This window comes from Cynocephalus volans, chromosome 2, assembly GCF_027409185.1.
Source record: "Cynocephalus volans isolate mCynVol1 chromosome 2, mCynVol1.pri, whole genome shotgun sequence".
Lineage (NCBI taxonomy): Eukaryota > Metazoa > Chordata > Mammalia > Dermoptera > Cynocephalidae > Cynocephalus > Cynocephalus volans.
In genome coordinates, this window is record NC_084461.1 from 167,721,801 (window position 1) to 167,775,540 (window position 53,740).

At 38.1% G+C, this 53,740-nt stretch overlaps 1 protein-coding gene and 1 pseudogene across 1 annotated transcript; one reads left to right on the top strand and one right to left on the bottom strand.

The window, feature by feature from the left end:
- Positions 1-5,131: 5,131 nt before the first annotated feature.
- On the bottom strand, positions 5,132-24,452 carry LOC134370684 (large ribosomal subunit protein uL30-like 1; annotated as a pseudogene).
- On the top strand, positions 23,940-52,336 carry PBK (PDZ binding kinase). Its single transcript, XM_063086910.1, has 8 exons — positions 23,940-24,101; positions 27,943-28,020; positions 32,477-32,570; positions 38,444-38,586; positions 39,170-39,339; positions 41,654-41,783; positions 50,578-50,754; positions 51,427-52,336. The coding sequence occupies exons 2-8, from the start codon at positions 27,963-27,965 to the stop codon at positions 51,624-51,626; spliced, it is 972 nt and encodes a 323-aa protein (XP_062942980.1). The 5' UTR covers positions 23,940-24,101; positions 27,943-27,962; the 3' UTR covers positions 51,627-52,336.
- Positions 52,337-53,740: the final 1,404 nt, after the last annotated feature.

Genomic DNA, 53,740 nt, shown 5'->3' on the forward strand with positions numbered 1-53,740 from the left:
CAGAGTACTGAAAAAATAAATTAATTAATTTAATTAAATTTAAGTCTTTGATAACTTGAAACTTTAAGGTTAAATTAAATGAAATAATCAATACTCATTAAATATCTGGTCATTTCTAAATAAGTTAAAATACTAAAACATTAATTATTAAGCAAAAGATTTTTTAGTTTGTTTTATTATCTACCTGACACCTGGACTGGATTATGCATTCCTCTGGTTTTTCTAATATTTGGCTACAACTCTAAGCACAAGAAGTTCTGTTCCTGAAGACCTAAAAGCTAACGCTGTGCAATTCAATGTAAATTTCAAGGGACCAGTTTCATGCCTGTGTGTGGGCTGTACCCAGAGTTCACCAAAAGCACCTGATGCCATAACCAGAGACATTCGCACTGTGAACCAGGATGAGAAGTTGCTGACTTCATACTGAGGACAGCTTTTTCCCAAGATCATTGGGATAAGACTTCCTATTAAAATGTCTCTTATCCATCTTAATTTTCCCTTACTTATTTCTTCCTCTTTAACTTGGCAGGATGATGCTGTAGTCAAAATTACAATATTGCAACTTCTGTAACTTACAAGTTGTCGCTCCAGCTCTAACCCAGTCCTGGGGAGCTGGATTATCTCCTGACTAAACAGGGAGGAGCCCGTGCAGTTCAAACACTTCTTGCTGCACATGGATAACTACATCAGGTATTGCAGAGACAGTTACAAAAAAATTAATGAACAGGCTACTGGGTAGTGAGCAGGCTACTGGGTGGTGAGCAGGCACATGGTTGATACAGGCAGAGGCCTCGTCTGCCTGCTCAGTTGTAGCTGGTCCAGTTCGTGGTTGCCCCGGCTAAGGAGCACACTCTAGACTCTCAGTATTATCTTCTGGGTATTCAGAAAACTAACCTCCCTGCTGTGCTGTGTTCTCTCAAGTGTTAAATATGCAGCCATGCATCGAGTGACAAATGGTCAAATGGCTGGAACAACAAAAACACAAAGAAATGCATGCTAATGAGGACACCCTAACCTATGAGTGGCACGAATGATGCACTGAGGCCAGGAAACCAGCATGATGGTGACTGAGAATGGTGGTGATACCCTAAGTTTCTGTCAAACTCTCACACAGGTGAGGGCCTGACCAAAAGGGGGGAATCATTAAATAAAAATTATAGGAGGCCTTTGCTGTGGGCTAAGTTCCTGCACTAGGTCCCAAAAGACCAGACTAAAAGTCAAAATGGAGCCATGTCACCCAGGTTGTGGTCTGACCTTCTGAAAAATTAGGAGAAAGAGATAAAAGCCAATTTCCCTAAACAGGCCAGTTGAAATCTTCAGTAGGTATGATAATGAAGTTCCCTCCTCTTTAATTCTTACACAGAACAGACAGCCTGAAGTACCTTGCTGTTAACTAATCAGTTGTTTTCCTGTTGCTCTGTTTCCTTGTCTCCACCTCACAAGGAAAGTAACTTTGAAATGACCAATCTGCTTTTTGTTCTTCGATTCTACTTTCTTCAGCTCTTCTATCTATAAAGCCTTAGTTATTTATAATTAGACTTTCTCTGAATTTGTGTTGGGTGGTGTTTCTGGGGTTGATCCTTACATTTGTCTCCCAGTCAACTTCAGAAAATTATTTCTGTCTCTGTTGGAGTGAGCGTGCCAAATCAGGTCCCCGTGATAACAGCAAGGACGGGAGCAGAAACCAGAGTGAGCCTTGGTGAGACCTTGCACCTGGCTCCTTGCACAGAGCCTCTGCAGCTCACGTCCCCCTCCCTTCTGCTTCTTGTTTCCCACATTCCATTCCTTCAGCCCCCCTTCAAAAATCTCCAGTCTGGTCATTCTCCTTCAGGTTTACTGGAGAGATGGGTTAGCCTAACATCTCTCTTCACGTCACTGGTATTCCTGAATAAAAGCTGACTTCTATTTCCACCAACATTTGACTTTTGGGGTTGTTTATTTTTATTTGGGGGTAGGTAGCTGGACTTGGGCCTGGTAACAACATTTGGCAAGCCTCAGCCAGGTGGCTGAGTGCCCCTGGTATCAGATTTTGGTGAGCCGAGTCAGAAGCTGAGTGCCTTGGGCAGTTTAGTCACCCTACTTCCATGGAGTAAGGCTGAGTCCACGTGTGGGTGCCATCTGCCTGTGGTAGGCCAGCCCCATGGCTGGGAATTTGGGGACTTTCCCTGATTTCCAACAGCAACATTAACTACCAATTCTCTGGCTTTTGGAAGACAGCATTAGTGAGGACTTTGATGAGCTCTGTGCTGGTACATCCATCTGGGAGTCCTCTTTCTACACCATTTGTTTGTTAAAAGGTACCATTCTGGGTGTGAGAAATGACTCAAGGACATAAAAGCCAGCATTTTGTTTGTTTGGGAAGCTCTGTCTTTTTGGTTCTGAGTAACTAAGTTTGTGCCTTTGGGTCATTAAAGACCCTATGACCAAAAAGAAAATTTTTTTTCTGAGTTTCTCCTAGTACGCTTGAGAAACAGAAACTATGATTCAGAAAGTTATAATTGGCTAAGTCTCTGGACAAAAATCTTTCTCTCTGTGCACACAGTTCTGCAAGTGTTAAAACAAAAACTCACTGTTCCAGCCTGTTGAGGAAAAGTCAAGGTCACTTGGAGATTTTGGTTTTTTTATGTAATTCAGCCAGTCCTAGCTAAGTGTGAACACTGAGAAAACCCAAATCTCATCTGAAACTGAAACTGAAGGGGGAAAAAAACTGTAAAAATGTCTTTGTGCTCTGCTAGAGGATTTTTAAGGTTAAAATTATAAGCCCAGCCTAAATCTGAATGATCCTTGATTATCCTTAGATAAAATGAGGCTAATTCAGTATTGTTGATGAGAAAGGAGCAGGTAAGTAGAAGAAGAGGAGATGCAAAAAAAGCCATGGCTATGATGTAGTCGTGATCAGGAGGGTTAAAAAGAAAAGAGAATACTCGTGTGTGAGAAAGAATTTTGTGCAGTGAGCTATTCTCTTAAAGCAAAATGACTGGTTATTTAGGAAAAAGGAAATATACAACAAAACAGAGAGTCTAAAGCAAAGTTGTAGAAATGTCTGAGTAAGTCATAATGATGGTTTGTGAAGAGTGATTTTATAAAAGATTTTGTGTGTGTGTGATTAAGTTGGCTATAATTAGAAGAGAATTTTTCTAAGCCTTTTTTCTTTTATTGACACATAATTGATTATACATATTTGTGGGGTACAGAACTAAATTTCCCATATCAGAGCAAGGTTTTCTTGAAGTATTGATCTACTCTTAGTAAGATTACAAGAGATTTTGATTTTTCCCTAAAAATACCTACAATTAGTTCAGATCCCCATACCAGCCAGCCACCAAAACCAAAAATAATAATAATAATAATAAAGATGTCTACAATCAGATTCATGGAAAAGACTATAATAAGTACCTTTTTTTAAAAAAAAGATAACTTCTTTATTTATATTACAATTATAGGTTTAAAACTACTGTTTTGCTTAATCCTTTTAAGAACCAGGTGAGGCAGACAGGCTAGAGGATATTAACTCCACTTTGCAGGCAAGAATGGAAATACTGTTCCTGTATTTAATATAAGACAGATCTGGGATATAAGTCCTGGGCTTCCATGCTCATAATTGCTTTTTTACCTCATGACTTTGTGATAAATTTTAAAGTAATCTGATTTTGCAGTGCTTTACAGTATGAGAGTAACGTCTGTCACATCTATTCGTGGCAGATTAGCTCCAGAGCCAACCAACCTAATTCATTACCTCATAACCTGGCACATTGTAAGGCACTCTTATACCCCTAACTCAATTTCACAGCTGCATTTGAGGGCCCCATGAGCCAAAACTGCAGCACAGCTGATCTGAATGGAGCATGGAATACAATGGCTAAGCGTGCTTTCACGTTTAACCTGCTCCTGGCGCGTCCTCACCAGTTGCTTAGACAGCAAGTCGCGGCAACTCAGTCAAGGCAGCAGAGGGAAGGCCCACTTAGGAATGGACGATGATGGAAAAACATGGGCATTAATATTCCCCAAAGCCCTCTTGCTGGTCTACTACAGCATTACCAGCAGGACAAAGGGCAATATTTCTGGAGTCCAGAATATGCAAGAAAAATGATTAATTAGGCTGTCTGCTGGAGCCTAAAACGTCAAACAGTGCAGATTTCATCCATGCCAATCTGAGAATATGATTCACTCCTCCCTAATCTGGGTTTTTAGTAGAGGATGGATCATCTGGAAATCAGGATATTCCATCCCAAAGCCCGGCAGGAAAATGGCGGGCATTTCCCAGAGTTATAGACAGTACAGGGGGAAACAATCTGCCACTGTGTTCTTAATAGAAAGCACCCAGTTTGCTTGAAAGGGAAAAGCTATCTTGGTAAGCTTCGGTCTTCCACAGGACATGGACCCATAGGAGACTAGCAAGATCAGGACCTGGGTGACCAACCTGATAATAGCAGGACTTCCTCATATAAGGTGCATAGGTCCAAGAAGAAGGGTTTATGAACACATTAAGATTCCAAACAGAATTTTGAGTACATGCAAAAGGGTCCTTCCTTTCTCCTATTTTGAGCTAGAGAAAAGGACAAAGCCAGTTGCAGGGTAGGATACAGAAGCCACCAGATAACACTTAGAGCTAGTCAAGTCTAAGAGCTCTCAAAGCCATTACTGAAAAGCTGGAACAGGGACTCACAACAGAGAAAGCTGAGTGCTGGATTTTGAGCTCTTTTTCCTAATTGTATGTCAAGTCTTTTTGAAAACAAGACCCTAGAAACCACCAGGTTCAAGAATGCCCCTGGGCTTGGTCCACTGCTGCAGGAGTCCTGGGGAACCTTGCACACAGGCTTGGGTTATTCATTCACCAACATTAAGCCCCAGGACAGAAGATGTGACAAAGCAGGACTCCTTTCTCTGTGGCTTGTGCTGATTTCAGGGAAGACAAGACCAACACGGAAAACACTGGAACTTTTCTTGGAACTGGGCATGGTGAGAGGTGCCTACCATAAACATAACCTACTGCCTTTTCCCAAAACCTACTGACCCTTTTCTTCCAGTTTCTGAAGATAAAGTGGAAAATAATCTTCTCTGAAGATACTTGATAATTCCAAAACCAGAAACACATGCTTCCAATGCAGTGTGCTTTTCAGATGCTCTGGTTCTAGTTCAGCTGGCGGATGTGCTGCTGGATGCGTTCACCCTGACGGCCAAGTGAGCCCATCTCCTCGAGGAAAGCCACTTTATTCTTGGTATCATGATGAGCCACTGAGAGTTGGAATGGGTACAAGAAACATGAGATCTCCTGGAAATACTTCCCCTGGAAGGCAATTTCATGAATGAGGTCTTGTAAGCAAATGACACCAAACCTCCCCAGGTGCTCCTTGGTCTCTGTGTGTTGTCTGTCAGGGGGATGGTCCTAGTTTTGACTGGCTTATCCACATTTCTAGATGAGTTCCCAGACAGACTTCAGATATGGAAATCCCCAGGTCACATAGGATTCCACTGCATGCAGTGTTTTTAGGCTTTCAGGGGTGACTTTGACAAAGATACCACTGAAAATTTTCTTTGGTCGAAGTCTTGCAATGGTCCTCTACACAGAGAACTCACCCCATTAATCCTCTGGATGTGTACAACAAAGGCCCATGAACGGTTGTCTGGCATTTCCGATAATCATTCTAGAATTTCACCTTTAGGAGTCTTAGATGCACGATGTCACCTTGCTGCCACCAGGAATCGTGTAGGAACAATTCCAGTAGCTTAAAATTGTTGATATACCAATTAATATACAGCCTGCTAGCTCTGAGTAAGCTGCCTGTTGTCAATCAAATGCTAATAGATAAACAAATGCACTGGGTCCCTCTGCAACTCCAGCCAGTACCAAAAGCTATGTCCTCCACCATATCAAATAGTTCCATTCCAAATTAACCCTTTCTTTGTACTGACTCAGCTCGAAGCAATAATATGACTCATCTGTCCTGATCCATAGAAATGAAGGAACTATTCACAGTGGGGAAGCTATTGGAGTGAGCAGGACTGAAGCAATGTTGAGACCTAAAACCACATGAGCTCTAAAAGATTTGAAAAGAATCCAGCGTTTTTCTTGGCATGCATTTCTCTGAGTTCTCTCTTTTCCCATCATTATTTGATATTTTGAACCTTGCTTATGGGGCAAGATGACGTTATTTACATAAATGTAAAGTTGTTTTCCAGCCAGCCTGAAGCTACAAACTTGCCACAAGATACATATTACCAAGACCCTGAGATACCAAGGAAAACATCAATACAGCTGTGCTGATTCCACCCTGGATCAGGACCCTGAGGTAACAACAAGGACAGGAGCAGAAACCAGACGGAGCCTTGGCGAGACCCTGCACCTGGCTCCTTGCACGGAGCCTCCACGGCTCACATCCCCCTCCCTCCTGCTTTTCATTTCCCACATTCCATTCCCTCAGCGCCCTCTTAAATACCTCAGTCAATTTGAGTCTTTGAGATGGGTTTAGTCTGGCCACTCTCCTTCAGGTTTACTAGAGAGATAGGTTAGCCCAACATCTCTCCTCAGGTCACTGGTATTCCTGAATAAAGCCGACTTCCATTTTCACCAACATTTGACCTGATAATCAAGGATCATTCAGATCTAGGCTGGGCTTATAATTTTAACCTTAAAAATCCTCTAGCAGAGCAAAAAGACCTTTTTACAGTTTTTTCCCCCTTCAGTTTCAGTTTCAGATGAGATTTGGGTTAACTTCTCAATGTTCACATGTAGCTAGGACTGGCTGAATCATTGACTCCTATACCCTTATCTCCCCTTTCCCTATGGAGATGGGTCTATGAGCTCCGTATCTCGATGGAATATTGGGACATTCCTCTCTTGTGATGCCCCCATGCTTTGCCTTCTCCCAGCATATTAAATAATAAAATTTGTTATGCCTTTTCTTCATATTGATCTAAATTTGTCAGTGATCTTTATTAATGAAATTTCAGGGGTGAAGAGGAAGTTTTCCTTTGGCCCCTACACCACATAAGGACATTTTTGAAAAGCTAGCCTCACAAACCATCATCTTTTCAGGTCTGAGAAAGTATTCAAGCATTAATAAAGAAGATCATAATCTCAGCATTGTGGATACTACTTTAAATTGAATGTATTTAGCCTTTTAAAAAGTTATTAATTCCTCTTATTTTACTCATTTTATCATAGACCTGTGGAAAATTTGTTATAGACTGATCAGAAAATTGGCATTTTGAAACTACCAAAATTGAGAGCATGGTTCTGGTAATACCAAGGTCAAGAGTTTGGATCCCCTTATTGGCCATCTGCCAAAACCACACACACACACACACACACACACACACACACACACACACACACACACACACACACACACACACGAAAGGGAAGAGAAGAAACTAACACAATTTGCAAGCTAAACAAATAAAAATGGCAAACTTAATGGGCTTTCTTGGGGCAAGGCACTCCTCCCTATCTGTACATTTTGAATAAAGCTGAGACTTCCTGTCTTTTAATATGTACAAATCAAAATACTGAGTGAATATTCAATTTATCAAAATATTTAATAAACACTCCTTTAAGTAGATAGCTCTCTTAGTGTTTACACTTTTTATTTTCAAGTACTTGTCAAAGAAACTTGGAGAAGTAGAAGATTGAAAGATAAGAGTATATACCTTGAGTTATAACACCAAGGTCAAGGGTTTGGATCCCAGTTTTTTGACAGACAGCTGCCAAAAAAAAGAAAGAAAAAAAAAGGAATATATATGTTGATATTTAGCCATAAATGGAGATTAAGCACTTTTGAAATGATAATGTATTGAATGGGGAAGAAGGATTTCGTATGAGAAGTCAGATTTACACAGCAATTTTCAGAAATATCTCTATTTTATAAAATAAGGAACACCTATATTTGCTATTAACACAATTTAGGGTTAAAATCCCAGGATACTTCTCTTTAGCACAATATATCGGCGAAATTCTGCTGCACTTGCAGAGCAGTACAGCTGCTCTGGACTTTACCCAACTTAGGCTAATATCTCTATAGTTCTTTATACAGCTAATAAAGTCCCTGGAGCTTCTACTGTAATTAAATTCCAGCAGAGGCCTTGCCAAAGCCACTTAGCAAAGAACTGGCATGGTAGGCTTCCTGTAACCGAGTGGCCATGGGCACTCACAGCAAAGATCAGAATCAAGTTTTGTGGAAAATATGTTACATTTGAAAAAAGGAGTTGGGGCTCATTTCTGGTGCTGTGGATTCTGTGGTCAAGGCGTCCCCGATGCCGTGTTTGCTGGAGGTGAATGGAATGCATTACTGGTGCCTCGTTTTCCACTTTTTATTCCATGTTACTCCTCCAGAGAATTATAAGAGTTTTTGTTTTTCTCTCCCTTTCCCCCCTTTACTAGAGAAATTAAGTAATCCATGCATCCTGCACATTATTTGGAATATGAGGAATCAATGAGGCAAAGCAAGACATCTTCCAAAACAAATAATGTAAATATCTTCTTTCCTTTTCTTTAGAATAAGACCATGTTTTGAAACAAATCATAATTCTGGCAAAGTCTCCTCATCTGGACTTTGGAGTGGAGAGTAAATGTCAGATTCCATCAAGCCAAAAGGAGACGTATTGGCCAAGGGAAGACATCTTCAACCTCCTGAAGTTTCTCTGAAAAATCAGCTAATAAACACAGATTAATATGAAAAAAAGGCATAACAAGTTTTATGTGAACACAATGGGGAGGGAAGATGTGCAGCGAATCACAAGAAAGTAATTTCCCAGTGACCTAGCGGGGTGCAGAAGTTGATATACACACGGATTTTCATATATTCATAGGGGAGAAGGGACGTGGGGAATGCAGACAGTTCTTTTGAGGAACAGTAAATGATTACTCAGGAATGAGCCCCCGAGGCAGATATTATCTTGTGAAAAGGTCTGTCCAGGTTGGTGCAATTCCTTCTCCTTTTCTCTTTTCTTCAATCTTTCGGTTATTTGATGAGATTCCTAGGGAGGGGATCTTTAAGCAATTGGATTCCTTTTGAAAAGAAGCTTTTGTAGATAAAGAAATTCCAGCTCGGAGTGAGGGGAACAAGGCAAGGTCAGAAGGACCTTGAATCTGAGAACTATTTCTGAGGTCTTTTAATTTCAACATGCCATATTTTGGGGAATAGTTTTCTGGGTCCCACCAGGAGTAAAGCTCAGATTCTGCCAAGCCAAAAGGAGATCCAGTCTGACAGTATTCCACGCTCCTAGACAGATAAGAACGATCTTTTCCCAGAGTTTTTTTCCTGTTTGAGAAGGCCCACCTGCCTTCGAGATCCACATAGACAGGGCTAACGCAGCTATGGGGGTTTCTGCTGCGGCTACTGTGACCGGGAATGCAACCTGGGAATCGGAGCTCAGAGTGTGGTTCTGGTGAGCAGCCAGTCGTAGCAAGGTTAACAACCAGGGAGTCTGACCCTGACCGAGTCAAAAAGCCCAGATCAATCAGACACATGTTGAGTCTAGCAGTCTCCAGGGGAGCACAGGCTCAAGTCAGACACCATGGGGAAAAGAAACACATCCACCACGACTTGTCCCAGCATCTCCGGGTCTGACCTGTCTTGCCACAAGCAAGGCCAAGAGGGGTAGCTCTCTCCCATAAATATTTACTATGGAGTAACAAAGCCTACACTCGGGCCAGGAATATCAAGATAAATGAAAGGGTTTCAGAGCTAACAATGGTAGATTGGACATACATACCTTCTCTCGCACTTTTCCAACACCTAGTAAAATAAGAATAAAGTGTTTTTGTGTTTAACAGGCATAAACCTACAAGAATGGGCTAAGAAGAGGTGGGGAGAAAAGCAACAACCTTTTTGAAACTGGAAAGCTCATTCACACATGGTGAATGGCTAACAGACCCGAGAGGCTGAGTGTTAAGCATGAGGTGGGAAAGCCACAGAATTCCTGAAAAGCTTAGGACTCAGTGGCAGTAGCTACTTGTGGAAGTGGGGGTGAAGGTGCAGCTAATACTAGGGGATTGGCTGAAAATCTATTTAAGAAACAGGCCTAGGGCCGACCCCGTGGCGCACTCAGGAGAGTGCGGCGCTGGGAGCGCAGCAGCGCTCACTGGCTGAGCACGGTGCGGCCGGTCACAAAAAAGACAAAAAAGAAAAAAAAAAAAAGAAACAGGCCTAGAAAGAGTGACCAACCTGAAGCAATGATTATCCCTTGCACTCATTTTATTCTTGAAATACCATTTCTCACTTTGAAAAGAAAAACATGAAGGCTTTTTGAAGAAATGGCTGATCTAAGTCTGGGGAGAGAATTGTACAAGAAGAGTCTGAAGCATCTTTTTTGGGGAGGTGGGGGTCGGGGCTGGCTGGCTGGTAGAGACATCAAACCCTGGACCTTGTGTTATCACAAACATCTCATCATGCAAATTGAAAAGGAAGTTATCAAAAACTATTAAGACCATGTAAACAAGATCAGGAGCCAACTGGAAGAGGCTCCCACTGGCCAAAGAGTTATAGCCTTAGTGTCTGTAAGAATAATAGTTGCAGTAAGTTAAAATCCATCTAATCGATTGAAATCCACACATTCATAATGACATTTTTAAAAATCTTGAGTGATTTCTTTTGGAGGATGATTGGGAACCAATTCATTATCTTGAAAATTGGTAAATATATGGAAAGAGTAAAGCATTTGTTCTGCCTTCTTTATATAAATGGTGTGACTAGATCACAAATAGTAGTTGAAAAGAAACTAATAAATGGAAAAGAACTGATAGAATTAAAATATCATCATTTTATAGCCTCCAACAAGTTAATGGACCTAGGAATGAGTATCAATAACTACTAACACTGTAAAAAGAGAGATAACTAGACATTATATGCCTCCTGATGAAAAAAAATACACCATTGTCTATCATTGAATTCATGGATCAAGATGCAATGTATGAGCATTCACTGTACATTCTTTCAACTTTTCTGAAGTACATTTAAATTTTTTAATTAAAAATGTTTAATTCCCTGTACCAGCCACCTGCCAAAAAACAAAACAAAAATTGATATATGTGTCTATATATGTGTGTGTGTATATGTTTAGTTCACTCTATATTATTATGTCAATAATATTCACAGGTGAACCATGTAGTGAATATAATTACTTTTCATTTCTTGCACATTTTTAACCTACCATTGAGTTAATTGTCTGTTTTTTGTTTAGTTTTCTGCACAGTTATTATAATTCAACCCCAAACCCTTTATCATTGTTTAAATCTTCATTCAAGGGCCAGCCTGTGGCTCACCTGGGAGAGTGCAGTGCTGATAACACCAAGGCCATGGGTTCGGATCCCTATATAGGGATGGCCGGTTAGCTCACTTGGGAGAGCATGGTGCTGACAACACCAAGTCAAGGGTTAAGATCACCTTACTGGTCATCTTTAAAAAAAAAAAAATAATAATAAATAAATAAATAAATCTTCATTCAAGTATTCAGATACATAAAGTACCTTCTCTATTTTGTCTTCTTTTGTTACCTACTGATTGTCCAGTTTTAGGCATTATCTATTGAAACTTCCCACTAAGGGAGAGAAGAAGTATCCTCCCTCATCCTACTATACACATACCGACTTCCCAACCTTCAACTTCTAAATATTTTTAGTTAGGAGAAGGGCAATGACCAAGAGTAAAGGTGATGCCGTAGGACTCAGGACAAAACCAAACTAGACTTACCCTAACAAAGCATAACTCCAAGCCTGACAGCATACAGAGATTCCATCAGTAATTGGACCACCTGCCAAAACAAATTTGAAAGTAGAAAACATAATCCAGACTTTCTAAAATGTATCATTCTAGTGTCTGCAATCAAAATTACCAGACCTACGAAGAAGCAGAAAAAATGTGACCTATAATGAAGAGAAAAAGCAGTCGATAGAAACAAGCCCTGAGATGAACCTGATGTTGGGATTGACAAGCAAAGGCTTTAAAACAGTTATTGTAAAAAAGGGGGGGGGGGAAGAGCAGGGGGAGGCATGGGGGGAGGAGAGGAAAATGGAATTACTTTCTTAAAGAGTTCTTATATTTTTTGTGGGCCACAATATTAATTCTTAAGTCAGCACTAATAAATTAAGAATGCATATTATAATTCCTATAGTGACCACTTAAAAATAGCTAAATAAGCAATGGAGGAATTAAATGGAAATGCTACGAAGTATTTGATTAACCTGAAAGAAGTCAGGAAAAGAGGAACAAAGGAACAAAAAAGAAATGGGGCAAAATAGAAAACAAATAGATAGATGGTAGAGTTAAATCCTAACTGTAAATAGATTATACATTCCAATTAAAATGCAGATATTGTCAAACTGGATAAAAAAGCAAGACTCAACCATATATTGTTAATAAGAGAAGCACTTTAAAATAAAGATGTGGATAGGTTGAAAGTTACCATGCACTTGGTGAGCCTAAGAAAACTGGTATAGCCTTATTGACATTATAACAGACTTCAAAAAAAAAAGGGGGGGGGATATTACCAGTGGTAATGAGAGATATTTCATAATTCTTTTAAAAAGATAATTTATCAGGAAGTCACAAAAATGAAATTGTGCATAAATCTAATAACAGAACATTAAAACACATGAAGCAAAGACTAACAGAGATAGGGGGCTGGCCAGTTAGCTCAGTTGGTTAGAGCATGGTGCTGATAATACCAAGGTGCAGGGATCGATTCCTGTACCAAGTGGCTGCCACACACACAAAACAAACAAGAAAACAAAGACTAACAGAACTAAAAGAAGAAATAGACAAATTTACAATTACAATAAGATATTTTAATACCTACCATTTTCTAAGTAACTCATAGAACAAAGAAGACTATGTATATATGTGTGTATATATAAATAACATCTTTTTTATTCTTACTGATTTATATATAAAATATATGGTGTTCTAGATAGAGAACAATACTATCAACAAACTTGATCTAACTGACATTTATAGGGTAATCCATTCCAAACTGTAGAATATGCCTTTCCTATGCAAACACATGGGAATTTCTCTAATATAGATAAATGTTGAATCTTAAAAATAAGACAATAAATTTCAAAATAGATTTCAATAAAAATCTTACAGGGTATATTCTCTGACCAAATGAGATTAAATTATAAATCACTAATACTAAGACATCAAAAAAAAAAAAAACAACCCAAGTATTTGTTTATTTGCTTCTTTGTTTTTGGTGACTGGCCGGTACAGGGTTCCAACCCTTGACCTTGGTGTTATTAGCACCACACTTTCCCAAGTGAGCCACCAGCCAGTCCACAAACCCCAATTATTTGGAAATTAAAAATCATACTTTTGATCCAGCAAAGATCTACTTCTGGGTATATATCCAAAAGAAATGAAACCAACATGTCAGAGAGATATCTGCACTCCCATATTTGTTGCAGCATTGTTTGTAGAAGCCAAGATATGGAATCAACATGAGTGTTCATCAAAGGATGAACAGATAAAGAAAATGTGGCATATATACAGAATGGAATACTATTCAGCCTATAAAAAAAAGAAAGACATCTCATCATTTTTGACAACGTGGATGAATCTGAAAGACATTATGCTTAGCGAAGCAAGACAGGCACAGAAAGACAAATACTGCAAAATCTCATATGTTGAAGCTAAAACAGTTGAACTCATATAAGTAGAGAGTACAATGATATGAAGAAAGGATAAGGAAAAAAGCTCCTGCAAGTAATAAGTGATTATTGCAAAGTTGCAGGATACAAGGTTAATATACAAAAATCAATTGCTTTCCTATATACTAACAATGAACAAGTTAAACTTGAAATTAAAAACACAATATCATTTACATTAGTACCCCCAAAATGAAATACTTGGAGATAAGCCTAAAAAAAATATGTAAGATCTATATGAGGAAAACTACAAAATTCTGATACAAGAAATCAAAGAACTAAATAAATGAAGAAGTATTCCATGTTCATGGATAGGAAGACTCAATATTGTCAAGATGTCAGTTCTTCCCAACTTTATCAATATAGATTCAAAGCAATTCCAATCCAAATCCCAGCAAATTGAATCTAGACAGAGCCCTTATACTCTTCACAAAAATTAACTCAAAATGAATCACAGACCTAAATGTAAGATGCAAAACTATAAAACTCCTGGAAGATAACATAGGAGAAAACCTAGATGACCTCGGGTGTGGCGATAACTTTTTAGATTCTTGGTATTTACCCAAAGGAGTTGAAAACTATGTCCACACAGAAACTCGCACATGGATGTTTATAGCATCTTTATCCATAACTATCAACACTTGAAAGCAACTGTGGTACAGCCAGACAATGGCATATTATTCAGCAGTAAACACAAATGAGCTATCAAATCATGAAAAGACATGGAGGAAACTTAAATGCATATTATTAAGGAAAAGAAGCCAATATGAAAAGGTTACATACTTCATGATTCCAACCATATGACATTTTGGAAAAGGCAAAACTATGGAGACAGAGAAAAGATCCATGGTTGCCAGGGTTAAGGAAGAGGGAGGAATGAATAGGTGGAGCATAGAGGATTTTTAGGGCAGTGAAAATACTTTGTATGAAACTTTAGTGGTGGATACACATCGTTATACGCTTGTCCAAACCCATAGAATGTACAACACCATGAGCAAACCCTAATGTAAACCACAGACTTTGAGTGATAATGACGTGTCAATGTAAGTTCATCAGTTATAATAAATGTACTGCTCTGGTGGGGGATGTTGATAATGGAGCAAACTAAGGAAGTGTGGGGGCAGGGAACTCTACTTTCTGCTTAATCTTGCTATGAACTTAAAACTTCTCTAAGAAAATAGAGTGTTAAAAAAACAGAGGCTGGTCAGTTAGCTCGGTTGATTACAGCACACAAAGTTATAACACCAAGGTCAAGGGTTGGGATCCCCACACTGGCCAGCTGCCAAAACCAAAACAAAACAAAACGAAAAACTAACCATGAAAATTTCATCAAAATGCAAAACTTCTGTTCATCAAAACATGTCAAGAAAATCAAAAGACAAGCCACAGAGTGGTAGAGAATATTTGCAGCACATATGAAGGAGTTATGTATACATTTATGTACTGTGTGTGTAGGTCAAACTTATCAATTGTGCATGTAAAATCTATACATGTCACTGCATGTGAATTTTGATTCAATACAAATTAAAATAAATATACTACATTTTTCAAAAGAGTTTTATTTTTTTCTTTTTTGAGAGGATCTTACAGCAAATACAAAAAGACATCCCTGAGTCTTGGTCAAGCTGAAATTTTTATCTATGTTCTATCAGATTGTTAGGCCTACACCACAGTGTGAACTCACAGGCATAGTGCAGCCTGGTGAATGCTGTCCCTCTTTCCCTAGCCTCCTTTCCTCTCACTTCTCTGCCTATCCCTGCCACGGGGGAGCAATATCTGGGAAAGCCCTTTTGGCCCTTCTCTTCTGACTGAGTTCCAGTACTCTTCTCGAGGGACCAAACTCCTTTCATTTTGGCGATCGGCCTCTAATGACCTCATAAGCCCTGCAGTTAATTCTACCCCATAAACACTGACACAATTAATTTTGTCCTTCCAGCCCACTGCCACTGGCCAGTTTAACCCCATTTGATCCTTCTCCTGGATTATCACAACAATCTCTCATTGCTGGCTGCCTCCAATGCATCCCAAGGAGATTTCTCCATCTAACACATGATTCTGATCATATCACTCTCCTGCTTTAAATCCTTCTATGGCTCCCTAGTACCCACAAACAGAATCCTAATTCCTACTGTTAGAAAAGTCCATGATCGGGCCTCTCCCTATTTCTCCAGTTACCCTTTCTCATGCCTCCACATATCCTATCCTCTGTGTGCTGAGCCCTGCCCCACCCCTTCTGCCTACCACTCAGGATCTCATGCAAACTTCTCACTCGTTTGTCACGTCCCTTCTGTCCACCCATCAAGATCTCAAGCAAACTTCTCATTCATTTGCCCCGCACCTTCTGCCCACCACTCAGGATCTCATGTAAACTTTTTCTCATCCTTTAAACCCCAAATCAATGAAATCTTCCCTCACACTTTAAGCAAGTCAGGCTCTCTACTCTCCTTTATATACTTAACACATTGCACTTAATCTATTTGTTAACTAGTCTGTATGTTCCCTGAAGGCAGGGTTTTTGGTTTTTCAATTTTTTCTTTTTTTTAAACCTCAAGCACCTGGCTCAGGATCATTTGCTCAAGGATTAATGAACGAGTAAGAGAGTGAGGGATGGAGTGAATGGGTTCATCCACTTTCAGAATTTTCATGAGCAATTCTTTATTATATTTTTTGGCAGCTGGCCGGTATGGGGATCCAAACCCTTGACCTCGGTGTTGGAAGGCTGTGCTCTAACCAACTGAGCTAACTGGCCAGCCTCACAAGCAATTCTTAAAATGAAATTTCTCCTCCCACACACAGGGAAGAGGCTCATCAAAGTCCACCTAGTTTGGGTTTACAATTTAAACAAACAAACAAACGAATAAATAACTTCCACTCACCATAGCAGCCACCTAATAAGCTGTACACCTAACTTAGGACTGTTCTCTGATTCAGGGTTGCTGAACTGATACTGAGAATATTAACAGGTATAAAAAGGGCCATAGGTATTGGGTCCTCGAGCGGGCCTTTCCCTTCTGATGTCTACCTAGCCTTTCACATGCCTGAGGAACAGTTATTCCAAAACCTGGCTGTATTAAGTTTCTGGTAAAGTTATCTCTGGTTAAGGGAGGTCTTATGGTAACAAGCTCTGGGCTTGTTTCTACGCCTCTGCTTCATGGGTTCTAGTGTGTGGTACGTGTGTGTACAGCTCGACGAGCTTCTCCACTTAACTATCTTCCTTGAAGAAAGGGCCTCAACTTGTGACTTTCATATGTCTTAAGAACACTGAGTTTATTTTTCTTTACACAATATATTCAGTTGATGCTGTTACCTTAGTGGCAGGGTAATTTCAAACAGCTTGCAGTAAGCAGAAGGTCTTGTATTCCCTCTAAGCCCCTGGCCACCCTATACATTCCAGGTGGGTACTAAGTAGTTAAAATGTTTACTACTTTAAAAATGCAAAAAAAATTTTTTTTATTAAGCATTGTATTGATTCACCCTAAGAACTTGAGAATCAAGACAATTTTTCTCTGGCTGAGTTAGAAAACAACGAACATTGTGGAGCAAAAACAACATCAGGGTGCTGAGATTGTGGCCAGATGTCAGGCAGCCCAGAGTCTTTCACAATCACAGAGGGTGGAATATTCATCTTTGTTATGCATTAAGTAGGCGTCTTCCCTTAGGGAGGGTTTAAATTCCCTGTCACATCGTCTCAGCTTGCTGGACCACATTGGAGGCAGGAACTGATCAATTATAGGCAACTCAGATCTCAGCATGGTTTCCAAAGCACTTCTTGTTTTTCAATACCCATATTCCCAGAACCCACAAATTCCACATTGTATTGGGAGGCAGGAAAAGCCAGAACTCTGCGAGTGGAAACCTTTAGCCATGGAGGATTAGCAAAGGCTGGTGGAGTCCAGCTTCCAAACAGCAGCTGTGCACAGGGCTTCCCAGCCCCTGCTCTGCTCCAAAGCTGCAGCTCACCTCTCTTACAGATGTCAGGTTCCTGGCTCAGAGCTCCTGGGATCCCTGGGAATTTCCTGGGTGATAGGAGCATCTGTGGTCCTAATGAGGCAACTTTTGTTGGCCTAATGGGTGGGAGATGGTCATCAAAAGGACCATACCATGATTAGAAGCTTGCAACTTTCAGTCCACTCCCCATCCTCCAGGGAGGGGAGAGGGGCTAGTGATTGTTAATAACTGATCATGCCTCCCTGATGAAACCTCCATAAAAATCCCTAAAAGATGGGGTTCAAAGAGCTTCCAGGTTGATTAACGCATCCACATGCCAGGAGAGTGATGCACTCTAACTATAGGGGACAGAAGCTCCCGGACCCTTCCAGACCTTACCCTACGTACCTCTTCATCTGGCTAAAATATCCTTTGCAATAAGTTGTCAATAGTAAGTAAGTTGTTTCGTTGGTTTCTGTGAGCTGTTCTAGCAAATCATCAATCCTAAGGAGAGGGTTGTGGGAAGCTCCAATTTTGTAGCCAAGTTGGACAGAAGTAGTGGGTAACCTGGGGACCTATTATTTGAGATTGGCATCTGAGGCAGTGGGTGGGCAGTCTTGTGGGACTGGGTCCTTAACCTGTGGTGCCTGCACTAACTCTGGTTAGTGTGAGAATTAAATTGAGTTGTATGACACCCAGCTGGTGTTGGAGAATTGGCCAGTGTGGGTAAAAGCCTGCACATCTGGTCACCAAGTGTTCAGTGTGAATACAGAGAAAAACAATTTGTTTTTCCTATATACACCTGCCCATTGCCAGGCAGGAGACTGAGACTGCGGATGTCATGTCCAAGGACACCCACTGTAGTTGTGATCTGGTGGTCAAGAGACCCCTGCCACCGCTGCATCCTTCAGCGCTTACGAAGGGAGTGACTAGACACTGGGATACAGCTGCTGAAACCCCCAAACCTCCCAACTGTGCTTGCTGGGGGAACAGGTGAAGAGGCAGGAAGGGGGCTCCATCTCACTTCTGCCTTCCAAATTGCACTGAGTACATGTCATTGGCAAATCAAATTCATGAACAGGGCCCTGTAGCTGTTTCAGCTGTCCAGGCCCTTCCTGCGTCCCCTTCTATCACATTCTGTCTTCACCTTTCTTTATTTTCTTGAGGCTCTTCCATTGTGAATTATAACAACAATACAGAGAAGCATTCAAAACATAGTGCCCAGCACAATGGTTTATCAAAGCAAACCCTCATGTAGCATGACCCAGTTGAGAACTAGAGCACCAGCACTTCAGGAGTCCCTTTGCTCTCCTCCCCATCCTTCCTGCTCCCTTCCTCCAAAGTGATCATGAATCTGATTTTGATGATAATCATTTTGGTGTTTTTGAAAAAATATTTTTGCTAGTTAAGCATGTACTCCTAAATACCATGGTTGCATCTTGCCTTGTTTTGGGGCTTTATATAATGGAATTACACAGTTTTTTATTCTTTTGCATCTAGCTTCTTCGTTCAATAATTGCAATGTTAATACAAGTTGTTGAAGACAGAGACATTGCTGCAGTCTTTCACTGTGTACCACTTATATAATAAACCACCATTTATTTATTTAGCCTTTCTACTGTGGATGGACATTTAGGCGGTTTCCTATTTTGGCTATTACAGATAAAATTCTACTATGGATAGCTATGTACATGTCTTTTGGTGCACTTATGTGCATTTCAGTTGGCTATATACCCATGTGTAGAATGTGATCCATTTTGAGTTAATTTATGTATAAGGTTCACATGAGGGTTAGGTTGTGGTTCATTTTTTGGCATATAAATGTTGTAATGGTTAGTTTTAGATGTCAACTTGACTGGGTTAAGAAACAACCATATAGCTGGTAAAGCATTATTTATGAGTATGCCTGGAAGCATGTTTCCAGAAGAGACTCGCATTTAAATCAGTGAATTGAGTAAGGGAGATCCACCTTACCCAATGGGGGTGGGCACTGTGCAATTGGTTGAGGGCTTAGATCGAACAGAAAGGCAGAGGAAAGGCAAATTTGCTCTCTCTTCTGAAGCTGGGACACTCTTCTTCTCCTGTCTTCAGACATCAGAACTCCAGGTTCTCTGAACTTCAGACTCCAAAACTTGCCCCAGCAGTCCCCCAGATTCTCAGGCCTCCAACCTCAGACTAAGAGTTACACCATTGACTTCCCTGGTTCTGAGGCTTCAGACTTGGACTGAGCTATGCCACTGGCTTCCTTGGTTCTCTAGCTTGCAGATGGCCAATCTTGGGACTTCTCAGCCTCTACAGTCACGTGAACCAATTCTCATAATAAACCTCTCTTGGGCCGACCCAGTGGCGCAGTCGGGAGAGTGCGGCGCTGGGAGTGCAGCAGTGCTCCCGCCGCGGGTTCGGATCCTATGTAAGAATGGCTGGTGCACTCACTGGCTGAGCGCGGTGCGGCTGGTCACAAAAAGACAAAAAAAAAAAAAAAAAGTCTTCTCTCATATATCCATATCTATATCCATATTTATATCATCTATATCCTTCTATATCCTATTGGCTCTGTTTCTCTGGAGAGCCCTGACTAGTACAGATGTCCAGTTACCCCAGCACCATTTGTTGAAAAGGCATGACTGTTTATGTAGCAGCCCACGTGATCCTTCTAAACTAATAATCAGACCAGTCCTTCCCCTGCGTCATTTCTTCAGTGGCTTCTTATTCCACCCACCTCTCCAACCTCATCACAGACTACTCTCTCCTGCCTCTCACTGCGTGCCCTCCACCCTGGCTTCTTCTCGGTCCCCTAAACAGTGCCCACCATCCTGGCTTCTTCTCAGTCCCCTAAACACTCCAAAGCTTTTGCAGTTGCCTTTACTCTGTTAATGAGAAATCCTGAATGTTTTCAAACGGGTGAGTGACATAATAAGGTTTGCAAACCTAAAAATTAACCAGGCATTAATGTGGAAATCAACTGGAGGGAGGAGTGTCCAGAGGCAGGGTGGCAAATTCGGAGGCTGTGGGTGATAGTGAGGAGTAAGGGATGGAGAGGAGGGAAGGGATTTTAGAGATGCAGGAGGAAGAGTTGTCAGAACTTGGATGGGTGAAGGAAAGGGAAGCTCCAGTTCAGGTCCTGGGAATAGATGGACTAGGACTAGGACTGGGATCCAGGGGAGGAGCAAGGTGACAAGGCTCGGGAGACCTTGCCTGGGGGCCTAATGACTTTGAGATGCCTGAGCAGCACCCTAGGGATGTGTTGAGTTGACTGCTTGTATGTACAGATATAACAAGGTAACATCTTAAAATTTTAATTTTTCCTTCTTCTTTTCTAAACATTCCCACCATTCTCCTAGCCAATTGGCAGCATCCATGTGGCCTCAGAGAGAATTAGAATGCAGCAGCAATCAAAAAGAACTAAAAAAAAAAAAAAAAAAAAAAAAAATTTAAAAGATTAAAAAAGAAAAAAAGAAAAAATTAAAAAAGAAAAAAAAAGAGAATGCAATAGCAGTAAAGAAAAGAGGGAAAAAAATCTTAGTCTGTCTTCTTTCTTTTCTTTCTTTTTTTTAATTCCAAGCTAGGCTCTTGAAAGTCAAAAGGTGAGGCCCTGAATGGAGCAGAAAAGGTGACAATGCTGATGTTCCTTTGGGCCCAATCAGCCAAAAGTCAACTAGAGTTCTCGGCTCCCAGGCCACTTACATATACTTTTGTATGTACTTAAGGAAATAACTGATCCAGGTTGGAAGCTGTTTCCCATGACAACTGACTCCTATGCAAGATTTTGAGATTAATGGTTGCATTTCACATACAATGACATTGAACTTGTGAAGTTCTGATGTTTCCATGTATAATCTCTGGAGGTACTTTTATGGTTACAAGACGGAGAATGGGATGACTGTAAGTCTTTTGCAAGGACTTTCCTTCTTGTGCATACTTTTGGCCTCATCTTACACCTGTGCCAATAACCTCATCTCCCTAGAGTTTCTTTTCACAAGTAATAGTTAATTAGAAGCTTTCAGGCTCTGGCTTCAAGCAGGATTTTATTAGTTGAGAAAGAAAATAGAGGGCTTGTAAAAATGTAGGGTTTAAAAAAAGCATAGAATATTATACACATTTAAAGAAAAGATGGTGAGGTCTATAATATTATGCCTCCACAAAATAATTAGAATGAGAATAGAGGAGAGATGAGATGAAACACTGTGCTTCTATGTTTGGAAGAGGGTGACCCAAAATGGGAAGGCCCAGAGGTGGAGTGTGTGTGTGTGTGCGTGTGCATGTGCGCACGCAAGACGAAAGAGATTTTGAGCACATTTGTTAAGAAGGAAGTCTAAGCTCAGCACTGGTTTGAATTCTGGCTCTACCAATTATTGGCCGTGTGAATTTAGGCAAATTACTTAACCTTTCTGGGTCTCATTTTTCATTTGAAAAATGAGGTTTGCAATCATAGTAAACTACATCATAGAGTTCACACACATATGAGTAAATATATGTGCCACTGAAGTCGTAGGTAGGGTCCGGGGAGCCAGACAGCCAGCTTCAACCCTCCCTGTCCTTTTACCAGGTTCTTGACTGTGCCACAGGAAAAAATTCAAGAGCAGAGTCAGTAGAAAGTGAGAACAAGTTTAATAAAATGAATGAGAGATACCGCTTTCACAGAGAGAGTGTGGCATAGCTCGAGAGACTGAGCAGGGCCTACGCCAAGTTGAACACAAAAGTAAGAAACACACACTTAAAGTTTAGAACAGAGTGCAGGCTGGTTAAAGAGAGTGAGCAGCTGCTTGCTGAAAGTAAGTATGATACAAAGTGAAGTATACACACCTCAGCCAGGTAAGTGTAGGTTACCCCAGGAAGGTGAGCAACCACAGCCCTGACTTCTGCTGTGATTCAGCCTTTCTAGTTTCTCTATCTAATGAATATTCAACTAAGGAGGTGGTTTCCACTTGGATAACACGTGCTCAGTTGGTCCCCTTTTGGAGCATGTTCATTGGTCAAATCCTGTCACATGTACCAGGCATATTCAAGAATATTCTGTGCTCTCTAGCACTTCTAGTGGAAGGTCACTCAACCACCAGGGTTACAGAGCCCCTCTGTACTGAGCATGCCCAGCCACTAGATTTGCATAAACTGGCCCCTTGTGGTCTTATTTCCTGGTTTGGTGCTGAAAATAGGTCTAACCAGCAAGGGCAGCTTTCCTCTCGGGGAGTCTTAGAAGAGGGGCCTGAGACCTCTGGGAGTGGCTTAAAATCCAGAGGTGTGTCCTGAAACCAGAGCAGTGGGAAACTGAGCACCCCCTATATCATGACATCACTATGTGATAAAAATTCTTACCAAACAAACAACCCTATCTATCTTTCTTGCCTGATTGAGTGCTGATTTCTCCCAAACTGTCTACCACATTGTGCTCCTCTCAGGGAAGCACCCCAGTCTCTTTTGGATTGTGCTCTGTTTGTGTGTGTGTGTTCTTTTCTTAGGCCCTTCCCCATCCTTCCCCTCCCATAGACTTTATTTTTTTGTTTGTTTTTCTTTTTTGTGTGCTTTTTTTTCTTTTCTTTTCTTTTCTTTCTTTCTTTTTTTATTTTGTCTCTTTTTCCCCTCCCAGGGACTTTAAGTGCCTCCTGAGCAGGAAGAATTCTGTGACTTTATCAACTTTGTGTCTCTTGTAGTGACAGCTATAGTATATACTACTCAATAAACATCCTATTCAATACACACCTGGCGCATAGTAGGTGCTCTAGAACTGAATGTAGTAATTACAACAGTTAGAGAAATTTCTTAATCCCTATTTTTCTTCAGCCCAAAATGATTGTTACTCTAAGCCAATACATTTGTAGCCACACAAATCGTCAATAGAATTTACATAATACGGGGCCGGCCCTTGGCTCACTTGGGAGAGCTTGGTGCTGATAACACCAAGTCAAGGGTTAAGATCCCCTTCCTGGTTAAAAAAAAAAAAAAAAAAAAAAAAAATTTACATAATAAAAACATACACATTCTGAGCAGAGATCAGATCTACCCGGCGGGGGAAGAGTTGCAGCTTTCATTACAGGCATATATACTCGTTTTAACCAGGATTCTTTTCCCTGAAGGGCCGACAGTGGCTATAAAGGAAAATTTGTCTTTTCTTGTGTTTTTCTTCTTTTGCTTTGCCTTTTTTTATTTCATTTCATTTTACATTATTTTATATATATGTATTTTTTTATCATTACACAATGTAAACATTTTTTGAGGTCCTTGCTTTGTTTCTCAAGCGTCTCTACTCGGCAGCGGGGAAGAGCTGGCAAAGGCGAAAGGAGGAGGAACGGCGAAGTCGGTGTGGCGTGTCCTTCGCGCCACCCCGTAGTTGGGAGCGGGAGCAGGGGGAGGGGCGCGGCCGTTTGAGGGCGAGGCGGTTTCAAATCGCAACGGCTGTTCGCGGGCGCAAGTGTTGGTGTTCGGGGCGTTGAGGTGGCCGCAGGGTCTCGGTGGGGCCAGTCGGGACCAGCTTTCGAGAAGGCCTTTCCGCGCCCGCTCGTCACCTCGGTCTGGTCCACCCGGCGGTGCGCCTCAGGTAGGCGCAGCGCTTCGCGGGCCCGGGCGGGAGCCTCGGCGGGACTTTCGTGACAGCTGAGGGGACCGGGCGCCGGTCCCAGCTGGAAGAAGAGTTTAACCGCCAGCCCTCTGTCCGCTCCTGGGGCGGGGGACAGTCTGTGCCTTTGCTCCCTGGAGTCCTACTGGGGGTGGAAGGGTAAAGAACCTTCGAAATGCTCCGACCCAGCTCCCCCTTTCTGTCACGTTTGGCTTTATGCTTCTGCTTGGCTTCTCTTTTCTCATTACCGTTACTTTTCGCCCGTTCTTTTATTTTTCCGTTTTCTCCTGGCCTTAAGTGTTCCCCGACGTAAGAAATTCTACCCACAGTCATGTTACTGTCACCTCTGATATTTCTTCACCTAAAATATTCACAGTGTTATGCTGTGATCTTCACAGGAAACTTGTGATTTAGAATTGCCATGGTTACTTAACAGTGTCTGTAGAACGCACATACGATTTACACAGAATCTGAGCAGAGTTTGGGATAGTGGCCACGAACCATCTGTCAGTAGCCTAGGGCCTAAACCTAAATTCATCTGTGTTCAGCCATAAAAAAGGTTGCCTTTAGACAACTGTGAAAGAGATAGGTTATAGTATATTTAGGGGCTAATAGCTTACAGGGGACGGTGGGACTGAGTCTTAGAGGGCCGTAGAATATGATGAAATTTTAAGACTTTTGTTTAAACCTAGTTGTTTTTAATTAGAGGTAGTTTTTTGTTTTTGTTTGTTCGTATTTTAAAAATCTTATGTTGCTTCAGAATATCAAAGCTTCTTCATGCTGAGGGGGAAAAGACTTATAAGGCATTAAGGTTTTCAGACACCCTACTTACTGGCCAGGGTGTTTTGCATCCTACTTTGCTGGCCCCTCTTCAGGCTACTTTGTTCTTGTGTTGGGATGCCTAAGGGCTTTTCTTCACTTGCTCCTTAGATGATCTTACCCAGTCTCTTGGCTTTAATAACATCCGTGTGCTGATATTCCACCAGTTTATATCTTCAGCTTGTATTCCAGACCTATATTCTGCTGCCTGTTTTGCATACCACCTTATTGGTCTGATTGCTTCTGTCCTTTTTCCTGTTCAATAAATAAACACAAGCTAGAATGATCCCATAGAAACATAAGTCGGAGTATACCACTACTCTGCACAAAACTCTCTGATAGCTTCTGTCTCTCAGTAAAAGCTGAAATCCTTACTGTGCCTAAAGCTCTCTAAGTAAAAGCCACAGTCCTTATGGCTAGAGTGTTCTACTTGATTTGCCATCCCCCACCTTCAGCCTTTGTGACTGCATTGCCTTCTCCCCCTTGGTAGCTCTGCTCTCTTAGCTTTTCCTGGAACATTTCTCCCTCAGGGCCTTTGTATTTACTACTTCCTCTGTCTGAAAGAATTTCCCCTAGATTTTTGCATGGCTAGCTAACTCACTTTTTTCAAATGACAACTTCTCAAGGAGATCTCCTTTGACCACCCTAACTCTAATTTAAAACCCTTCCCAACACCTTTTGCCTCCCTTCACTGATGTATATTTCCCCTGAAATATTATCTAATATATTTATTGTTTGTTTGGGTTTTGTTTGCTGCTGTATTTCCACTGCCTAGAACAGCGTGCTGTTATAGTACATAGTACATCACTCAGTGACTGAGTGAATGAAAAATAGCTTCGTATAGATAGAAATCTTAACTCTCTGAAGTGCTGCATTACAACGTGCTATGGGAAAAGATGAGTGAAGATGGAAGAAGGGGAATCAGAATTACATGGGGAAATTATTTCCAAAGTAATAGTATGTCCTGCAACCCACTCTGCTAAATAGTTTATCCTTCTCCAAAGTTCTGAAACTGATTCCAGAAATACTACCGTTGTTCCTCCCTTTAAATTAAATGTGTCACTTGATAAAATTATTATATTCTTGGCAAGTACATGAAAAGGGGCTCTTCAGTTTTTTCAATACAGGAAAATCTGAAGACAGTAGTGATTGTAGGTACATTTTAGTCAAAATGCTGTGGGTTGAATGCGTCTGCCAAAGAAAGTTCCTGTGTTGGAAACTTGATTGTAACAGTGTTAAAAGAGTGAGAAGCCCTATTGTGGTAAAGATGGGGCCTTTAAGAGGTGATTGGATCATGATGACTGCTTTCATGAGTGGATTAATCCATTCTTGGAGTAATGAATTATGGGTGTGGACTGGTGGCTTTGTAAGAAGAACACACAAAGAGACCTCTTGCCATCCTTGCCCTGTGTTGCCTGCAGTGACATGGGACTCCATAGAGAGTTCCCATCCAGAAGAAGGCCCTCACCAGATGCACCCCCTAGTTCTTGGACTTCCCATCCTCCAAAACTGTAAGAAATAAATTTCATTTCTTTATAAATTACTCAGGTTCAGGTATTCTGTTATCAGCAACAGGAAACAGACATACAGAAAATGAAAAAGTTCTTGTTAATAGATAATTAAAGCTAGGCCTTTGAGGTGATTTTTCCCTCCCTTGGTCCACAGTTTTTAAAGATGCTATTTATTAAGGGCTCTGTAAAAAATTTAAGCATATTTTCTCTGCCTCTCAATTTTTTATATACTATTGAGCTTATAGACATGTTGGAACTGTTTTGCTTTATAATAAATCCAATATGAAATCTAACTTTTAAAAAAAATTAAAATGATTTTTTAATTAAAAAATGATTCTTCTGGGCTGACCCCGTGGCTCACTCGGGAGGGTGTGGTGTTGATAGCGCTGAGGCCGCGGGTTTGGATCCTATATAGGGATGGCCAGTGTGCTCACTGGCTAAGCGTGGTGCAGATGACGCGGTGCCAAGGGATGCAATCCCCTTACCAGTCAAAAAAAAGAGATTCTTCTAAGAAATGTGTTACAGAAGAAATAAAAAGGTTGAGTTGACTTGCTTGTATGTGCAGTACGTACATTTTATTTTCACAGAATTTTTTATAACAGCTTATTGAGATATAACTCATGTATCATAAAATTTACCCTTTGACAGTGTACAATTCAGTGGTTTTTAGTATATTCAGAGTTAACTATATTAAACAGTTATCTAGTTTTGGAACATTTTTATCACCTCAAAAAGAAACCCCATACTCATTGACAGTCCACATTCTCCTCTACCCCAAGCCCCTGGCAACTGCTAAGCTATTTATTTGTCTCTCTGGATTTCTCTATTCTGGACATTTTCTTACCTCTTTCACTTAACATAATGTTTTCATGGTTCATTCCTGTTGTATATATTAGTACTCCATTCCTTTTTTATGATTTAATGATATTTCATTGTATGGATGTATTACAATTTGTTTATCCACTTGTCATCTGATGGATAATTCTGTTGTTTTCACTTTTTAGCTGTTATGAGTAATGCTGCTTGCATAGACAGTTTCTTTAAAAGATATGAAGAAGGCTGGTTAGCTCAGTTGGTTAGAGCACAGTGTTGTAACAGCAAAGTTAAGGGTTTGGATCCCCTTACTGGCCAGCTGCCAAAAAAAAAAAAAAAAAATACAGTAAAGGATATGAGACCTATTAACAACTACTCCTAGGAAGTATGAGAGGGAGATATACTGTTTACCTTTTTGTAGTAGGTAATTTTTTTTAAACCAATTGCATATATTTATAATTAAAACAAAAAAACCCAGTCACTAATATGACTGTGGATAAGTAATTGTACCTGAGTTTCAGTTTTCTACTTGTAAATAAAATTGGACTAAATATTCGTCAAAGTCTTTTTTGAGTTCTCAAACTTTATGTTTATGTGATAATGTTATGAGTATTTTCTTCATGAATGAGAGTTGTAGTATTTATAACTGCAGCATAACTTTAAGTTTATTTTCATCATAGGACGTAGAGTGGTTGTTGAAATGGAAGGAATCAATAATTTCAAGACACCAAGCAAATTATCTGAAAAAAGGAAATCTGGTAAGAGAGCAGCTGTAAGACCTTTCTTCGTTTTATTGCTGTTAGAAATGTCTTAGTATTATTGCAGTTTGATCCTTTAATTATTATCTATCATATGTAAACAGTCTTACCATAAGTCTTCTTCACAATGTTAATCTTAACAAATAAGACTTATTTTATAGGCCAGGGTTTGGTGACTTATGGACTAATTTTATTGTTATTTTAGCAGATTTGGAGGTTCATCCTGATGAAGACTCAACTTACCTTGAACCACTAAGGAACACCTTTACCTTTTTTTTGCATATCCATGTGCAAAAAATGAACCTTAACCCTTAACTCACATTATATAAAAGAATGGGTAATGGTCATTTAGGATATCGTATATGGTTGGTCATGTTGTAGATGAATAAACATAGTTTTACTTTTTTTTCCAATCTGTATGATTTCCTTTTTCTTTCCTTATTGCACTGGCTTCAGTATATTCTTGAATTGAAAAAGTATTGGTGTGCACACTTGCCTTGTTCCCAATGTATTATGTGAGGTGTAGGTTTTTTGCAGATGCCCTTTATCAGCTTGAGGAATTTTTCTTCTATTCCTGGTTGTTATCGTGAATGGGTATTGAACTTTGTCAAGTGCTTTTGCTGAATCTTTTGATATAAAGTTTTCTTTTTTAATCTGTTAAACCAACATTTCATTCCTGGGGTAAAGCCAATTTGGTCATGATGTATTTTATATATTGCTTGATTTGATTTGCTGATATTTTCTATAGTTGTCTTTTTTTTTACAATGTCTGTCTAGGTTTTGTATCAGAGTATTCTGTATTCCGTATTCAGAAAGTAAGATGGGAAGTGTTAACTTCTCTTTTCTTTATACTCTTTTCCTTATCTTTGTGTAGAATTGACAATATTTCTTCCTTAACTATTTGGTAGAATTCACTAGTAAAGCCATCTGGTCCTAGAGTTTTCTTAGTAGGAAAATTTTAAGTGTGATCTCACAGTTAATAGTTATAGGGCTATTCAAATTATCTGTGTGTGTGTGTGTGTGTGTGTGTGTGTGTGAGCTTTTGTTAGTGCTTTTCAAGGAATTTGTTTACTACTTCTGTTTTAGTCCGTTTTGTGTTGCTATAACAGAAATACCTGAGACTGGGTAATTTATAAAGGAAAGAGGTTTATTTGGCTTACGATTCTGGGACAGCTGCGTCTGGCATGGGCCTCAGGTTGCTTCTAATCATGGCGGAAAGTGGCAGGCACCTGGTGGGTACAAGCAGATCACATGGCGAGAGGAAGCAAGAGAGAGAGGCAAGAGAGAGGAAGCAAGAGAGAGAGAGAAGGTGCCAGGGTCTTTTTAAGCAACAAGCTCTTGGTGGGAACTAATAGAGTGAGAACTCACTCATTAATCCCCCCTCCCCCAGGGAGAGCATTAATCCATTCATGAGGGATCTACTCCCATGACTCAAATCAGTTTCCAACACTGCCACATTAGAGATCAAATTTCCACATGAGTTTTGGAGGGGACAACACATCCAAACTACATCATTTTCTAAGTTGTCAGATTTACTGGCATAAAGTTATTTATGATATATTCTTACTACCCTGTAATGTCCTTTTTCATTTCTGGTACTGGTATTTCATATATATATATATATATATCCCCCCCCCCCCGCTTAATCATTCTGACCTGAGGTTTATCTCTCTTGGTGAGTGTTGCATGCACTTGAAAAGGTCATATTTTCTGCTATTGTTGGGTGCTCCATAATGTCAATTATGTCAAGCTGGTTAACCTGTTGACATTTTGTTCTGGTCTACTATATCACTACTGACTTTCTCTGTTTATTCTATTAATTACTGAGACGAGTGTTGAAGTCTCCAACTACAGCTGTGGATTTGTCTCTTTCTTTCAATTCTGTCAATTGTTGCTTTATATATTTTGAAGGTTTGTTATTAAGTACTTACACATTTAGGATGGTTATTTCTTTTGATGAATTTATCTGTTATTAAATGCCCTTCTTTATTCTAAGTGGTACTCTTTGTTCTGAAGTTCAGTTTATGTGATATTAATTAGAGCTGTTCCAACTTTATTTTGATTGGTGTCAAATGGCGTATTTGTCTGTGTCTTTTGCTTATAACAAAATAGCTGGAACTGGGTGATTTATAAAGAAAAACAAAATTTATTGCTTATAGTTTCTGAGGCTGGGAAGTCCAAAGTCAATCTGGTAGTGGTGACAATGGCCTTGGTGTCTCACATTGCAAGATGGTGGAAGCAGAGAAAGCAGAGAGAAAGACAGGCTCCACCTTTCAATTAACATAATAGGATTTCCCACCCCCTTAACAGTCACAATGGGGACCAAGTTTCTAATACATAAAGCTGGGGGGACACAATTCAAACTTCATTGAGTTTTGGGGGACATAATTCAATCAGGGCAATTCAATATGGGCAGTACAATTCAATACAAATGGTATATGTTTTCTAACCTTTTACTTTTACCCTATTTGTATCTTTATATTTAAAGTGAATTTATTAAAAACAGCATGTAGTTATGTCTTGTTTTTTTGTTTTTTTTTTTCAAAAATTCATTCTGACAACTTCTGCCTTTAATTGGTCAGTATCACCACTAGCCAAATGTGGCTATTTAAATTTGGATTCATATTAATTAAAATTAAATAAAATTACAAATTTAGTTCAGTAACCACATGTATCTAGTGGGTACTGGACAGCACAGATATAGAAATTTCCATCATAGCAGAAAGTTTATTGGACAACACTATTTAGACCATTAGATCATTTACATTTAATGTAATTATCTATGGTTGGATGTAAATCAACTATTTTGCTGTTATTTCATAGCTCACTGATGATTTTTTTTTTTCCCTAATCTTGGTGGTTTTTGTTGCTATGTTTTAAAATTTAGTTACTCTTTTTTCCTGCTCTAACATGTTATTTTTATCTATTGTGTTTTACATTCCATGAGGTTCCATTAGGACCTGATTTTACATCTTTTTCTTTGCTTGTTATGCACAGACTTTCCTTTACATTGAGCATATTTTTAAGATTTATATCTTAAGGTTCTTATCTGCTAATTCTGCCATTGTTATTTTATGGTATATTTCTGTTGGTTTATTTTTCTCCTCGTATGGGTCATATTGCTTCTTTCACGCCTGATAATTTTGGACTAGATGGTGAATATTTTACATTCAGTGCTGGATTTTGTTATTCCTTTAAAGAGTGTTTGGTTTTGTTATGGTGTAAAGTTACTTGCATGTTAGCCTGTTCCTTTTGAGATTTGCTTTCTAGGTTTGTGATAAACGTTTTCCTTGGGCTACAATTTAGTTGTTCTACTAAGTTGTGACCCTTTAGAGGACTTTACTCAATATTCTGTGTGTTATAGGGTTACCACACTCTGGTTAATGGTAATGTGAACTATTCCTACACCTGTGTGATCTCCAGTCATTGTTTAGCCTATTGCTTTCCTTTGGTGTTTTCTTAGCTTTGGGGAGTCTACCCATTGTATGTGTGGATAAGTACTTAACCAAACACTCAAAGGAAGACCTTTCCAGATCTTTGGAGTTTTCTCTTTCTCTTTGTAGCTCCCTCCTCTTTAGTTTGCCACTCCACAAATTCTAGCCACTTAGGCTTCTTTGACCTCTGGTCTATCATCAATTTGATAAGACTGCTGGGACTTCAAGCAGTAAGTTAGGCAATGGTAGAGCTCACCTCATTTGTTTCTCTTGTCTCAGGGATCACAACCCTGCCCTCCCTGTTGGCAAGTGTCTGAAAGAAAACCATTGTATTCTGTCAAGTTTTCTAGTTGTTCATGGAGAGATGGCAACTCCAGAAGCAGTTACTCCTCTATGTCGTCTCTTTAATGACTGTGTAATGCTATGTAACATATGCTATAATTATGCCTCTAATAATGATCAGGTAGATTTTTTGTTTTTTTGCAGCCACAAAAGCACATCTCAATATTCAAATATATATGTGCACATGCATGTATGTGTGTGATCTTTTTGGGCACATGTTGTAATGCAGGGGTCTGGTAACTTTGTAAAAGGCAAGAGTACTTAGTTTAGGCTTTGTGGGCCACGTAGGAACTCTGTTGCATTTTCTTTCTTTTGTCTCTTTCTTTCTCTCTTTCTCCTCTCTCTCTCCCCACTCCCTTTTTCTCTCTCTCTCTCCCCCTCTCTGTCCCCACCTTCCTCCCTCCCTTCCTTTAAAAATGTAAAAACAATTCTTAGCTTTTGAGCCATACAAAAAGAGGCCATTTTTTGATCTCTGCTTTAGTGTTACTCTATGATAGAGCTCCAAAAGTAAATGTGGTCAAAGTGTATCCATTTAAAATTAGGGTAGATACTGTCAAATTGCTCTCCAAAGAGGCTATGCCAATTAATACTCTTAACAATAGTATATTGAGAATGTTAGGATGCTTTTGTAGAGGTCTTTCCAAATACTAATTTTATTTATTTCTTTTTCTGACATTTAGTATTATGTTCAACTCCGTGTATAAATATCCCTGCCTCTCCGTTTATGCAGAAGCTTGGATTTGGTACTGGGGTAAATGTTTACCTAATGAAAAGGTGAGTATAAGATTTCAGATTAACCTTTTTATATGGAACTATAGTTTTACTGTACTTGGAGACAAAGGAATATGAAAAATCAAATATTTAGATTTGGAGTATGTTCCTGATCCTACCTGACTGTTATTTTCAGTTCCGAGAGCCTTTTCTAACTTTGCCAGAGCTCTGCCTGGTATGCTGTTCTCTTAGCTTCCTCCTGATGGATTATTAAAAGGGAAATAGTTTACCTTAAAATTTTTCTTGGGCTTCTATAAGAAGGAAAGTGGCAGGAGAAAAGGGTTCCTTTGTGGTAGTGATGGCTGAGGTGGGGTCCACGGGGGCCGGATAGTCTGCCTCAACCCACCCTGTCCTCTTACCAGGTTCCTGACTCCACCACAGGAAAGAATTCAAGAGCAGAGTTACAGTAGAAAGTGAGAATGGGTTTAATATAATGAATAAGAGATACAGATTTCACAGAGGGAGTGCAGCATAGCTCCAGAGACTGAGCAGGGCCCTCTTCAAGTTTAACGCAAAAGTAAGAAATATGTTAAGTTCACAAAGTGCAGGCTGGCTCAAGAGAGTGAGCAGCCACTTGCTGCAAGTAAGTTTCATACAAAAAGAAACAAATACATACTCCACAGGCAGAGTGCAGGCTGGCTCCAGGAGAGTGAGCAACAGCCCCGCCTTCTGCTGAGATTTGGCCTTTATAGTTTTGCCATCTAATGAATATTCAATTAAGGGGGGGTGTTCTCAGTTATGTAACATTAGTTTTGCACGTGCTCAGTTGGTCTTTCCTTGGAGCATGTTCACTGGTCAAATCTTATCAAATGCACCAGGCATATTCAAGAATATTCTGTGCTCTCTAGCAACTGTAGTGGAAGGTCATTGAACTACCAGGATTATAGAACCCTTCTCTACTGAGCATGCCCAGTCACTGGATTTGCATAAGCCAGCGCCTTTTGGTCTCATTTTTCCTGTGTTGGTGCTGAAAAAAGGTCTGCCTGGCAACAGTTGCTCTCCTCTAGGGGAGGGCCCAGAGGAGGGGCCTGAGACCTCAGGGAGTAGCTTAAAACCCAGAGGTATGTACCAAAACTGAGCCCAGGGAAACTTAGCACCTCCTATATCGGTAGTAATATAAGATTTTCATAAGGAAACCAGTGTTGAGAAAGAGGAAGCCAGTGTTGGGTGATGTCGGTGACTGATATGCCTTCTATGTGGAGAGCTGCTTTCCCAAGATATTCTCTTCTAAAAGAAGCAAAATGTTTCTTACTTCTTATGGCATCATTATTAGTTAATAAGGATAAATACATGATTTTAAAGTAGGGAAATTGTGTTAAAAAAATGAAATAATTGAACAAGTATGGTGCTAATAATATAGATGTCAGCAAACAGTTTTTTATTTTTGCTTTTCTTTTTTTTTTTTTTAAAGATGACTGGTAAGGGGATCTTAACCCTTGACTTGGTGTTGTCAGCACCACGCTCTCTGAAGTGAGCTAACCAGCCATCCCTATATAGGGATCCAAATCCGTGGCCTTGTTGTCAGCACCACACTATCCCAAGTGAACCACAGGCCAGCCCTTGTTTTTGCTTTTCTAAAATTAGTTCTTTTAATCATTACTTTGTACTAGTTTTATGTTTATTTAGCAGCAGACAACTAAGTCAATATGTATTCCTTAATGCATTCTTGAAATCAGCCTGACTAGTCCATCTGTGCATATCTTAGCTTCATCTAGGTTTATACTCTTTCCAAATAAAAATGCTTTAATAAGAGGCTAATGAATTGCGAATAGTCTAGCAAGTATATACAAGTGGGTATTCCAGAAGCATTTTTGCTTAAACACCCCCAGTGTGTGTTTGTATGCTATTGTTTTGTAAACACTCATTATTTAGTGCTTAACTTCTAAGTTATTTTGAAAGAAAAAAATTTTCACAGGCTCATAGCTTCTCTCATTTTTTTCTTCTTTAAATCAAGTTTCTAAATGTAAAGTGTATTTTTAACAAAGTTATTCTGTATGTAGCTTAGTCAAAAAGCTTCATGTAGCTTATCTTGAAAAATAGCAGTCCCTGCCTGACCCTTCCACTCCTCATGAGGCAGCCCTGTCAGCCTGGAGTTTTCCTTCACCAGTAAGCTCGAGATTTCCTCTGCCTCTCTGCTGAATTAGATCCTTTTTTTTTGTATCTTATGTCTTATTATTTCTTGGTTTACATCCCATGTTGGTTAAGAACATCTGGTAGCTCTCCATGAAAAGGTACACAGGAAATTTATTTTTAAGAATATGCATTTCTAAAAATATTTTCATTTTGCCCGCATCCTTGAATGGACCTTTTTGTTTTTCTGCATTATAATTCTCATTTAGAAATAATTTTCCTTCAGAATTTTAAGGATATCAGTCACTGACATTGTTTTTTAGCTGATAGTGTTGCTGTTAAGAATTCTGAAGCCTTTCTGATTGCTGATTCTTTTTATGTAATCTGTTTTATGTTATCTGTTCCTCTTCCAGATCCTTGTCCTGATCTGTTTGTCACCAGCATTCTGAAATTTCACAATGACATGCCTTGGTGTGGGCCTGTTGGAATCTAATAGTTCCTGTTCTTAAATTTTTGAGACATTTAAAAAATATTACTTTGTTGATGTTTTTCTCTGTCCTTTATCAGGAACCCTGTTATCTGGATGTTGAACTTACTGGACTGATCTTGGATGTACCTTTTTTCCCAGGCTGGTTTTCCTACTTTCTGTCTCTGTCTTTTTGCTCTGTTTTCTGAGAGATTTCCCCAACTTTATCTTCCATTGCTTCTATTCAGTTTTTCATTTTTTTCTATCTTGTTTTAAATTAATTGTCTTTATGAAAAATATCATCCTAAGTCTTTTGGGGTGCTAGAAATGTTCTGTATATTGATCTCGATGTTGATAACTGTTGATCTGGGTGTTGATGTATATAAACATGTTAAAAACTCATCGAGCATTTATTGTGCATATGTTCATTAATTACATGTTCCTGTGTGGTTCACAGATTCTCAACTGCCAGTAAACCTCAGGCTAAAGACCATCTGTTTTATCCCCTCCCAAAGCCGGTCTCCAGTCTTTAGAGGCTGGGGATAGGGGATGGGCAGCTGCCCTGTGGTGCAAAATGGGAGTCTTTAAGAATCCACCTAATTTTTAAATAACTTTCAAGCAGTTTGTTGGTCCTGTTAGGTCAGTTGCTTTCATCTGCTTTCTCGCTTCTGGGGTTTTTGTTGCTGTTGTCTCCTCTGCTGTTATTTTCATTCTTGTGGATGGGTATATTTCTTAAAATACCCATTTGCTATTATTTTAGTCGGGTATGGAAAGGATAAAAATTATATGTGTTTGTTTAAGCTGTATTTTTAATCCAGAAGTCTATATTTTTTAATGTTAAGTCATTGCTTTCCTAGATTAAATCCAATATAGTTATGATGTGTTATTTTGAAATAAACTGATGAATTTAGTTTGGTTATATTTGTTTGGAATTTTTGTATCTGTGATATAAACTGAAGTTTGCTTGTGATTTTCCTTTTTCCTTTAATTTTTTAAATTAAGGCTATACTAGACTCATAGTTATTTTTCTTTTCTATTCCCCAAGGAATAGTTTGTATAAGATTGAATGATAGTTTCCTTGAAAGTTTAGTAAACTCACCTATAAAATCATCTATACCTTGTGTTTCTTGTAGGGAGATTTTAAACTACTGATTAAATTTCTTTTAAAATCAGTTTTCTTAGATTTTTCTAAGGATTTGTGTGTTTTGAGTTTTATAAGCACCACACTCCAACTAACTGAGCTAACTGGCCGTCACATACTATTTTGACTTTTAAATTATTGGTGTGAAGGTTTTATTATATACCTTTTTTTTTTTTCACTTTTTATTTCAACTGTGTCTGTAGTAATATCCCCATTTTTATTTACAATATTATTTTCTCCTTTTGTTTATGTATTTTATTTCTTATGTAATTGCATCAGAAATTTGCCTATTTTACTAGTCTTTTCTTTCTTTTTTTTTCTGGAGGGTAGCCAGTATGGGGATCCGAACCCTTGACCTTGGTGTTACAAGGCTGCACTCCAGCCTACTGAGCAACTGCCAGCTCCCATCAGTCTTTTCGTTGAACCAACTCTTGGGTTGGCCAAGTATTTTATTTGGATTTCATAAATATGTTCTTGTCATTCCGTAGATTAGGATATGTTATGGAAGAGGTGAAGATGGACTTGTTCACTGAATTCTTAACATTCAAGAGCTGTGGGGTGTTAAATAAAAATTATCAGAGACCATTGTTTTGGACTAAGTTCCTGCACTAGGCCCCAACGGACCAGATTAAAAATCAAAATAGAGTCACCCCCATCACTTAGGTTGTGGTCTGACCTGAAAAGTCAGGAGAAAAAGATAACAGCCAATTTCCCAAACAGCCAGTTTAAATCTTCTGTAGGTGTGATAATGAAGTTCCCTCTTTAATCCTTACACAAAACAGATAGCTTAAAGTAACCTGATGTTAAATAATCAGGTATCTTCCTGTCCCCACCTTACAAGGAAAGTAACTTTGAAATAACCAATGTGCTTTTCTGTTTCTGCTTTCTTTAACCTTTTTCTGTCTATAAAACCAACCTCTCTGCTGGGCTCATTGGAGCACTTATTCTATTTTATGAAATAACGTGAATGGTTATTCTATTTTATGGAATAACATGTTGCCTGATTCTAGAATTGTAATAAAGCCAATTGAGATCTTTAAATTTGTTGTAATTTTGTTCTTTGACAGGGGTAACCCTTAAAGCTTGAAAAATATGTTTTTTTTTATAAACTGATGTGGAAGAGGTTATCCTCACATGTTGTTATCTAAAACTGGAGGCTTAAGAATAGTTTAGATAAACTTATGGATGATGTATATGAATTAAGAAATCTTGTGATCCTTTCAGTACAGGCTTTTTGATTAAAAAACAATAACAAAAAAGTTTCTGCAGTTGTAGAGCTATGGCGACGAGGGAGTACAAATCTAAACAGATCTTTGGTTCATTCTATTATTTTATGTTCTTATGGTTAAACTTTTTGTCTTGAACTTTTGAGGTTCTTTCCCTAGCTTTTGTGACCTCATGCTACATACACTTTTTCTTTTGTGATTGGTATAGCCATAAATAAATGTCTATCTTGTTGGCTAAACATTTCCTGATTTTGATTTACCTGTTTGTTTGTTTAAACATTTATACCTTCAACATTCTTACAATGGCTGAATCTTCCTAGAAAATAGAAACTTACATTATCTTCATTTGTATGTTTATTATTATCTCGTTAAGCACATGCCTTTGAGCATGTGGTGAAAAGTATAAGGTGAATTGGTCAGTGCAGAGGTAATGGTATTTGCTGGTGAAGAACATGCTATTCTTGATATATATGGGCAAATGTTTTTGAGGAGATCAGGCATGTTCAGAGTGGTATGGCCGTAGACAGGGCCAAATGTTTTTGAGCATCTCCTCTTTAAATTAAATTTCTTTGAGACTAATGCATATTAGTTTAACATCCTATAACTCCATCTCTGGTACACATAGTTAAGAGTTTGAGTTAAATGTTTGATAAGTAGTTGATAGTCTGACATGCTTGAATGGTAAAATTAGAAAATAATATAGTAATTTTCAAATTTAAAATTTATAATATTCTATCCTCATCCTTCTCTCTTTTTATCCCCTTCCTTCCAGTGTATAGATATCAGACTTATCTCCTACTTGAATGGAAATATAGCAGAAGTGTTAATAATCCAAAATATGCTAAATATTGTTTTTTTAGAACAATAAATTATTATAAGTCCTTTTCAAAATTAGGAAGTTCTTAGTCATTTGAAAATATATTGTGGTTTTTATTCTTTCCTATACTTTTTTATTAATAATTTTTTTCTTTAGATCACCAAGAGGTTTATCTCATTCTCCTTGGGCTGTGAAAAAGATTAATCCCATATGTAATGATCATTATCGAAGTATGTATCAAAAGAGACTAACTGATGAAGCTAAGATTTTGAAAAGCCTTCATCATCCAAACATCATAGGTAAGTTTAAATTTATTTGGTAGCAGTGTCTGGTATAATATTATTCTTTTTATCCAGAAGCAGTTCGTATACTGTATTAACTGGTTTCACCAATAAAAATGAAGAGGATGGGACTGGAGGTTGTCAGAATCAAATTAATGGGAACAATCTAAAATAAAAATTAGTATATAGTAGTTTTACATGCTTAAGTTTTACATGCTTAAACTTCATGGGACTAGATATAATCATTGTGGGGCTGGTACTGTGGAGATTTTAGGAATATAAAATGATTTTTTTAAGATAATTTAGATCCATTTAGGTAATTTGCTGGTTTTCCTTTTGCATTTTTAATACAAGCAGAGCTGGTGAAACCATTATATTTAGGGAAGCATAGAATAGTAAAATATTTTAATCTATGGTACTATTGGCAAACACTGAAGGCGTTTTAAATTAGATCTACCGGATTAGTTCTGTAAATAATAGCTGTTTCATTGTATATTTGTCAGTGTTAGTCCAGATCCATGCTTTCAGTCACATTACTGTAAAAAACTTAAATAGTATTGTTCTTTCCTGTTCTAGTAAAGAAAATCATATTTTCTTTAAGGTTATCGTGCTTTTACTGAAGCCAGTGATGGTAGTCTGTGTCTTGCTATGGAATATGGAGGTGAAAAGTCTCTAAATGACTTAATAGAAGAACGAAATAAAGACAGCCAAGATCCTTTTCCAGCAGCCATAATTTTAAAAGTTGCTTTGAACATGGCAAGAGGGTTAAAGGTAACTGTGCCATTATATTTTAAATGACTTTTGTGGAAGACAAAGAAACTAAACGCTTAGTTTAGGTGGGAATTTTTTTCTCCCTAAAGTGGGAGTTTCCTTAAGTTAAAATCTTTATAGAGTCTCTCATGTCATGGAGTACACTATTTCTTTATTTTGATCAGCAAAGTGTTGTTTGGGACCCTCACGTAAGCCTGAAATAACCTAAGTCAGGTAATTTTTCTATAGAGATCACACGTTAGACTTAGTTAAATGGATTAATAAATTTAACACAAATTTAGTAATTGTCTTTGGGGGTGCAGCCTAACATCTTGTTGATATAAGCAAACCTCTTAAAGATAACTTTGTGGGATAAGTTTGGACATCATGAGTGTACATCTAGAGGTCCAGTGAAAAAAGCTCTCTCAGTGTTATGCAAAGAAATTATTGTGCCTTTGGCTGGAAAGGGGAAGAGGGAGGGAGGGATAGTGAGAGGTTGGTTAATGGATAACAAAAGTACACCTAGATAGGAAGAACAGTGTCTAGTGTCCTACAGCACTGTACGTAACTATAATTAACAACAATTTATTGTACAGTTTCATTTAGCTAGAAGAGAGTATTTTGAATGTTTCCAGCACAAAGAAATGATCAATGTTTGAGGTAATGGGAAAAAAAAAAAAAAAAAAAACGTGATTGCTAGGATTTCAGGGAATGAGGGAGGGGAGGGAGTGAGGAATGAATAGGTGGAGCACAGGATTTTTAGGGCAGCAGAACTATTCTGTAAGATACTGTAGTGTTTATGCATGTCATTGTGCATTAGGCAAAGCCCATAGAACTGTACAATACAAAGAGGGAACCCTAATTAAAATTGAGTTAATAATATATTAATATTGATTAATAATTGTGACAAATGTACCACACTAATGTAACATGTCAATAACAGGAGAAACTGTGGGTGGGGGAGGGTATGGGAACTGTCTATACTTTCTGTTCAATTTCTCTATAAAACTAAAACTGCTGTAAAAATAAAAAAAAGGAATTATTGTGGCTTTGGGTAGACACAATGTAAGGAATAAAAAAATTCTGTGTACTAAATAACTTAAACAGAAATACTACTGATGGCTCCAGAAAACTACTGGATGACTCAAAAGCAGTTCAGGTAATAGTGATGCTGATATCAAAGTTGCATGTTAAGAGTTCAGATAAAATTGATATATGAAACAGATTGGAGAAAAGCAGTGTTTCTAAATATATATATTTTAATACATGTATAGAAAAACTGCTTTAAAATGGATTTTTTTTGTGTGTGTGTGGCTGGCTGGTATAGGGATACAAACTCTTTTTTTTTTTTTTTGTCGTTTTTTCGTGACCGACACTCAGCCAGTGAGTGCACCGGTCAGTCCTATATAGGATCCGAACCCGCGGCGGGAGCGTCGCCGCGCTGCCAGCGCAGCACTCTACCAAGTGCGCCACGGGCTCGGCCCGGGATACAAACTCTTTACCTTGGTGTTACAAGCACCACATGCTCCCAAGTGAGTTAACCAGCCAGCTCAGGATAAACCTAATAATTTGTATTATTTAGTAACTAATGATTTTAAATGTATATATACAATGGAATTAATAAACTATGTTGTGAATATATTTGGGCCTGTTTACTTTATGATGAGCAGCATTTAAATTAAGCGCAGTTTAAGTGTTACTGTGTAAAGAGTAGCTATATACCAAGAATTATCTCTTTATTATTTCCAAGCCAACTCAGAGAAGATGTTCCAATGCTGAAGAATGAACAAATAACCATTTTGCAGGACATTTTTTAATGTGGGTGAATATTGTTACTTGCCAATTCCAAAAAGGGGTTAATGTGTAAAACAATATAGTCTTAGATTACGTTTCTGCTTCCTCTTCTGCTTGTGAATTATGTATGGCTCTAAGTCATCTGTTGTTACGCATTATCTCAACAGTTTGTTTGAGGAGAGTATACCTCATTATAAGGATTCTAAAATTATTTCTAAAAATTACTAGCCTCAAGTAAAATTGCAGTACATTTTGAAATCTGTACTCGTACCTTCTGATGTAAAAGTGTATAGGATGGATTTGCAAATACAAAGTTAACTTATCTATAAACAGATGTTTATCTCTAAAGAATCTTTTAGATTTCTGTTTAGTATGGCAGTCTGAGATAACATGGGATATTCCCTCTCTGGCTTCAAATAATGGACAAATACAAACCTGTAGTTTAGGAAGGGAGTTCAAATCATTGTTTTTATTTGAAAGTTATCATATTTTTTTATTAGTTTGCATTTATAATCATATGTTAAATTTTTTACTATTTTAGTATCTGCACCAAGAAAAGAAACTGCTTCATGGAGACATAAAGTCTTCAAATGTTGTAATTAAAGGTGATTTTGAAACAATTAAAATCTGTGATGTAGGAGTCTCTCTACCATTGGATGAAAATATGACTGGTAGGTAGTATTCTAAATTTTAAACTTTTGTTTTTTATACAATTTTTAAATTTCTAATTTTTACATTTTTAAAAATAGAATAAGTTCACATTGTTCAAAAATCAAGAACTATTTTTAAAAAGTATATTTAAAAAGTCTATAATATTATATCTTCCTCCTTTTCTGTCTCTCTTCCACTCAGTCTCCAGTCCCCTCCCTTGCCACACATACAGTATAAATTATTGGCTGCTGCTTAGTATATGAGGGTACTTCAAAAGGTTCATAGGATTCATATTTTTTAATTCTATTTTTCCATGAACTTTTTGAAGTACCCAAGTATTTTAATTGAAGATAATTTTGGAAAAGATTCTAACCTGGATCTAGATTTTTAAGCAGTAAAATATCTGAGAATAGAAAATTAAAAAAAAATTTTTTTTTGGTGGCTGGCCTGTGCAAGGATCCAAACCCTTGACCTTGGTGTTATAACACTGTGCTCTAACCAACCGAGCTAACTGGCCAGCCCCAGAAAATAAAATTTTAATAAGGTTTTTTCTAAAGCAGTCTATTTAGCGTCAGTAAAATGAAAAGACTTGGGAAACTGGTAGAAGAAGAAACTGGAGTGGAAGTAGGAAAGAGGGGTGCTAATAAAGGCCAGTCTTCTGCTTTTTGCCCCTTGGCCCACCCCAACTCATTCTCTTTCTTCATTGTAATTACTGACCATTCTTCTCTTAGAGAATTTCATATATGTTCTTGGTGAGAATCAAGAGCCAGCCTCAAGAGAAAGCCTCTGCTTTCAACATATTATTTAGTAAATAACACTTGTTTGCTTCTTTATATGAATATGAGTTAAGGGAATGGTTAATGAATGCTGTTTAGAACATATGTACACCTTGATTTCTAGCTGAAGTAAAAGTTTGCGAGTTGAATTGAAGACAAAAGCCAGGATAAATAGAGTGGCTTTAGTGGTATCTGTAATCATTCAGAGAAATAGAACTGCTGTGAACCCTTATGCTAAATAACTGTGACAGAGTTGAAACTTTAATAAATAAAAGAAGAAATTGTGAAGCAAAGTAAAAATATTTTTTAGTATAATTTTCTCAATCCTTAATAGGACAAATAGACAAAATTAGGGATGTAAAAGATCTAAGTAAATCATGATGATTTCTCTGCATTAGAATATTTATTAAGATTGACCAGGTACTAGGTCACAAAAGAAAACCTCAGATTACAAGAAGTAGAAATAGTCTAATAGTTGACATTCATTGACATCAGTGCTGTAAATCTAGAAATTTATAATGAAAATGGAAAGAAAAGGTCACTTTTTTTAGAATTTAAAACACTTCTAAATAATTCTTGGCTAAAAGAAATCAAATTTTAATTATAAAATAGTAGAAAATAATAAGAATATAGCAACAAATTGAAATCTATTTAATACTGTCAGAACCACTCAAAGGAAAACATGTTCATTATTTAACTTTTTTGAAATTAAATTGAGTATTCAACTCAAATTGAAAATGAAGCCCTGAGAAAAGTAGAAAGCAGAAATGAATTAGAAAGTCTGTAAATTCTACACAATCTCAGTATGATCTATTTTAGAACATATCAAAATGAATCTAAAGTTCATCCTTGAGGATACATGTGTAACCATAGCCAGGAAAATTCTGTAAAAGAATGGTGAGGAGGAATCCTTCTGGCCAGATGTTTAAAAAGTTTTATAAAGCTACAGTAATTAAAGAAGTGATGCTCATGCTAAAATAAACAGAGATACAACATAAGAGAGTCGGGAAATAGTTCCCAAATAAGTAGAGGAATTTGTTATGTGATAAAGGTGACATTTTTGTATCAGTGAGAAAGAGGCAGTTTAGTCAATAAATGATGTTATCTGGACATTTTAGAAAAAATACAGCTGTTTTTTGTCCTCACACTTTAATCTCCATAGGTTAAAGATTCGGGGAAAAAATAAAAGTAGTAGAAAAAATTGTTGATAAATATTTCTTTAATGTTGGGCTTGGGGAGGACTTTAAAATAGGACACGAGCTAGAAACCATTAAAGAAAAGCTATTGACTACCCCAAATTTTTTTGATAAGTTTCTGTATGTAGCTGGGTGGGGGGAGGTGGCAGAGGGGCAGGGAGATTAAGACATTACAAATATAGGGTAAAGAGTTAATATTTTTAATGTATTAAGAGTTCTTGGTTAAAGTTACTTACCACACTTTATTTAAATTGCCTCCATTCCTTCGTTAGACTTGTAAGCTCTAAGATGCTGGGAACCTTGCATATCTTGTTCACTGTAATATCCTTAGCTCCTAGGGTAGTGCCTGAGTTGTAAAAATATTATCAAAGGAATACTAAGACAGTAAATTAAAAGGTTTAATTTAAAAACAACAGTGTAGGTAACATGTCCTCTCATACACTAAGCAGAAATTGCAACTGGTGCATCATTCAGGTTAGGATAGGTTTCGCTGTGGTAAAAACTCCATGACGTAAAACAACCAAGGCTTATTTCTCAAGCTGCCTGCTGAGTCCCATGCCATTTTCACATTAGGACCTAAGCCGGCGGCACAGCCACTTGCTGTCATTGTGTGGAGGGTAAAAAGCTCTAGAGTGGCACTGTCCAATACAGTAGCCACTAGCACGTGTGGCTATTTAATTTAACATTTTAAAAAGAGGAAAATTCATTTTCTCCGTCACTCTAGCCACATTTCATGTGCTCAGTAGCAACCTATGTTTGGTTGATGTTTATTATATTGGACAATACAAATTTAGAACATTTTTATCATCATAGAAAATTCTACTGGACAGACTGCTCTAAAAAGTCTTGCAGTAACAATTAAATGCTGCAGCTCAGAAATGACATAAGTCATTTCCATTCACAGCTCACTGACCAGAACTATTCATGTGGCTTCTCCAATCACGACAGGCAGGAAAGCACAATCATGTATCTAGAAAGTGGAGAAAGAGCATGCACTCACTACGTGATGAACAGCTCTAATAACCACCACAGTGCGAGAGCCTTTTCAGAGGACAGTTTGGAAATCTTTATTTAAAAAAAACAACACAAATCTTAAAAATATTTATGCCTTTGACCTGTAGTTCCATTGTCAAGAACACATTCAAAAGAAATAATTGGGCAGTGCAGGCATTTTTTTTACAGTAACCTAATATATTTATTCATTGCTGCAAAACTTCACATTCTGCAAAAGTCCCAAGATACAACTAGGTTTATAGAAAAAATAGAGTTGGGGTAGAAGACTCAAAACCCATGCAACTTTGAAATTAAAGCAATAACAAAAACAGTAATAATCCTAATAACAATACTAGCACATTAACTCATCACTGGCACCCAGCATCAGTCAATCCTTTGTAGCTACAAACCCTGGGTTTGTACTTTCTTGAATGTGTAAACGGAGGCATTTATTTTCAATAGATACCTTTAATTAAGATGAAAATTTTGATCTGGCTTTTTCATTTAAAAAAAATGTTTTTAAGCATCGGAGAAATGTCTTGGCAGCTCCTTTACCTCCACTCATAGCTTCACCAGATAGTTTACTGTTGTAATCAGCATGGCAATTCTTAAAACTCCTATAACAGCTGTGCCCTGAAGGAAAGCATTTCTGCAGGCAAAGGCTTTCTGTTTATGAGGAATTTTGCTCCTGATCACTTCAAAAATAACATTACTGGGAAAAAAAATCACATAACTAATCTTTTTACTAATTGTGTTTGAATTAATCTGTGTTACAAATATACACATTGTAGCAGAACAGACTGTATGCAAAAATATATGAGAATGTTCATCAGCTGTGGTTTATCATACCACTACACAATAGAATACTACATGTAAATAAAATTATATAGTTATATATTTGTAGGCATGGAAATTTGTAGGCATCCAAATTTATGAAGCGAGATGAACAGATTATAAAATAACACTTAAAATATGTATTTATATATACATGAAGAAAGGTTTGAAAAAAAAATACCCAAATCTTTTAAAATTTATTTATTTATTTTTTAATAGATAATTTATTCATGTTTCATAACTAAAATATACATAGGTGTTCTGTGGAAAGCAAAATCTTAACTGTGCTTATCTCGAAACTTATTAATTTATTTGCGAATATGATTAATACTAAATACATGGTAGGCACTGTGAATATGGAGGAGATGGGATAGACACAGTCCTTTATCCTGTTATAGCTTGTAATCCAGGAGGGAAAGCAGTTCTTGAATGGTTAATAGTAAGGTACAGTGAAAGTTATGATGCAAGGAATTATGTAAACATGGCAGTAGTAATTTACCCTGTCTAGATGTCAAGAAAGGCCTCCCTAAATAAATAATGTTTAAGCTGAGAAGTGAAGGATGAATAGGAGCTCCAGTTTTATCATTTTTCAATTTGGGATAGTATCCTTGAGAACTGCATAAAGCAATGTCTGCTTAAACTCTTAATGTGGTAAAGGGCAATAAAATATAAGTTATTTCAGTATCGACAAAAAGGAATGGCTGAACCATTAATTTATGACCTCGTCTAACTTTTGTTTTCAGAACAATTCATCTTCACAGAGAGAAAATTTAATAACTTATGTAGGGACCAAATTCCATTAGTTTAAATACTAATCACAGACTTGGAGAAATGTAAGCAGATATGCAGGACTGTGGCTGGCTAGAGTCTAAAATTGGAGCTGTTACATTAGACCTAGAGTTCTAGAAAGCTACTCTTCAGCTGGGTGGATCTCCATAGGAATTTGGCCTGCTCACAATGGAGGGTGTATCCTTCCTTACCATCACAGAGTCATTGCCCATGTGGACCATGTCTACATTCTTCTCTTGTCTAGTCACGCATTCCATGGAGTGACTCTTAGACATAAGTTAGTATGGGGAAAGCCTTCAAGAAGCTTATAATGTCCATGACTGCCCTCCAAACTTTAATGCCCAGAGCTGCAGTAAGTCCAGAGGCTGCCATAGAGACTTCATTCCTTTTCCATCCTTGCCTCCTGATGCTAGGTGCTTTCCTGGCCTGGCATCTTTGCTCTCACTTCATTTTCAGACAGAGCCTGCTCCCTTATCAGGCACGCCCCAAACGCTGACTGACTGAATGCATGCTTGTTGACTGTAGTCTTGCATTTCCTCATTTCTGGATTCTTGTTTTTCCTTCTTTTAGACCTCCCTTTTGTTCTTCAAATGTTAGTTCTCTCCCTCTTTCCTTGTAAATGTCTTGAGACCCTTAGGGCAGAACTTTCCTTTAGTTCTGAAGAGAAAATTCTTTCATTAATCAGGCTCCCCTGCTTTTTTTTTTTTTTTTTTTAACTCTTGTTCAAAGTGAATTACAGTTGACCCTTGAACAACGCAGGTGGTTAGTAGGGCCGACCCCCCTATGCAGTCAAAAATACACATAGACCTTTCCACTCCCCCAGACCTTCATTACTACTAGCCTGTTGTTGACTGGAAGCCTTACCAATAAACAATTGATTAACACATATTTTGTATATGTGTTATATATACTGTATAATATACTCTAATACTACCTAGTGAATATTCTCTTTTTAGAGTTTGAGCTTATTCTAGTTATAGCAGAAGACAGACTTTTAAATATGAAAAGGAAAAATTACAACATTATGGAAGAAATCATAGAGTATGTTTGTTGGCCTCAATGGAATTAAATTAGAAACCACTAACAATAAGCCATCTAGGAAAACCCCAAGTATCTGGAAATTCAGCAACACAAATTTAAAAAAGCTATGGGTCAAAGAAAATGACAAGGGAAATTGGAAGATATTTTGAATTGAATAATAAGGGAAATAACAACATATCAAAATGTGTGCGAAATAGCTAAAGCACGGCTTAGAGGGAAATCTGTAGCTGTAAATGATTATATTAGAAAAAAGAAAAGTTTTAAATTAATGACCGGTGTTTCCTTTTAAGCTAAAAAAAAAAAAAAAACAAAGCAAAGCAAATCCAAATTAAGTCAAAGGAAGAGAATAATAAAGATAGTAGAAATCAAGGAAATAAAAACCAAACACACTAGGAAATATTAAGACAAAAGCTGGTTCTTTAAAAAGATAATAAAATTTATAAAATCTTACCTAGATTGATCAAGAAAAAAGAGAGAACATAAGTCACCAGTGTCAGGAATGAAAAAAGGTAATTGCTACAGATTCTACATACATTTAAAGGTTAATAGACTGTTACAAACAGCTTTATGCCAGCACATTGGACAACTTAACTAAAAAGGACAATTTCCTTGGCAAATAAAATTTACCAAAATTGATAAAGGAAGAAATAGGAAATCCAAATAGCCCTATATCTATTTTAAAAAATTCCCTCAGAGAAAATCAAGACCCAGATGTTTGGTGTTTTGTTTTTTGGTTTTTTTGGTGGCTATGTGGTAGGCTGGTACTGGGATCTGAACCCTTCCTTGACCTGGTGTTACAAGATTGTACCAGCTGAGCTAACCAGCCAGCCCAAGACCCAGATGTTTTTACTGTTGATTTCTATCAAACATCAAAAAGAAAATGACACCAATTTTACACAAACTTTTTCAGAAAGTAGAGGACTAGAGACTACTGCCCAATTTGTTTCAAGGTCAGCATAACTCTTATACCAAAAGCTGACACGGGCTAGCTGGTTAGCTCAGTTGGTTAGAGTGTGGTGCTGATAAATAACACCAAGGTCCAGGGTTCGATCCCTGTATCAGCCAGCCACCAAAAAAAAAGGGGGTGGGGTGGGGTGGGTGAGGCATCCCTTAAAAGTTTGGTACTATCTTTACAAAAAAAAAAAAAGCCGACCACAGTATAAAAAAAGGAAATTATAGTCCAGTCATCTCTCACAGAGATGTCAAAATCCTTGACAGAATAGCGGATTGAGCCTAACAGTACATGAAAGGACAAGTACATCCTGACTGTCTAGGATCTATTCCAGAAAGGAAGAGTTGTTTTAATATTCAACAGTCAGTGTAGGCACATTGCTATACATTAGGTTTCCAGAAGTTTTGCATCCTGCACAACTGCAAACTTTGTCCCCTTTGCTAACAGTACTGTATTGTACACTTGAGATCTTGAGTGTTCACACAAAAAGAAAAGAAAAAAACAAAAAATGGTAACCATGTGAGGGGATAAATATGTTAATTAGCTTGATTGTAGAGATCAGTTTAAAATGTATATGTCTATCAAGCATTGTTGGACACCTGAAATATATGCAATTTTTATTAGTAAATAACTAATAAAGCTGGGGAGGGGTGTCGATATAATTTCACCATTTTTTTTTGGCAGCTGGCTGTTGCAGGGATCCAAACCCTTGACCTCGTTATCATAACACTGCGCTCTAACCAACTGAGCTAATTGGCCAGCCTAATTCACCATATTAACAAAACTGAAAACGGCGTGATCATTTCAATAGATACAGAAAAAGCCTTTGACAAAATCCAACACCCTTTTATGATAAATTTATGATCATAAATAAAAACTGAGCTAAATAGAAATAGAAGGGATGTTAGCCTGAGAAAGGCCGTCTACAGAAAAACTTACAGATAATGTTATACCTAAATAGGGAACAAGGACAGGATGCCTGCTCTTGCCAGTGTTGTTTAACATTGTCCTGTAGTCCTAGCCACCAAAATAAGGCAAGAAAAAGAAGAGGCATCAAAATTTAAAAAGAAACGGTCCCTATTTGCAGTTGATATTGATTGTTTAAGTACAAAATCCTAAGGAATCTATAAAACTACTAGAATAAATGGAGTTAGCTATTGCATTTTTGTATAACACTAATTGGAAAATGAAATTTTTTTTAAAAGTTTTTTTCTTTTTTGGGTGGCTGGCTGGTGTGGGGATCCAAACCTATGACCTTGGCGTTACAAGGCTGTGCGCTGACCAACTGAGCCAACCGGCCAGCCCCAGAAAATGAAATTTTAAAAATCTCATTGAGTAACCAAAAACCAAAATATTTGAGAATAAATCTAAAAAAAAGTCTGAGGACTTCATACTGAAAACTGTAAACCATTACTGAGAAAATTAAGTGAAACGTAACCAAATGGAGAAATACGAGGTTTATCTCAAAAAGTCTGTGGAAAAATAGAATTGAAGGATAATATGAATTCTTCCATGGACTTTTTGAAGACCCCTCATATATCATGATTGTGGACTGGAAAGACTCAATACTGTTAAGATATTAATTCTTCCCAAATTGATCTAGATATTTGATCCAATCCCTGTCAAAATTCTGGTTGGCTTTTTCATTGAAATTGACAAGTTGACTAAAATTTAAATGGAAATGTGAGTGGAAGGAATTATGTCATTCCTGGGCAGAAGCTTTAAGAGTCAAGGTGTGATTTGACCCTTTCCCTCTTCCCTGACTTAGCTATCACGGAAGCATAGAAATGCTACTCTCAGCCTAATGATGGTTCACAAAATGAAGAAACTGAGGTCCTGAGGTGAAATGATCTGCTCAGGGTCACACAACTGGCACATGTCTTTGAACAAAGACAGTTTGGCTCTAGAGTCTAATCTTGACATCCACACACTGTTTATATTTCTACCGTTTTCTAAGACAATTACTGTTTCCCTACATACTTGCCAACTGATCAGCTTTTTGAATATTTACCTGAATTACTTTGCCCCCTACACCCCCCCAGCTTTATTAGGTATAATTGCAAAAGTAATCCTTAACAAGGTCGAGTGTATTTTCAAGTTTACTGGCTACTTTGATTAACCTGTTAACTATCTGTTCAAATCATTTGCTTATTTTTCTTTGGGTTGTTTGCCTTCTTAGTGATTTCTAGTGCCTGGTCTCATGACCATTTTACTTGGATTTTGCTTGTTTCAGTAACTGACCCTGAGGCGTGTTACATTGGCACTGAGCCGTGGAAACCCAAGGAAGCTTTGGAGGAGAATGGCGTTATCACTGACAAAGCAGATGTATTTGCCTTTGGCCTTACTCTTTGGGAAATGATGACTTTATGTATTCCACATATTAATCTTTCGGGTGGTGGTGATGATGAAGGTATGGATTCAGACTGTTTAGCATAAATCCCAGTCTCATCACTTCACACTAAAGACTATACAATTACCTTTTAAGTTTAAAACACACACACACACACACACACACACACTCACTCACTCACTCACTCACTCACTCACTCACACTCTCTCTCTCTCTCTCGGTGGCTGGTCCATACTGGGATCCGAACCTGTGAATCTTGGTTTTACAAGGCTGTCCTCTAACCAACTGAGCAACTGGCCCGCCCCCATTAAGTTAAAATTTAAAAGAGCAAGTTGTTTGATTGAGTGGCATAGTTTCTAAAATATAGATTACATTAATACTAATTTGGTACCATCTAGGTTTAATCTCATACAAATAAGGCATAGATTGATAGACAATAGGGAATAAATTGAGAAAATCCAGAGGAGCAAAAGGTTATCTTAAAAACTCCCCTTGCCTGAGAAAAAGATTAGAAAATGATCATGGGGCGGGGGGGCTGGTAAAGGTCAATAATCTGTAGATGCAAGACAATAGCTAATACACTCGATGGCAGGACAATTGAAGAGACTGCCTGTGGAATAATGGAAAGCATACTGGAAGATAAAATTCCTGTTTCAGGAAGGTGAGCTATTATGTTTTTCCATGACTAAAAATGATTTTGTTTATTGTTTTAACCTCCAACTTCATGAGCAGATAAAACTTTTGATGAAAGTGACTTTGATGAAGAAGCATACTGTGCAGCGTTGGGAACCAGGCCACCTGTTAATATGGAAGAACTGGATGGATCATATCAGAAAGTAATTGAACTCTTCTCTGTGTGCACTAACGAAGACCCTAAAGATCGTCCTTCTGCTGCACACATCGTTGAAGCTTTGGAAGTAGATGTCCAGTGATCACCTCATAGTCATGACCACCTCCGCATGAAGTATGGCTCGTGTATATAACGGTGTTTATTCTGGCACATTTATATAGTTACTATGATGACCTGTAGTTATTAGACTCTGTAAGTGGCCTATTTCAGGATCATAGTACTTTGTTAACATTTGAATAAGTATTTCTAATATAAGCATATTTCTTATATGCTTCTGATGATGATAAGCACTTGGAATTGTACTGGGTTTTCTGTGAAGTTTAAGAAACTAGCTAGGCAAGTAATTTGATGTTGTTCATACAGACTTAAAACTAGCAATAAAATGCTGTGTACTATATCTAACAATAATTTGGGTTGTGTCCATTTTTATTGATTTTTCTTAAATGTTGTGTCTTAATGGATCTTTTGAAATTAGCACTTTGTACAGTACAAAATTAGTCTACATTTATTTGCTTATATTTTAAAACATTAAACCTTTTTCTGGTCTTTCTTGGCTGATTTGCTTATTAAATGCTCACTGGAAGCTGAGAATATGACTCAAAAGAGTAGCTCCTTGCATATTTCTAGACTCTTTGATTGCAGTTTGTCTTGCTTCTTGGATCTCCGCAGATCTTTGGTTTGTGCTTTAATTTAGTAAATGTATTTTCTGAACTGAAATTTCTTTTTTATTTTTTATTTACTAATCTGTATCTTAAGCATTTCACAGTTGTGGTGTAAAAATATTAAAACTCAAATAAGATGATACAGAATAAAGGCCATTTTTGGTACCACAGTGTCTCAGCATTATTTTATACTCTTACTGGTTTGAGTTGTCATTAAACTTGCTGAGTGAATGTGAGTAGGTCTCTTTCCTTCTGTTGGCCTTATTTTGGCAACGTGTAAAACGAGGTTGATTTGGATCAGTAATTTCTTTTTTTTTTTTTTTTTTTTTGTCTTTTTGTGACCGGTAAGGGGATCGCAACCCTTGGCTTGGTGTCGTCCGCACTGCGCTCAGCCAGTGAGCGCACTGGCCATTCCTATATAGGATCCGAACCCACGGCGGGAGCGCCGCTGCGCTCCCAAGCGCTGCACTCTCCCGAGTGCGCCACGGGGCCGGCCCTGGATCAGTAATTTCTATCTGTGAGCCACAGCCCCCTAGGAATTTTCAAAATTATTAAAACGAGGTTGATTTGGATCAGTAATTTCTATCTGTGAGCCACAGCCCCCTAGGAATTTTCAAAATTATTAAAACGAGGTTGATTTGGATCAGTAATTTCTATCTGTGAGCCACAGTCCCCTAGGAATTTTCAAAATTATTGAATTGTAATTGTGAATCACTCTGACTTGGCTGTAGGCAGAATTCTAAAAATTAATGTCATAAGGGGGTTCTTAGATTAGGAACCACTGTGCTCTGAGCTTTAACAAGTTCTAGAATTCACTGGTCGGTTTCTTTTAGTATGAGATTGTACCAAGCAATAGTGCTCACTAAGATCATTAATTAGCATTAATCAGCATCTTCCATCAAAATATTAAAGTGACAAAAAAAGTAAACTGAAAGTTGATTTAATTTATAGAAATATTTATGTATTTTGCATTCTGATATTCAATAGGGCCTCTTATTTTCACTCTGAGTTACATATTTTATCATTCTTTCAGGTTTGCCGAGCTAACAAAGCAGCTTCTCTTCCTAGGAATAGCAGTTCCTGCTTGTGAGACATAAAACATGAATTGGATTTTTCTTTTTTTTTAACACAAGTTCCTGCTTGTGAGACATAAAACATGAATTGGATTTTTCTTTTTTTTTAACACAAACATCAGTACTTTTCCTTGAGAAATTTGCTTCCAGTTCCTATAGTTGGGCTATCTAAACGGGAACAAACTAATGCCCAGCACTGGGCTGGCAAATTCACAGCACTTGTCTGTGGCAGACATTACAAAATAATCCCGGCATGCTTTCCCCTTGAGTCTGGATAGGTCCTGGAAGTTCTCAACATGGAAGTGCAGATGATTTGTTACTAACTGCAAGGAAACTTTTAAAATTATTTTCCTAGAACTTGCTCTTTGTCTCAGGTGTTACCTTTTTTGGCCATTTGCCTCATTCTCAAAAGATCAACATGTAACTGGGTTGAGGAAACAGCAGGACTATCTTTGCTGAAT

Bases quoted from the DNA above. Each gene is read 5' to 3' on its own strand.
- PBK (XM_063086910.1), top strand. From the start codon at position 27,963: ATGGAAGGAATCAATAATTTCAAGACACCAAGCAAATTATCTGAAAAA. The intron at 39,340-41,653 runs GTAACTGTGCCA...TTACTATTTTAG, and splicing joins ACATGGCAAGAGGGTTAAAG to TATCTGCACCAAGAAAAGAA. The intron at 50,755-51,426 runs GTATGGATTCAG...CTTCATGAGCAG, and splicing joins GGGTGGTGGTGATGATGAAG to ATAAAACTTTTGATGAAAGT.